Below are 65,617 nucleotides of genomic sequence, written 5' to 3' on the forward strand. Positions count from 1 at the left end.
GAAAAATAAAAAGTGCTACAGGGCTTCCCTGGTGGCGCAGTGGTTGAGAGTTTGCCTGCCAATGCAGGGGACACGGGTTCAAGCCCTAGTCTGGGAAGATCCCACATGCCACGGAGCAACTAGGCCCGTGAGCCACAACTACTGAGCCTGCGCATCTGGAGCCTGTGCCCCGCAACGAGAGGCCGCGATAATGAGAGGCTCGCGCACCGCAATGAAGAGTGGCCCCCACTTGCCGCAACTGGAGAAAGCCCTCGCACAGAAACGAAGACCCAACACAGCCATAAATAAATAAATTAAAAAAAAAAAAATCAAAATTCTATTTAAAAAAAAAAAAAGTGCTACAAATAAATATAAATAAATAAATGTATACAATAACTGCCTTCAAACTGAGATGCTTAATATAAATGTTTAAAAAATGTAGATCTGTATAATGAAACCTACAAAACTCTGATGAAAACAATTAAACAAGTGGTAAAAAAAAAAGTACAGAGGCATATTATTTTCATGCATTGGAAGACTCATATGGTAAAATATTAATTCTTCCCAAATTGATCTGTAGGTTTAAATGCAATTCCTATCAACTCCCAAAAGGTTTTTTTTTTGTCACAATAGACAAGCTTATTCTAAAATTTATATCAAAAGTTAAAGGAAGAAAGATGGCAGCAAAATGATGGTCTAGGAAGTTTCAATCTCTCGTTTCCCTACAGAAACATTCAAAACAAAAACCAATCAGAAGCTTCTAAACCAACTCTGTAAGAGCTCTGGAAAATCATCAAAGGTTTCCACAACCAAGCAAATGCCCAATTGGAAAAAATCATCTCCAAAGAGATAGGAAAGTTTTGTGGCCATTTACCTACTCTTGTTCCACTCCTCCCAACATAACAGTGGTCTTAGTCTTGAGCCAGCAGCAGCCTGGTTTCCAGTTCTCCAATTCCAACTGGTTGGAGCAGAGTAGACCTTATTTACAAATTATTGTGTACCACTATTCCAACCTGTCAGGGGGAAACCCGAAAGCCTGAAAGCCTGAAGCAAGATGCTCTTGTCTGTTTTGCATAATACAGAACACAGAAAAATGGCAGGTGTTACTTGTAAAGCTACAAGGCAACTGTAAATGAACAGATGCCTGGGTCAAGAGATTCTGGGTGGAGAAATATAATAGACCATTTAAAGCCCAAGGTAGAAGCTGGAAGTGAGACTATTTGGGAAATTAGGACTTTCAAAGCAGCCTGTATGCAGGGGAATTTAGAAAGCCACATGCAGGACCAGGCATGACATGCTCAGAAAAGGCCTGAGAAGACCTCAAGCTTTCACCTCAGGCTAATCCCTAGGCTCAGAGCAAGCCTAGCTAAGTGGTGAACAAGGACCCCAGCACAGAGCCAATCTGCCGTAATTGGTGGTGGCTGTTCCCTCTTTTTACATGTTTTTATTTATTATTTCAGCTCCTAGACTTCAAGGAAATCTCCATCAGAAAAAAAGCTGGGGAGCTGGAGTCAAGGTGGCAGAGTAGGAGGATGCAGAGTTGGCGTCTCCTCACAATTAGGACACCTACCAGGTGTTGGTGGGGGACCTCGGACACCTAAGAGGACTGGAGGAACCCCTGAGGGGAGGGAAGGGGAAGGAGAAGTGGAGGCCAGATGGGACTGGAGCCCCTGAGGGGCAGCTGGAGGAGGGGAGGGATTCCCATGCACAGAGGGGCCCATTCACAACGAGGGGAACAACAGGGACAGGGAGAGACCCTCAGGGGATTGGAGGACCAGAAGGAAATGCGGCCTGCATTTCCCCCCACCCAGTGGGCCTCGGGGAGCCTGCAGATCCCAGGCCTGATGCTCCACACGACAAGGCCCCTTCTGGTCGCACTGAGCCTAGGCCCAGCACATCCCACCCCACACACCCAGGGCCTTTTCCTTTCCCATGTTAGGGAAGTTTTCAACTATAATCTCTGCAATATTTTCTCAGACCCTTTCCTTTTCTCTTCTTCTTCTGGGACCAGTATAATTAGAATGTTGGTACGTTTAGTGTTGCCCCAGATGTCTCTGAGATTGTCTTCAATTCTTTTCATCCTTTTTTCTTTATTCTGCTCCTCAGGAGTTATTTCCACCATTTTGTCTTCCAGATCACTTATTCGTTCTTCTGCCTCAGTTATTCTGTTACTGATTCCTTCTAGTGTATTTTTCATTTCAGTTATTGTGTTGTTCATCTCTGTTTGTTTGTTCTTTAGTTCTTCTAGATCTTTGTTAAACATTTCTTGTATCTTCTCAATCCATACCTCTATTCTATTTCCACGATTCTGGATCATCTTTACTATCATTACTCTGAATTCTTTTTCAGGTAGATTGCCTATTTCCTCTTCATTTATTTGGTCTTGTAAGTTTTTACCTTGCTCCTTCATCTGTGACATATTTTTTTGCTGTCACTTTTTTTTTTTTTTTTTAATGAGTGGGATTTTGTTCCTCTGTTATTGATTGTTTGGCCTGAGGCTTCCAACACTGGAGTTTGTAAGCTGTTGGGTAGAGCTGGGTCTTGGTGCTGAGATGAGGACCTCTGTGAGACCGCACTCTGATGAATATTCCACAGGGTCTGAGCTTCTCTGTTAGTCCAGTGGTTTGGACTCAGAACTCCCACTGCAGGAGCTTTGGCCTGACCCCCGGCTCGTGAACAAAGATCCCATCTTTGTGGTTCTTTTGTGAATAAGGACACTCCAAACCTAAAAGGTCATTATTTTCTGCTGGGTTCTGCCTCCACTGGGTTCCACCTCTGCTGGGTTCTGCTGGAGCAAACTATCTTTTAATAGTTTTGGTGAATTTAGCATATGACTTCAATTTTGGTGAATTTAGCATATGACTTCAATTCCTCTCCATTCCCCAAACACAGACTCACTCCCTCTGCTCATCTCTAGAGAAGTCTGCAGACCTTTTGTGCTGCCCATCAGGTCTGGCCCCACTCCCTGTCCCTTTAGACTCACCACACCACACATGGGCCCATGCTCCAGGAACCTAGGGTGGCCTGCTCTCTGCTCCTTTTGTTTTAATTTGCATAAGATGTCAGAGGATGGTGCTTTTGGTTGCCTTACAACTCTCTTGGGGGGTGCTTCCTTGCCTAATTTCATTTAATCTTTACAATAAGCCCACAAGTTTAGAAATCACTTGATTGCAAGTGACCACAATCTCATGCACACTATCTGAAGCCAAAAGCAGAGGGGTTTCCTAGGAGACAAAGTGACAGAGATAGCCTCCCCATGCTTGGAGTAGCAGAATGATGTCTCAGACCTAAAGGTACCCTCTCTGTACCTTCAGAGCTGCCTGAAGCACCATCTCTACTTCTCAGAGCAGCTGTCACATCCTCCTGGTTCCACGTGTTCCCTTTACTTGCTCATGACCCCAGCAGGACAGTCCCTAAAATGCAGCCTTCACTCCAGGAGTTCCCTAACCTTCTGGTTCTGACCATCTCGGTCCTGGTATCTCTGGTTCTTGATTTTGGTGTCTCTAATGTGTTCAGCCTAAATAAGGTCACACTTCCTCTGAATACATGTGCGCTGATCAAGTCATCTGTGTCTGGAGTAGAGGGAGAAGTGTTTCATGTTAAGAGTAGGGAATGTGTTAGTGACAGCTGAATTTTCTAAGGAATGAGAAGCACCAAGATGTAAGTGTGTAGGAGGAAAATATAAGTTCTGTTCAGCCAGTGAGGTAGATAGTGCATTTATTCTTAGTTTATAGGTACAGAAACAGACTTAGAAGGTTCAGTAGCCAACCCAAAGCCACTACACAATGGCTTAGCCTTCATAGAGACCAAGAATGTACGTGTATACGTGTGATTTAGGGAAATGGAGATTTAGGTGTGTTTAGTGTACAATACATATATATGATATATATCTATATATGTATTCTATCTCTAAGGCTTTCTTTGGTCTACCTGGATATGCAGATAGGCAGAAGGGCTCAGGGGCTGCAGAGAACTGAGTGCTCCATGCAAGTACAGGGAGAGAATTTCATAGATATGTTTCTTCTTGAAGGGAAAGTATGTTCAATGCATTTGACATTGGCCGATTGCATGTGGTTCTAGAAAGGAAAACAGGCTGGACAGCATAGTGACTATGAGCCTGGGTTTGAAGCCTGATACTGCCCTGGGCCAGCTCTGTGACTTCAGAAAAAAATACCTAATGTCTGTGTGCATCTATTTCCTCAAGTGAGCATGAGTAACATAATGCCTAGACCACAAAGATTGTTAATGCAGACTAAACAAAGTAATATTTGCAAAGTACTTAGAACCTTGCCCAGCACATAGTAAGCACCATAAGTTTATGCTGAAGAAAACCAGAGCAAAAGATATCTTTCCTTCTCTCTTTGTCTCAGGAGAGATTCATCTTCTCTTTCTGTCTCATTTAATGTTTGAAGTTCATCCTACAATCTTACAAATAACTTTTTAACCTGAATTCCTCTTCCTAGTCACGATAACCCTTTGATTTAACATTCTTACTGGGAACTATAATAGAAAACGTTTTTGCATTGGTATAGGTATATTATTTTTCGTGTACTACCTCTTTATTACATTTTGTTTCTATTATTCAGAAGTCAACATGAGTAGACTGAGAAAGAAAGTTCTTGTCTACTATCCAAAAGTAGCTTAGAACTGAATTGTGTTCCATGTCTAGTTAACATCTCAATAACTCAATAACCTTATTAAGCCAATCTTTTGTTTTTTTGTTTTGTTTTGTTTTGTGTTTAAACATCTTTATTGGAGTATAATTGTTTTCATTGTTGTGTTAGTTGCTGTTGTATAACAAAATGAATCAGCTATACTTATACATATATCCCCATATATCCTCCCTCTTGTGTCTCCTTCCCACCCTTCCTATCCCATCCCTCTGTGTGGTCACAAAGCACGGAGCTGATCTCCCTGTGCTATGCAGCTGCTTCCCACTAGCTTTCTATTTTACGTTTCGTAGTGTATATAAGTCCATGCCACTCTCTCACTTCGTCCCAGCTTACCCTTCCCACTCCCCGTGTCCTCAAGTCCATTCTCTACATCTACATCTTTATTCCTGTCCTGCTCCTAGGTTGTTCAGAACCATTTTTTAAAATTAGATTCCATATATATGTGTTAGCATACGGTATTTGTTTTTCTCCTTCTGACTTACTTCACTCTGTATGACAGACTCTAGGTCCATACACCTCACTATAAATAACTCAATTTCATTTCTTTTTATGGCTGAATAATATTCCATTGTGTATATGTGCCACATCTTCTTTATCCATTCATCTGTCGATGGACACTTAGGATGCTTCCATGTCCTGGCTATTGTAAATAGAGCTGCAGTGAACACTGTGGTACATGAATCTTTTTGAATTATGGTTTTCTCAGGGTATATGCCCAGCAGTGGGATTGCTGAGTCGTATGGTAGTTCTATTTTTAGTTTTGTTTTTTTTTAACATCTTTATCGGCGTATAATTGCTTTACAATGGTGTGTTCGTTTCTGCTTTATAACAAAGTGAATCAGTTATACATAAACATATGTTCCGATATCTCTTCCCTCTTGTGTCTCCCTCCCTCCCACCCTCCCTATCCCACCCCTCTAGATGGTCACAAACCACCTAGCTGATCTCCCTGTGCTATGCGGCTACTTCCCACTACCTATCTATTTTACGTTTGGTAGTGTATATATGTCCATGCCACTCTCTCACTTTGTCACAGCTTACCCTTACCCCTCCCCATATCCTCATGTCCGTGCTCTAGTAGGTCTGTGTCTTTATTCAAGTCTTACCCTTAGGTTCTTCATGACCTTTTTTTTTTTTTCTTAGATTCCATATATATATGTTAGCATACGGTACTTGTTTTTCTCTTTCTGACTTACTTCACTCTGTATGACAGACTCTAGGTCCATCCACCTCACCACAAATAACTCAATTTCGTTTCTTTTTATGGCTGAGTAATATTCCATTGTGTATATGTGCCACATCTTCTTTATCCATTCATCTGTTGATGGACACTTAGGTTGCTTCCATGTCCTGGCTATTGTAAATAGAGCTGCAATGAATATTTTGGTACATGACCCTTTTTGAATTGTGGTTTTCTCAGGGTATATGCCCAGTAGTGGGATTCCTGGGTCGTATGGTAGTTCTATTTGTAGTTTTTTAAGGAACCTCCATACTGTTCTCCATAGTGGCTGTATCAATTTATATTCCCACCAACAGTGCAAGAGGGTTCCCTTTTCTCCACACCCCCTCCAGCATTTATTGTTTCTAGATTTTTTGATGATGGCCATTCTGACTGGTGTGAAATGATATCTCATTGTAGTTTTGATATGCATTTCTCTAATGATTAATGATGTTGAGCATTCTTTCATGTGTCTGTTGGCAATCTGTATATCTTCTTTGGAGAAATGTCTATTTAGATCTTCTGCCCATTTTTGGATTGGGTTGTTTGTTTTTTTGTTATTGAGCTGCATGAGCTGCTTGTAAATTTTGGAGATTAATCCTTTGTCAGTTGCTTCATTTGCAAATATTTTCTCCCATTCTGAGGGTTGTCTTTTGGTCTTGTTTATGGTTTCCTTTGCTGTGCAAAAGCTTTTAACTTGCATTAGGTCCCATTTGTTTATTTGTGTTTTTATTTCCATTTCTCTAGGGGCTGGGTCAAAAAAGGATCTTGTTGAGATTTATGTCATAGAGTGTTCTGCCTATGTTTTCCTCTAAGAGTTTGATAGTGTCTGGCCTTACATTTAGGTCTTTAATCCATTTTGAGTTTATTTTTGTGTATGGTGTTAGGGAGTGTTGGAATTTCATACTTTTACATGTACCTGTCCTGTTTTCCCAGCACCACTTATTGAAGAGGCTGTCGTTTCTCCACTGTATATGCTTGCCTCCTTTATCAAAGATAAGGTGACCATATGTGCATTGGTTTATCTCTGGGCTTTCTATCCTGTTCCATTGATCTATGTTTCTGTTTTTGTGCCAGTACCATACTGTCTTGATTACTGTAGCTTTGTAGTATAGTCTGAAGTCAGGGAGCCTGATTCCTCCAGCTTCGTTTTTCGTTCTCAAGATTGCTTTGGCTATTCGGGGTCTTTTGTGTTTCCATACAAATTGTGAAATTTTTTGGTCTAGTTCTGTGAAAAATGCCAGTGGTAATTTGTTAGGGATTGCATTGAATCTGTAGATTGATTTGGGTAGTAGAGTCATTTTCACAACGTTGATTCTTCCAATCCAAGAACATGGTATATCTCTCCATCTATTTGTATCATCTTTAATTTCTTTCAGCAGTGTCTTATAATTTTCTGCATACAGGTCTTTTGTCTCCTTAGGTAGGTTTATTCCTAGATACTTTATTCTTTTTGTTGCAATGGTAAATGGGAGTGTTTTCTTAATTTCACTTTCAGATTTTTCATCACTAGTGTATAAGAATGCCAGAGATTTCTGTGCATTAATTTTGTATCCTGCTACTTTACCAAATTCATTGATTAGCTCTAGTAGTTTTCTGGTAGCATCTTTAGGATTCTCTCTGTATATTATCATGTCATCTGCAAACAGTGACAGCTTTACTTCTTCTTTTCTGATTTGGATTTCTTTTTCTTCTCTGATTGCTGTGGCTACAACTTCCAAAGCTATGTTGAATAATAGTGGTGAGAGTGGGCAAACTTGTCTTGTTCCTGATCTTAGTGGAAATGGTTTCAGTTTTTCACCATTGAGGACGATGTTGGCTGTGGGTTTGTCATATATGGCCTTTATTATGTTGAGAAAAGTTCCCTCTATGGCTACTTTCTGCAGGGTTTTTATCATAAATGGGTGTTGAATTTTGTCAAAAGCTTTCTCTGCATCTATTGAGATGATCATATGGTTTTTCTCCTTCAATTTGTTAGTATGGTGTATCACGTCGATTGATTTGTGTATATTGAGGAATCCTTGCATTCCTGAAATAAACCCCACTTGATCATGGTGTATGATCCTTTTAATGTGCTGTTGGATTCTGTTTGCTAGTATTTTGCTGAGGATTTTGCATCTATGTTCATCACTGATATTGGCCTGTAGTTTTCTTTCTTTGTGACATCTTTGTCTGGTTTTGGTATTAGGGTGATGGTGGCCTCGTAGAATGAGTTTGGGAGTGTTCCTCCCTATGCTATATTTTGGAAGAATTTGAGAAGGATAGGTGTGAACTCTTCTCTAAATGTTTGATAGAATTTGCCTGTGAAGCCATCTGGTCGTGGGCTTTTGTTTGTTGGAAGATTTTTAATCACAGTTTCAATTTCAGTGCCTGTTATTGGTCTGTTCATATTTTCTATTTCTTCCTGGTTCAGTCTCGGTAGGTTGTGCATTTCTAAGAATTTGTCCATTTCTTCCAGGTTGTCCATTTTATTGGCATAGAGTTGCTTGTAGTAATCTCTCATGATCCTTTGTATTTCTGCAGTGTCAGTTGTTACTTCTCCTTTTTCATTTCTAATTCTATTGATTTGAGTCTTCTCCCTTTTTCTCTTGATGCGTCTGGCTAATGGTTTATCAATTTTGTTTATCTTCTCAAAGAACCAGCTTTTTGTTTTATTGATCTTTGCTATCGTTTCCTTCATTTCTTTTTCATTTATTTCTGATCTGATCTTTATGATTTCTTTCCTTCTGCTAACTTGGGTGTTTTTTTTTTGTTCTTCTTTCTCTAATTGCTTTAGGTGCAAGGTTAGGTTGTTCATTTGGGACATTTCCTGTTTCTTAAGGTACTATTGTATTGCTATAAACTTCCCATTAGAACTGCTTTTGCTGCATCCCATAGGTTTTGGGTCGTCGTGTCTCCATTGTCATTTGTTTCTAGGTATTTTTTGATTTCCTCTTTGATTTCTTGAGTGATCACTTCGTTATTAAGTAGTGTATTGTTTATCGTCCATTTGTTTGTATTTTTTCCAGATCTTTTCCTGTAAGTGATATCTAGTCTCATAGCGTTGTGGTCAGAAAAGATACTTGATACGATTTCAATTTTCTTAAATTTACCAAGGCTTGATTTGTGACCCAAGATATGATCTATCCTGGAGAATGTTCCATGAGCACTTGTGAAAAATGTGTATTTTGTTGTTTTTGGATGGAATGTCCTATAAATATCAATTAATTCCATCTTGTTTAATGTATGATTTAAAGCTTGTGTTTCCTTATTTATTTTCATTTTGGCTGACCTTTCCATTGGTGAAAGTGAGGTGTAAAAGTCCCCTACTATGATTTTGTTACTTTCGATTTCCCCTTTCATGGCTGTTAGTATTTGCCTTATGTATTGAGGTGCTCCTATGTTGGGTGCATAAATATTTACAATTATTATATCTTCTTTTGGATCAATCCCTTGATCATTATGTAGTGTCCTTATTTGTCTCTTGTAATAATCTTTATTTTAAAGTCTATTTTGTCTGATATGAGAATTGCCACTCCAGCTTTCTTCTGATTTCCATTTGCATGGGATAACTTTTTCCATCCCCTCACTTTCAGTCTGTATGTGTCCTAGGTCTGAAGTGGGTCTCTTGTAGACAGCATATATACGGGTTTTGTTTTTGTATCCATTCAGCCAGTCTGTGCCTTTTGGTGGGAGCATTTAATCCATTTACATTTAAGATAATTATCGATATGTATGTTCCTATTCCCATTTTCTTAAGTGTTTTGGGTTTGTTATTGTAGGTGTTTTCCTTCTCTTGTGTTTCTTGCCTAGAGAAGTTCCTTTAACATTTGTTGTAAAGCTGGTTTGGTGGTGCTGAACTCTCTCAGCTTTTGCTTGTCTGTAAAGGTTTTAATTTCTCCATCAAATCTGAATGAGATACTTGCTGGGTAATCTTGGTTGTAGGTTTTTCTCCTTCATCACTTTAAATATGTCCTGCCACTCCCTTCGGACTTGCAGAGTTTCTGCTGAAAAATCAGCTGTTAACCTTATGGGGATTCCCTTGTGTGTTATTTGTTGTTTTTCCCTTGCTGCTTTTAATATGTTTTCTTTGTATTTAATTTTTGCTGGTTTGATTAATATGTGTCTTGGCGTGTTTCTCCTTGGATTTATCCTGTTTGGGACTCTCTGTGCTTCCTGGACGTGATTAACTATTTCCTTTCCCATATTAGGGAAGTTTTCAAATATAATCTCTTCAAATATTTTCTCAGTGCCTTTCTTTTTCTCTTCTTCTTCTGGGACCCCTATAATTCAAATGTTGGTGCGTTTAATGTTGTCCCAGTGGTCTCTGAGACTGTCCTCAGTTCTTTTCATTCTTTTTTCTTTATTCTGCTCTGCAGTAGTTATTTCCATTATTTTATCTTCCAGGTCACTTATTTGTTCTTCTGCCTCAGCTATTCTGCTATTGATCCCTTCTAGAGTATTTTTAATTTCTTTTATTGTGTTGTTCATCATTGCTTGTTTCCTCTTTAGTTCTTCTAGCTCCTTGTTAAATGTTTCTTACATTTTCTGTATTCTATTTCCAAGATTTTGGATCATCTTTACTATCATTATTCTGAACTCTTTTTCAGGTAGCCTGCCCATGTCCTCTTCATTTGTTAGGTCTGGTGTGTTTTTACCTTGCTCCTTCATCTGCTGTGTGTTTTTCTGTCTTTTCATTTTGCTGATCTTACTGTGTTTGGGGTCTCCTTTTCACAGGTTGCAGGTTCCTAGTTCCCGTTGTTTTTGGTGTCTGTCCCCAGTGGCTAAGGTTGATTCAGTGGGTTGTGTAGGTTTCCTGGTGGAGGGGAGTAGTGCCTGTGTTCTGGTGGATGAGGCTGGATCTTGTCTTTCTGATGGGCAGGTCCACATCTGGTGGTGTTTTGGGGTGTCTGTGGCCTTATTATGGTTTTAGACAGCCTCTCTGCTAATGGATGGGGCTGTGTTCCTGTCTTGCTAGTATTTTGGCATAGGGTGTCCAGCACTGTAGCTTGCTGGTCTTTGAGTGAAGCTGGGTCTTGGTGTTGAGATGGAGATCTCTGGGAGATTTTCGTCGTTTGTTATTACGTGGAGCTGGAAGGTCTCTTGTGGATCAGTGTCCTGAAGTTGGCTTTCCCACCTCAGTGGCACAGCCCTGACGCCTGGCTGGAGCACCAAGAGCCTGTCTTCCACACGGCTCAGAATAAAAGGGAGAAAAAATAGAAAGAAAGAAAGAAAGAGGGTAAAATAAAAGAAAGTTATTAAAATAAAAAAATATTATTAAAAAAATTTTTAAAAAGTAAAAAAAAAAAAAAACCAAAGAAAACACGGACGGACAGAACCCTAGGACAAATGGTTAAAGCAAAGCTATACAGACAAAATCTAACACAGAAGCATACACATACCCACTCACAAAAAGAGGAAAAGGGGAGAAAATAATCTATCTTGCTCCCAAAGTCCACCACCTCAATTTGGGATGATTCATTGTCTATTCAGGTATTCCACAGATGCAGGGTACATCAAGTTGACTGTGGATATTTCATCCGCTTCTCCTGAGGCTGCTGGGAGAAATTTCCCTTTCTCTTCTTTGTTCGCACAGCTCCTGGGATTCAGCTTTGGATTTGAACCTGCCTCTGTGTGTAGGTCGCCTGAGGACGTCTGTTCTTCGCTCAGACCGGACAAGGTTAAAGGAGCAGCTGATTTGTTGGCTCTGGCTCACTCAGGCCCAGGGGGAGGGAGGGGTACAGATGCGGGCGAACCTGTGGCGGCAGAGGCTGGCGTGACGTTGCTCCAGCCTGAGGCGCGCCGTGCGTTCTCCCGGGGGAGTTGTTGCTGGATCACGGGACCCTGGCAGTGGCGGGCTGCACAGGCTCCCGGGAGGGGAGGTGGGGATAGTGACCTGTGCTCACACACAGCCTTCTTGGTGGCGGCAGCAGCAGCCTTGGCGTCTCATGCCCGTCTCTGGGGTCCGCGCTGATAGCCGCGGCTCGCGCCCGTCTCTAGAGCTCCTTTAAGCAGCGCTCTTAATCCCCTCTCCTCGCACACCAGGAAACAAAGGGGCAAGTAAAAGTCTCTTGTCTCTTCGGCAGCTCCAGACTTTTCCCGGACTCCCTCCCGGCTAGCTGTGGTGCGCTAACCCTTTCAGGCTGTGTTCACGCTGCCAACCCCAGTCCTCTCCCTGGGAACCGACTGAAGCCCGAGCCTCAGCTCCCAGCCCCCGCCCGCCCCGGCGGGTGAGCAGACAAGCCTCTCCTCCAGGAGAGTGCTGGTCGGCACCGATCCTCTGTGCGAGAATCTCTCCGCTTTGCCCTCCGCACCCCTGTTGCTGCGTTCTCCTCTGTGGCTCTAAAGCTTCCCTCCTCCACCATCCGCAGTCTCCGCCTGTGAAGGGGCTTCTAGTGTGTGGAAACCTTTCCTCCTTCACAGCTCCCTCCCACTGGTGCAGGTCTCGTCCCTATTCTTTTGTCTCTGTTTTTTCTTTTTTTCTTTTGCCCTACCCAAGTACGTGGGGAGTTTCTTGCCTTTGGGGAGGTCTGAGGTCTTCTGCCAGCATTCAGTGGGTGTTCAATAGGAGCAGTTCCACGTGTGGATGTATTTCTGATGTATCTGTGGGGAGGAAGGTGATCTCCGCATCTTACTCTTCCGCCATCTTCTCAAAAATCTCCAATCTTTTGTTGATGGGCACTTGAGTTGCTTCTATGTCTTGGTTATTGTAAATAGTGCTGCTATGAACATTGGGGTGCATGTGTCTTTTTGAATTAGAATTTTCATTTTTTCTGGATATATACCTAGGAGTTGAATTGCTGGATCGTTTGTAGTTCTATTTTTAGTTTTTAAGGAAACTCCATACTCTTTTCTATAGTGGCTGCCCCAATTTACATTCCCATCTACAGTGTACAATTCCCTTTTCTCCCCATCCTCTCTAGCATTTATTATTTATAGACTTTTTGATGATATCCATTATCTTTGGCCACTTCTTAAAAAGGCCTCAGGTAATATATCCTTATGCTTCTTGGAGTAATGAGATTTCTCAGCCAATTTCCTGCACATAGGTGGTTGGGGCACAAGGATTGTTTTATGTCTCAAAATAAATGCTTTTTTTTTTTTTTTAGCACAGGTTGAAGACCTCTTTTAATAATTTGACTCTGACAAAAATCTTACTCAATTTAACTTTCTTTCCAACTTGATTCCAGTCAGCTCCATGTGTCAACAGACATGCCCGTGGTAACTAGAAATAAATTTCCTCCCATACACTTACCTTTCTCTCATCTTATGTCATTCAGAATATAATCAGGAGACAAAACCACACCATTAATTTAAACATATATATATATATATATATATATATATATATATATATATATATTGTTATGTAAGAAAAAGAGAGTTAAATACTGAAAGGGTAAAAGAGTGCTAGAGCAAGGAGTGTGGTGCACAAAAATAGGACTGTGCTGTAGTGATCAGATGGTGTCCTCCCCGGAGCATCTTACTTTCAATGAACTTATTCAGACAAATAATTGGTTATGGTTGCAGTGCTTTCTTTTTGTGTTGGCTGAGGTAAACTGGCCAGATCATGCCCACACAAGTTACATTTAAAGGATGGAAATTAATTGGAATTCCGTACAGAAGACTAATTATTCCAGGAAGTAAAAAGCACTGTATTTGGGTATTTAAACATATTCACTCTTGATAGTTTTTTGCTCTGTTTATTGGAAAGAAATATTGGTGATATTTCTAGAATAATGGCATGAGGAGCTTATCAAATCCTCTTCCTGAAAAGCAATGATAAAACTGGACAAAATTATCAAAAGCAACAATTCCAGGACTCTAAAAACTGACTATGGTATCAGTAAATTGAGAAGTGCTTATTGAAGTAAAAACAAAAATAACAAAAAAAACCCTACTAAACCTTGAGCAATAACAGTGGGAGTCTGTGGCATTATTGCCTGTGTCAGTTCTTACCAACACCCCCTTCCCTGGTTGCATGAGCAACAGTAGTTCTGCCAGGGTGGGGCAAGCTGTGAAAATCAGAAGTTTACTGCTGAAGAGGTCTGACTTGATTTGGAACAGAACTCTAGATACCCAATACCTTTGGTCATTGTCAGAAAGCAATTTTGGTGGAAACCAAGGAGGAATGGCAACATCGCAGGTAGTATGAAGTCATGATGTTAGTTGAGGTTAACAGCAGACTGGAAGACTAACCAAAAATTTAACAGAAAAATCCCCAAAATGAGACCACTAGAGTGGGCCATAATAAACTCTCACATGTCCTTGGTGGTCTGGATGTGTGAACACATGTGTAAGGCTGCATACATGCTGGGAAAAAATTGGAGACAACCTTAGCTATCTACACATTCCTGGCTGAATGTAAGCTTATGTGCAGGCATGGGGGAGACAGGGTGGTGTCCAATAGAAAATAAAAGCTAGAAAGACTAGCAAAAGCTAGCAAACTTGAATTCTGAATACATTCTCCAACCCACATACAGATACATTGGGAAAGGGTGGAAACCTTACTGACGGAAAGTGTTTTAGTGTAAACATTTTCAATTGACTACTAAGCTATGCTGACACAGGGTTAACCCCTAAAAAGATAGGGTTACATAAAAATAAGAATTTTAAAAACTAAAAATCCGAACAGAGACATCAGCAGGGAGACAGATATCATATAATTAATTTAGGTATATTTTTGAAAAGAAGAAACAGCCACAAATCTGAGAGGTAGGAGGAGGCATATCAGAATACAGAATTGCTGTAATATTTTTTCTAAAATGCTTAATTTTCAACAAAAAACATTTAGGAGACAAGAAATTGAAACCCATAAAATAGAAACTGCATGGGCTCTAGATATTGGACTTAGTAGACTAAAACTTGAAAATATCTATTACAAATATGTCTAAAAAAAAAGAGAAGGGAACCATGTTTAAAGAATTTAAGAAAAGTATGATGGTAATGACCCACTGAATAGAAAATATTAATAAAGGGATAGAAATTATTTTAAAAAAGAACCAAGTAGAAAGTCTGTAGTTGAAGGCTTCAAAAATGAAAAATTTTAAATTCACTAATTTCAACAGAAGATTCAAGATGACAGAAGGAAGAATAAATAAACGTGAAGATAGATGAATAGGAATTATCCAATCTGAAAAATAGAAAGAGAAATAAATGAAGAAAAATGAACAGACTCTCAGAGAGTCGTCAGACATATTAATATATGCATAATGGGAATCCCAGAAGGAAAGCAGAGGAAGAAATGGGTAAAAAAAATTTTAAGAAACAACAGCCAAATTTTTTTCAAATTTGATGAAAAATAATAATATAACAAAACCACAATGAGGCATCACCTCACACTGGTCAGAATGGCCATCATCAAAAAATCTACAAACAATAAATGCTGGAGAGGGTGTGGAGAAAAGGGAACCCTCTTGCACTGTTGGTGGGAATGTAAATTGATACAGTCACTATGGAGAACAGTCACTATGGAGATTCCTTAAAAAACTAAAAATAGAACTACCACATGACCCAGCAATCCCACTACTGGGCACATACCCTGAGAAAACTGTAATTCAAAAAGAGACATGTACCACAATGTTCATTGTAGCACTATTTACAATAGCCAGGACATGGAAGCAACCTAATTGTCCATCGACAGGTGAATGCATAAATAAGATGTGGCACATATACACAATGGAATATTACTCAGCTATAATAAAGAAATGAAATTGAGTTATTTCTGAGAGGTGAATGGACCTAGAGTCTGTCATACAGAGTGAAGTAAGTCAGAAAGAGAAAAACAAATATTGTATGCTAACACATATATATGGAATCCAAAAAAAAAAATGGTTCTGATGAACTTACAAGCAGGACAGGAATAATGACACAGACATAGAGAATGGACTTGAGGACACGGGGTGGGAAGGGTACGCTGGGATGAAGTGAGAGAGTAGCACGGACATATATACACTACCAAATGTAAAATAGATAGCTAGTGGGAAGCAGCTGCATAGCACAGGGAGATCAGCTAGATGCTTTGTGACCACCTAGAGGGGTGAGATAGGGAGAGTGAGAAGGAGGCACAAGAGGGAGGGGATATGGGGATATATGTATACATATAGCTGATTCAATTTTTTATATAGCAGAAACTAACAAAACATTGTAAAGCAATTATACTCCAATAAAGATGTTAAAAAATTTAATCTAAAATTCAAGAGACCCAACATACACCAAGTAGGATCAAAGAAATCTGTATCTGGACATATCAAATCAAAGATAAAGACCAAGAAAGAATCTTGAAAGCAGCAGGAGAAAAAAGACTTATCTTACATAAAGGAACAACATTCCAATTAATAGCTGGCTTCTCATTAGAAAAAAAAAAAAATGGAGGACAGTGAGATAAAATACTCAAAGTGCTAAAAGGAAAAATCTGTCAACCAAGAATTCCATACCCAGTCAAACTATCCTTCAAAATGAAGTTGAAATAAGGGTATTTTCAGATTAACAAAGACTGAGATAATTCATTGCTAGCAATCTTGCCTTATGAGAAATACTAAAGAAAGTCCTTCCATATGAAAGAAAAGGATATAGGATGTTAAATCAAATTTACAGGAGGAAATAAAGAGCAAGGAAGTGGTAAATATAAGGGTAACTGTAAAAGACTGCATAAATATATTTCCCTATCCTCTACTAACTGAATTAAAAAGGTTAAAGAATGTATAAAGTTTAAATTTAAACATTGTATTGATGATATATCATAGAGATGTAATAAAAATGACAATAACAGCACAAAGGAGGGAAAGTTAATGGAACTATATTGGATGAGTTTCTCTATTACCAAACTTAATAATCTAAAGTAGATTTGGGTAAATTAAGATGCACAGTGTAATGATTATAGCAACTATGATGGTTAATCTTTGTGTCAATTTTACTGCACTACAGGGTGCCCAGATTAAACATTATTTCTGGGTGTGTCTGTGAGGGTGTTTCTGGATGAAATCAGCATTTGAATCGGTGGACTCAGTAGACTGCCCTCCCCAGGGTGGGTGAGCATCATCCAACCTGTTGAGGTCCTGAATAGAACAAAAGGCAGAAGAAGGAAGAATTTGCCTTTTTTTCTTTCTTATTTGCCTGGTTGAGTTGGGACATTGGTCTTCTTCTGCCCCTAGACTGGGATTTATACCATTGCCTCCCCTGGTTCTTAGACCTTCAGACTCAGGCTGAAATTATACCACCGGTTTTCCTGGGTCTCCAGCTTGCAGATGGCAGATCATGGGACTTCTCAGTCTCCATAATCATGTGAGTCAACCCCTCATAATAAAAATCACTCTCTCTCTCTCTCCCTCTTCTCTCCCTCTCTCCTGATTCCTATTGGTTCGGTTTCTCTGGAGAACCCCAACTAATACAGCAACCACTATGTAAGTAACTGAAAATACAGCTACAAAATCAACAAAGGAATTAGTAGGGCACAATAAAAAAATGTATATAGTGGAAAAGAAAGAAGTAGAGAAGTGAAAGTGTTACCGACCAGGGTTCTTGCCCTCCTTAATCAATAGAAAACGATAAGAGGCCAGACAAGAAATTCAAGCAAGGCTTTATTGGAGTCCCTGCTGCAGCAAGGGGGGAGCCAGAACAAACAACAGTTTCCCTTGTTAACCTGCTCCCTGAGGGGGGGGGGGCGAGCTGGTTCCTTATATGGGGGTGAGGGTAAGGGTGTGTCCAGGGGTTGGGCCAGAGGGGTGGCTTAGGTGGTTTGCCCACCCCTTTGTGATGTTGTGTGCAGGGGGCATGCACAGTACCCTGTTTTTGCTCCCAACACCCTGTTTTTTCTCCTGGCTCTTCAGAAGTGGCATTTGGGCTTTTTTGGTCTTTTTGTATTTTTTGTCCATAATTTGTCCCAACTGAGCATGCACGCAGTTATTTTTAGTCCCTTATAGTTTCTTTGTATTTTTTGGCTTGAGGAAATGTTTGTCCAGATGCAAGCATTGCAGCACTGCTGCAAAGGGTCCCAGGTCCCAGCCTGTCTCATTTCCCCCTGAGAGACTCTACACCCTTATTCTTAAGGGGTGAGGGGCCAAAAGTCTCTTCTTTTGAAACTTCTTCCTGCTGGACAGGGTCTGCAGACCCTAGCCTACCCTAGAGGTATAGAAATCCCTTGCTGACTGTTCCAACGACCTGTAGGGAGCTGGGCCACTCTCCACTGGAATGGGCTGAATTCCTTGAGCCCTCATGAGTCTTACTTCAAACTGTTAGAGCCTAGAAGACACAAACTTAACCAAAAAGTTAAACAAACACGGGCTAGAAAGAACAACAATAGCCACTAAAGGGTCTGGAAAGGGAAGGAACCAGGTTAACTTTGGGAGGGCTTCTTTTTTTCTTCTTCTTCTTTTTTAACTGTTGACCAGACAGTGGAGGCAATATCGCCCCTGTTGAAATTGTGAAGCCACTCTGCCTGGGTGTATATTTCCTTAATATTAACTGTTACCTGTCCTGTCACATTGATCCATGTGTAGCAGGAAGTATTAGTTAACCAAGTGCAGCAGGAAGTATTAGTTATCACACAAGCTCCATCTTGTTCTGCAAGACAAAAGCCAGACAATTGTCAAGAACCGCATCAGCCAAGGAAAAAAGAGAGGTTCCAAGTCTTGTTAAGGCTTCAAATAGGCGTCCAACCCACTACATCATTTTACTTACCTGTCGATGGTGCTTATCTTTTGAATAGGTATCTCAGATTTTCCACTGACTCAGAGGTGTATTGTTCTTCGGTTGTGACCTGTGGGGTTTCTGGAGGTAAAACTTTAGTCTGGACAAATATACGCAACTAGATATATATCCCTTGAAGTTTGACAGCAGTAGGGGTGGCTAAAATTACTTTAGAAGGGCCCTTTCATCTTGGCAATTGTTGGTCTTTGGGGCACCCCTCTTTCCATGTTTTAAGAAGAACTTAGTCCCCAGGGTTTATTTGTGAAGGAACTGCTCCTTCCTCTATATCTTTAGTGGGAGCTGACAGTGCCTTGTGAGCATAATCCTGGATTGCCTTCTGAACTTGTTCTAGATTAATAATATATCTCAGGGTCTGGTTCACTTCCTCATCTGATAGAACATCAGTAGTAAGAAAAGGCCTCCCATAGGTCATTTCAAGTGGGCTAAGCCTCAGACCACGCCTGGGGGCTACACAGACCCTGAAGAGTACAATAGGAAGCAAGTTGGTCCAGGGTTCATGAGTTTCTTGGCAGACGTTTGCTAAGGTTTTCTTTATTTTTTAAAAAATATTTATTTATTTACTTATTTGTTTATTTATTTTTTTGGCTGTGCTGGGTCTTAGTTGCTGCCTACGGGATCTTTGCTGTGGCATGCAGGATCTTTAGTTTTGCGGCATGCGGGAATCTCTTAGATGTGGCATGCGGGATCTACTTCCCCAACCAGGGATTGAACCCAGGCCTGCTGCATTGGGAGCAAGGAGTCTCAACCACTGGACCACCAGGGAAATGCCACTAAAGTTTTCTTTAAAGTATTCTTCATTTTCTCTACCTTCCCTGAAGACTGAGGGTGCCAAGAAGTGGCTTGTAGTCTATCCCTAGGGCCGTTGTGAGCCCCTGTGTGATTTTGGCTATAAAAGAGGGCCCGTTATCACTCTGGAGGGACTTTGGAAATCCAAACTGAGGAATTATTTCTTCTAAAAGGGACTTACACACTTCCATGGCCTTTTCAGATCGGGTGGGGAGGGCTTCAACCCATCCTGTGAAAGTATCAACAGACACCAGAAGATATTTATATCCTGATCGTGAGGGCATTTGCGTGAAATCTAACTGCCAGTCTTCCCTCAGGCATGTCCCCCGGCATTGAATTGGCCTGAGTAACGAAGTGGGGAGTAGATAGGTCTGTGGGTTATTAGGGGCACATAAATTCCAGGCAAGCATTACTTGTTTTATTGTTCTTTTAAGCTCCTTCCCTGAAAAAGCCTTTTGCATCAAGTCCCATAGTGCACCCCTCCCATAGTGGGTGGCATCATGTAAGCTCCTAGTGAGTTTCCATTGTTGGGCCTCAGGGATTAGCACCCTATCCTCCTTTCTATACCAGCCTGTGCTTCCTTGCTCATAGCTCCATTTCTCAGAATTTTCTTGTTCCTGTGGGGAATAGTGGGGGAGCTAGGGAGTTCAGGGGGCCAATCACTAGGGCCATAACTTGTTCAGGCTCCTGCAATCGAGCTGTTTTGCAATTTGATCAGCTTTGCTGTTCCCTTGGCTAACAAAAGGCCCCTCCCTGTGATGGCCCCTACAGTGGACTACTGCTACCTAGGTCGGGAGCTGCGCTGTTTCTAAAAGAGTCAAAATCAAATCTTTATGTTTTAGGGGGGAACTTCTAGCGATTACCATTCCTCTTTCTTTCCAAATGACAGCATAAGCATGGAGAACATGGAACCCATACTTAAAGTCAGTAAAAATATTTAATTTCTTACCCTTCCCTAATTGCAAACTCTCGTTAAGGCAATTAGTTCAGCCTTTTGGGCTGATGTCTGGGGTGGCAGGGCCTTGGCTTCTATGACTTCATGTAGGCTAACTATGGCATACACCACCTTTCAGTTTACCATTTCTACAAAACTGCTCCCATCAGTAAACCATTCGACCTCAGGGCTGTCTAGAGGCTCATCTAGAAGATCAGACCTACTGGAGTAAGTTTGTTCTATGGTCTCTATACACTGATGCAATAAGTCTCCACTCTTGACCACTGGAAGCAGAGTTTATGGGTTTGGGGTTTGACACACCTTTAAGGTAATGTTGGGGGTGTCCATTGGGAGGGCCTGTTATTTTGTTAACCTTCCTCCAGTCAATCAATGTCCTTTGACTTCCAGCACAGATTGTACCTGATGAGAGGTTAACACATCTAAATGTTGTCCCAGGGTGAGCTTGGAAGACCCATTAACTAACAGGGCTGTGGCTGCTACTGCCCGCAGGCAGCTTGGCCATCCCAGGGCCACTGAGTCCAGTTGTTTTGAAAAGTAAGCCCCTGTTCTCTGATCTGGTCCCAGCTTTTGGGTCAGGACTCCTAGTGCTATCCCTGACTTCTCGTGAATGTATAGGGTAAAGGGTTGGTCCAAATTTGGAAGCTCCAGTGCTGGTGCTCTACTTAATTCAGTCCTTAGAGTCTCAAAGGCCCACTGGTGGTCCTTATTCCATTGAAGGGGTTCTCTTTCTTCTCCCTTTAGAGCCTCATATAGGGGTTTTGCTATAAGGCCATAATTTGGAATCCGGACACAACAGAACACAGCCATCCTGAGAAAGCCTCGAAGTTGCCTCTTTGCGGTTGGAGATGGTAATGCACTAATTGCTGTTTTTTGATCTATGGCCAGGGCTTGTGCCCCTGGGGTCAAAACAAATCCTAAATATTGAACCCACTGCTGTGAGATCTGAGCCTTTGTTGGAGAGACTTTATATCGCCTTTCTGCCAGAAAATTTAGGACCCTAGTGGTATTTTGATCTGAATCTTGTTCGGTCTCACTACTTATCAATAAATCATCAACACATTGCAGCAGAGTTCCCTTCTCAAGGCTCAGTTCCCTCAGTTCCCTTGCTAACGTGTTTCCAAAAGATGGGGGCTGTCCCAAATCGCTGAGGAAGCACTGTTCACGTATATTGGGTGGCCTCCAGGGTGTCAGGGTCCCTCCATTCAAAGGCGAAAAGGTATTGAGACTCAGGATGTAGAGGAATACAGAGAAGTGCATCTCTGAGGTCCAAAACAGAGAAGTACTGGGTGCTCCCTGGCACTTGGGTGAGGAAGGTGTGTGTGTTTGGCACCAATGGGTGAATAGGGATGAGTGCCTCATTCACTGCTTGTAAGTCTTGCACAAACCAAAACTCCCCATTAGGCTTCTGAATGGGGAGGATCGGGGTGTTGCCAGGGGATTGGCAGGGCCTAATGAGCCTGTGTTTTAGGAACTTGCTGAGCAGCAGTTGGATTCCCCTCATGGCCTCAGGCTTTAAAAGATCTTTTCCAGGGGTATTTTTCCCCAGGCTTTAACTTTATGTTTATTGGGGGAACAGGTTTTGCCCTTCCTGGCACTGAGGTATCCCAAACTGCAGGATCTACTTGTTCCCTAATTTCTTGGGGAATGTCTTGGGGAATATTTTGATGACCAGCAGGTGGGTCATCTGGGGCTACTAACAGCTACATTCTCTGCTTGAATTTTCTACCTCCTAAGAATATACTAGCTCTTAACTTATTTAGCAAATCTCTTCTGAGGAGGAGGACAGGGCATTCTGGCATATACAAAAAGGAGTGAATAATAATAATGGACCTGACTCTGTGGGCAAGGGGAGATGTAAATCACCTTACCTTTGGCTGTCTATCAACTTCTGTCACAGTACAGTCTCTGTTGGAGAAGGGGGCAGCTGGCCAAGTCAGAACAGAGCAGGTGGCTCCAGTGTCTACAAGAAATTCAGTTCTCCTACCTGCCACATCGAGGTTGACCCGAGGCTCTGCTGGAGTGATGAGGATGGATCGAGTGGGATCTGGAGCTGGGAAGGCACTCAGGCCCCATCAGTTGGTGTGCAGGAATCTCTCATTGGAGAGAATTGTAAGGACCTGGGGCCAGTCAAGTTTGCCCCTTGGGTGTCTCACAGGAAAGCGCTCAGGACATTCCCCCTTCCAGTGCCCCGCCTTCCAACAAAAGGCATACTTGTTCGAGCCCAGGCAGCTTCTTGGCAGTCTGTCCAGGCTTCTTGGCCCTCCAGCGTCCCTTCGAGATGGTGGGTGGATCAGAGGAGCCAAAAGTTGTGTTTTCTGTTTTAGCCTCTTATCCTTATTGGACTCCTCCATTAAGTCGCGGTTGTTATAGACCTTGAAAGCCTCCTCTACCAAGGTTGACAGTGGGGTTTGGGGCCCAGACTCAAGCTTTTGTAATTTTCTCCTGATAATCAGGAGTAGCCTGGGTGATAAAATTCATGGCCAATAGTGTCCTCCCTTCTGCGGACTCAGGGTCTGTACTGGTGTACTTCCTGAATGCCTCTGTCACTCGGCTCAGGAAAACTGTTGGGTTTTCATCTTTTTCCTTTGCAACTTCTCGGACCTTATCATAATTTACAGGCTTCACCATACACCTTTTCAGTCCTTCTGATAGACAAGTAATGTAATGTCTCATCCTAGCCTGGCCTACATGATCTTCATAGTCCCAGTGTGGGTCATGTTCTGGGACTGGATCCCCACCCACCCGAAAAATTTGGCAGTGTGGATTGGTGGCCAATAGGCCATCTGAGTGTTACCTGGCCTTTCTCAGTATACGCTCCCTTTCATCTGGGGTGCAACAGTAGGCCAGAATAACCATGATGTCCTGCCAGGTGAGAGAGAATGTCAACCCCAGCCTGATAAATTCGTCCCTAAACTTGTCAGGGTTCTCTGAGAACCTGTCAAAATTCTCCTTACAAATTCCTAAGTCTCTCATTGAGAAGGAGACATGCACTCCAGTAGTGCTTCAGTTTCCATCAGCTGATTCCTGAAGGGGTAAAGGCCTTGTGGGGCAGAGGTGGGGACTAACTTTGAACCTGATCCTGGGCGACAGGAAGTTCCACTACGAGTTACCCTGGAGGGACTAGTCTCTCCCTCCTGGGGCGACGGAGGATATAAAGGGACATAAGGAGGCAGAGATTGGGATTGGTCAGAGGAACCCGGAGAAGTAGGTGGCTCCGGAGGAGTAGGTGGCTCCGGGGAAGCAGGTGAAGCTTGGTTTCCCCCCTGAGAGTCGGAGAAAGCTAGAAGGGGATCATTTAAAATGTCGGGAGTGTTTCTGATTCCCCAGGCTTTTGATTACAGGAGACCCATAGAGCGGGGTTTTGGTAAAGGACCATGAAGGTTTATTTTGGGGGGTCAGGCAGCCCCATGTGGTTTGTGGGATTTTAGTTCCCCGACCAGGGATCGAACACATGCCCTCAGCAGTGACAGCTCAGAATTCTAACCACTGGACCGCCAAGGAATTCCCAGGACCATGAAGGCTTGAACATAGGGAGCCTCAGTCCATTTTCCTGTCCTGCAACAGCAGAGATCCAATTGCAACACTGTATTATAGAGACCCATTTTCAGACCATTTTTCTCCATTCCCTGACTTATACAAGGGCCAGGCAATATTACAATAGAGTTTAAACGTTTCCCTTTTCAGCCCGTCTATTTTGAAAGTTTCCAATTTTTAAGGATACTCTCCAGAGGTGTTTCTTCTGGCTTAGAAGAGGATCATCCCATGTTGAATAACATGCAACCGAGAAAAAGTGCTCCTAGAAATGAAGTCCAGTGTCCCAGAGACATTTACCAGGAGGCTTTTGTCCTATAATGTTTCCCTATGCTGGGGGTATTCCTCGAGTTTGAGCATCTATAAAACCTAGGATGTGGGCTGCTTGGAAGTGGCCACCCAATAGGTGATCTGTAACAAGGTATGGGCTGCCAAGGCCTTGAGTGAAAGGGGTCCTAGAGGTGCAAAAAAGGAACTCCTGGAGGAATTGGAGTTGGGTGCAATGGAAAATGCCATTGGGGTCAGGACCTAAGGGCCTACGTTGGGAGTATTCCCACAGGGGATTTTTTTTGGACATAGAATAAGGTGAGAGACTAGACAGCAGAAAAACCTAAAACCCTTTCCCCTATCTGTTTGACAGCTATGATAAAACTGGGGAGAGCCTGATGATTCCATCTGACACAGGCAACAATGAGTTTAGACAATGTTTCCCATGTAATTTAACACACCAAATGAACCCAATTAGTTTAGGATCTCTCTTTGGGAGGCTCCAGGGGCCCCATGAAGCATCCCAAAGTTAACTGGAAGTCAAAAGAATTTCAATTAGAATTTGATATTTGGGAAATCTGTCAAAAATTTCCAAAAGTTTTAAAACATCCAGTCAAAGAGAATCATAGGCTGCTGTGAAACAATTATTCCTTGAGCTAAGGTGAAAAAAAAAAAAAAAGGATTCCAAAAGTAAATGCAGATCACTTAAAGGCACAGAAACTCACACAATCTGTTATCAAAAGGAGCATTCGAGGAAATCTTTGTGCTCTTATGAGAGAAAGAAACCAAATCCAGTCTTATATCAGCCTACTCTTGATAAAATCCAGTTACCTAATTAAATTTAATCCAACCTTAGAAAATTCCAACCACATAAAACATTCTCTTCTCAGTGTTCCTTTTCTGCAAATCTTCTGTAACTTTCTGTAGCCATATTTTGTCCCTTCTTTTTTCCATTCAGAAATAACCAGCTGTAGGACAAAATCACATTTTTCCATTTAACAAAATACATTTCCATTCCACATACCTTCTTTTCTGAAAGCACACATCTTACCTTCCTTATGTCACAATGAAATGTCTTTTACATTAGCATTCCCTGATTGGAATATCCCATAAACGCTTGGGAAGATCCCATGTATCTTCCCAAAGCACAATTTCTTTCCTTAATGTGATGTAAGATATGTGTCTAATAAACCCAAACATCCTTACTTTCCCTCTCACAAGAAAACAAAAGTAGGTAAATTTAGACCTGTTTAGCAATTGATGTTCCAATATTTCATCTTATTTGAAATGGCCTGGATACTCAATGGATTCCTATCATTTAACTTAATTTAGTTTCAAGTTACCAAAATTTGGAGGGACTGTTCTAGATGGACATTTTGAAAACATGATTATTCCCATTGAGTTTACTAAAAAGCTCTTATCAAGTCATATTTACTTAAAAGTTTAATCATATCAGGTTATTTTCCTTGCTAACAGATTTTATCACAGAAACAATACGCACTTATTGACTTCCAGTAACCCTAGGTACAATAGAAGTATTATACTTAATGTTGATAATACAGACAGGTCTGTATTAATTTAACCCACAAGCTTAAGCCACACAAGTTAATTTTTACAAAATCAGAGATCTCTTAGTTTTCCTGCTTGAATTTAAAAAGGTCTCTTTTTTTCCCTCAGTCTGGGGGACTACAGATGGATCACGGAGTCCCTGAGAGTCCAGGCAGAACAGTTACATTGCAAAGGCAGAGGAGAGAGGTGCAAGCCCCTCTCTTCTTTTTTTGTTCTTTAAAATCCCACTATGTAACCCAAGGCTGGAGTCGAGTCTCAGACAATGTGGGATCCGTTTGTATTTCAGGGTTTAAGAGCTTCACCATGCCCACAATGTTAGCAGAGACTTGTAGGAGCAGTTGGACAGACAAAACTCATAAAACAAAGATACCAATGACAAAAACTTAGACACAAACAAGAAGTTTTCAGGATAAAGGGGATGGGAGTGCAGGTATAAGGACCAAGGGAGAGGTAAAGGGAGGAGGGACAGAAAAGACTGTAAAAGAGAAAGAGAAAGAGAAAGAGAGAGATTGCCGTTTCAACCTGACCCTGCAGTTGTCTCTTCAGGCACCAACCTGCAAGCTTTCAGAAAGGGCCACTGAAGGAGGGTGCACCCTGTCCACTGCCCACCGGGGTGATCGAGCCTGGAAACCAGACAGTTGTATTTCATCTGTAGGAACCTAACCCACAGGTGGGACTCTCACCCATGCATACACCAGTTTATAGAAATCTGCTGTAGCACTGCAGCAAAGGGTCCCAGGTCCCAGCCTGTCTCAAAAGTGGGGGGAAAGATAAGAGACATACAGAAAACAAATACCAAAGTGGAAAATGTAATTCCAACCATATCAATAATCACATTGAATGTGAATAGATGAAACAAAGTTAAAGACAAAGATTGATAGACCATATTTGAAAAGCAAGGTCCTTAAAATATAGTCTCTAAGAAGTGGAGGAAAGAAAGGTGGGAAGGAAGGAAGGAAGGAAAGAAGGGAAAAAGAAAAAAAAGAAGGTAGGAGAGAAAGAAGAAATTAAAGGCATCCAACTTTAAATGGCAGAATTAGAACTTTTATTACAGAGGACATGATCCTATGTGTTAGAAAACACCAATGATCCCACCAAAACAAAATACAACAAAACAAAACAGACTACAATGAATAAACAAGTTTAAGAAGGTCACAGGAAACATTTCTTATAAAAATAAATTTCATTTCTATATACTAAGTACAAAAATATGAAAAGGAAATTAACAAAATGATTTCATTCACAGTAGCATGGAAAAGAATAAAATACTTAGAAATAAATTTAATAAAGAGCTGCAAGATCTGTACACTGAAAACTACAAAACATTGCTGAGAGAAATTAAAGATCTATATAAACAGAAACATTTCTTGTTCATAGATCAGGAGACTTCATATTATCAAGAAAGCAATTCTCGGACTTCCCTGGTGGTGCAGTGGTTAAGAATCCTCCTGCCAATGCAGGGGACACAGGTTCGAGCTCTGGTCCAGGAAGATCCCACATGTCGCGGAGCAACTAAGTCCATGAGTCACAACTACAAGCCAGCGCTCTAAAGACGGTGAGCCACAGCTACTGAGCCGTGTGCCACAACTACTAAAGCCCACGTGCCTAGAGCCCACGCTCCACAACTAGAGAAGCCACCACAATGAGAAGCCTGCACGTTGCAACCAAGAGTAGCCCCCACTCACCACAACTAGAGAAAGCCCACACGCAGCAATGAAAACACAAAGCAACCAAAAATGGATAAATAAATAAATAAATAAATTTTTAAGTAAGAAAAAGAAAGCAATTCTCCTCAAATTGATCTATAAATTCAATGCAGTCCCTGTGAATATTCTAGCAGGCTCTTTTTGTGTAGAATTTGACAGCTGATCCTAAAATTCATATGGGAATGCAAAAGATGCAGAATAGCCTAAACAGTTTGGCAAAAGAATAAAGCTGGAGAACTTTCACCACCTGACGTCAAATTCTACTATAATACGTATTAATCTAGACAGTGGGTTTCAGGCACAAGGAAAGGAATACAGTTCAATGGCACAGAATTAAGAGTCCAGAAGTAAAACAATTTTTATTATGAATTGATTTTCAACAGAGGTCCCAAGACAATTCAATACAAGAAAGACTAACCTTTCTTTTTTTAACCAAGGAAAGGTGCAGGGATAAATGGATATCCACAGGAAAAACCCAAAGCAAAGAAACAGAAACTACATCACACTAGACAAAAATGAACTAAAACTTGATCACAGATCCACATGTAAGAAACAACCCCTAAAATTTCTCAAAGAAAACATAGAAGAAACTCTTCATGATCTATTAGATATAACATCAAAAACATGATCCATACAAAAAAAGATTAGTAAATTAGACTTCATCAAAATTAAAAACTTTTGCTCTTTGAGCACCACTGTTGAAAGAATGAATAAACAAGCTACAGACTTGGAGAAAATCTTGCAAATCACATATCTGATAAAGAACGGGATCTTGCCGTTTGCAACAACATGGATGGACCATGAGGGTATTAGGTTAAGTGAAGTAAGTCAGACAAAGGCAAGTACTGTATGATTACACTTATATATGCAATCTAAAAAATAAAACAAAGAAACCTAACAAAACAGAGACAGAGTTATAGATACAGAGAACAAACAGGTGCTTGCCAGACGGGAGAGTGTTGGGGGAAAGAAAGCAATAGGTGAGGGAGATGAAGAGGTACAAAATTTCAGTTGCAAAATAAATGAGTATGAAATGTACACTGTGGGCAATACAGTCAATAATTATGTGATATATTTGTATGGTGACATATCATAACTATACTTATCATTTTGAAATGTACAGAAATAACCAATCACTATGTTGTGTAACAGGAACTAACATAGCATTTCATTGTACATCAATTATACTTCAAAAACAAACAAATTCATAGGAAAGGAGATCGGATTTGTGGTTACCAGAGGCCGGAGATTGGGGGAGGGAGAACTGGTTAGCTGCAGTCAAAGGTACAAACTCCCAGTTATGCGATAAATAAGTACTAGGGATGTAATGGACAACATGATAAATATAATTAACACTGCCGTATGTTATACATGACAGTTGATAGAGTAAATCCTAAGAGTTCTCATCACAAGGAAAAATTTTTTTTCCATTTCTTTAATTTTGTATCTATGTGGGATGATGGATGTTCACTAAATTTATTCTGATGATCATTTCATGATGCATGGAAGTCAAATCATTATGCTATACACCTTAAGCTTAAAAAAATTTAAAAAAAGAAAGAATGGACCTCAGTTAATATTAATGTCTCAATATTGGCTCACTAGTTGTGATAAGTGTGCCATAGTAATATAAGATCTTAATATTAGGGGAAAGTGGGTGAGGGGGATCTTGGAACTCCTTGTACTGTCTTTGCAACTTTTTCATAAATCTAAAACAAAAAGTTTATTTAAATATAAATAAATAAATAAATTTTTAAAAATGTACAGAAAATCATTGAATTGTCCCTTGTATAATAATAAGTGAACTTCATGGTATATAAATTATATCTTAGTAGAGTTGTTTAAAAGGTTCTGAAGAAGGTCAGGGTGGGCTGAGGGCTGGGCTGAGGCGGGGTCAGGGCAAGGTCAGGCAGGGCCAGGCTGGGGTCAGGCGGGAGTCAGCAACCCTGGCAATGGGCACGGAGGCGTGGATCGCCCAAGGCCGAGGCCAGCCTGTGGCCCTTCTCTGGCTGCTGCTGCTGCCCGTGGCCACCCTGGAGCTGCGAGGGTCCCCGGCCACGGCCACGGCCGCCCCCGGCTGGGCTCCAGGCGCGGGCGGAGCGGTGGAGGGCAGCGCTCCGACTCCGGAAGCGCAGCGGTTGGCCCCGGGAGCCACAGGTGCGTTGGGGCCTCTGTTGAGGGCTGAAACGGCCTAAACTGCAGGGCCTGAGGGGGCCGGCTGTGACCAGGGCCTGGGTGCCCTGAGTCACTGAATTTCATCTTTTCTCTGCCCTGGCCAACAACCGGGCAGCCCAGAGACCCCCTCAACACAGGTGGGTCACCGACTCCCCACTGTGGAGCCTCTGGGTGGGAAGTGCCTCTGTGGGACTGTGGGACCTCTGTGGGACTGTGGAAGTGGGGACATAGCAGGGTCTGACCCTGAGGCTGGGTGGCTGGGTGGAGGAAAGCACCAGGACTGATGAACGAGTGGCCCTGAGTCCAGGGCCGCGGGTCTCATTCCCCTCCGTGAGGCCCTGGGAGCGCAGGCCCTAGACCAAGATGCCCGCTCTCAGGGGGCCTGGGCACACCCCCTGCCCTCCCAGGTGTGAGTCCTAGAGCTAGGGCTGTCTTCATTAGCCCACTCCCTCTTCTTTTAGAAATGTAGAATCCTGAGTCAGAGAGGGGGAATGACTTTCCCCAGCTCACACAGCACCACAGACTGCAAATCTCCCTCCCTAAGACACCAGGGTGACATGGAGGAGGCACAGGCCCTTAGAAGCCATGATCTTGAGCAAGTAATGTTGGCAACTTCTGAGACCTTTAGCTCTTTGATCTACAAGAGTAGGCATTGAGGTGTGCTAGTTGAGGGAAATAAGGTCTGTGACGCGCCCAGCCCTTGGCAGCCTCACTCGGGGATGTCCTTCTCCCTGCAGATGCTGCTGTGAGCTGCTTGGCTACCCTAGGTCCCCCCTTGCCCCGTCCCACCAGACCTCTGGGTCCTCATCCCCACAGGGCTTGCTCTGTCCAATTCTCAGGGGCAGCCAGTGAAAGTAGAGTCCAGGTAGCGCTGTCATTTTGGCTAGGCCACTGGACGCTTGGCCTTGGTTTTCCCATCTATGAAGTGGACAGGGCCTTCCTGGTAGTGGCATTTGGGGTACTACTAGTGTCTCTTTCGTAGGTGGCAGGGGAGTCTCCACAGTGTGCGGGAAACCCAAGGTGATGGGGAAGATCTACGGTGGCCAGGACGTGGTGGCTGGCCAGTGGCCATGGCAGGCCAGCTTGCAGTACCAGGGCTCACACGTCTGTGGAGCTGTCCTCATTAACTCTCGCTGGGTCGTTTCCACTGCCCACTGCTTTCTGAAGTAAGTCCTCCTTCCAGGGTGCCAGCACAGGCACTGGCAGGGGAGGGGGATATGGGGGAAGAGGAGAAGAGGGGTGATGGGCATCCCACGTCAGCTCCTCTGGGCTTTTCTCTGGGGCAGTCTGTGGCCTTCAGATGCATGTCATTCCTGCCTTTGGCCTGTGTACCCTCCACCTGGACTGTCCTCCCTGCTCACCTGCTCAGATCCGCCTCATGCTCTGCCATCAGCCCCTGTGCCTGTGCTTCAACACAGATGTGCCTCAGGAGAGTGGCAGTGTCCGTCCTGGCTGCCATGCAGTGTGGACCAATCTCAGATCACAGCTTCTTCTTAACGTCCCCACATTTCCAGGTGTCAGATTCTAGGCAGGGACCTGGGACCGCATGTGTGGCCAGCAGCTGGGCAATTCTTCTTATTACTCCTGCACAACTGTGTGCCCAGGAGTAGTCATGGCCGCTGGTGTGCGTTGTGGGGAGCCATGGTGCCAGGCTGCATAGGTGGGAATTGGGGCTCCCTGGGAGAGTGACATGGCTGCTCAGGAGTCTAATTCCCCTGGCCGTCCTGGGCCTGGCTCAGTGCCTGGGTCTGAACAGATGAGGAGGGGTCCCCAGGGAGTTGGGGCATCACAGCCCAGGTCTGGGAGCTGGAACTTTCAGAGCTTAGAGTCCTATTGGCGCCTACTCCATACGACGATCCACGCAAGCCCCTTTGTGACATCAGGGGTGGCAAGTCCCCACCTCACCCTGTCTCCATCCTGTCACACGAGAAGGCCCAACATGGGTGAGAAGGGCAGATGCATGGGCTGGGGGTTCCGGAGAAGGGCTATGCAGAGCGAGGGGCTTGCTGGAGGGGAAGGGTTTGGGCAAGGGGAGCATGAGTGGGTCTCCAGGTGGACGAGCCGTGCAAACAGTCAGGGAGGTGGGAAGTTTCAGCACCTGTGTTCAGGGAACAAGGCAAGGTTCTGTTTCCTGCACTCATTTGCTCATTTATTTAACAAATCTTTTGTGAGTCCTTATAACTAAGTGGAGAAGCAGCCCTTGGGCAGGAAGGTGTTTAAAGAAAGGAGAGGTCAGGAAGAGTGTGGGGCCAGAAGGTGGACTGTAGGGAGTCTTGGGAAGGGTAAAGTTAGAGCTGGGATTGAGCCAGAACTCCTCCTGTGTACAATCAAAGACCTTCATTTGATACGCCACCAAGGATCTTTCCAGCACAAGGATTCAATGCTCCTCTGATTCTAGTGTGTGATGGAGAAGCCGTGTGTCTGAGGTTGTAAGTAGAATAGCAATTAGCCCCAAGAAAGAAGGACTCCTGAACGCTAGAAATGCGGAGATAAAAGCTGTCTAGCATCATGTGGGGTAGAGGCCTGTGGCAGTTAGATGAGGATGCAGGGGAAGAGCTAGCCCACACGCAGAGATGATGGTGACAATGTGCCCTTCTTCCTCCAGAAAATCTCACGCCCCGGAGAACTACCGGGTTCTGTTAGGAAGCACCCAGCTGCACCAGCACACCCAGCACACCCGAGAGATGTCACTGAGCCGGATTATCATGCACCCAGACTTTGAGAAGTTACATCCCTTCGGGAGTGACATAGCCATGTTGCAGCTGCTCTTTCCTGTGAATTTCACCTCCTACATCATCCCCGCCTGCCTCCCAGTCCCTGGCATGCAGCTACCCAGTAACTCATCCTGCTGGATAACTGGCTGGGGGATGCTCAACGAGGAAAGTGAGAGGGTGTAGGAGAGTCGGGTTGGGGGCAGATGAGGGTGGGGAGGAGGAAGGGGAGAAGGACAAAGGAGGGAAGAAGGGAGGTGTGGCTCCTCCTGAGGGGTCCCCAAGCAAAGAGGCACTGGACCTTGGCCCACTAAGCGTCATTTCTAGAGGAGTGGACCATTCTAGTTCTAGTTCTGAAAGTGTGTGATGGTAAAGCTTCAGTGTTCCCTAAGTGCAAAGGTTTACACTGAAAGTCTGGGAATCTTTGACTTTTGGAATCAAGATTCTGGGTTCTTGAAGTCTTTCTGGTTCTGGATTCCAAGCTTTTAATCAACCATGGATCTGAGATGACTTGATTCAACTCAAAGGTCATGCTTGGGGCCTGGTCCATTGCAGGCCACTGACAAACAAACACCCTGATTTCCCATTGCCACAAGAGGAGCTTGGGAAAAGTGGAAGGAAAACACACGTACGACTTCTGACCTCTGAGCCTGCCTGATGAAGTTAGAATGATTATGACTTAAGAGTGTTTCACTCTCTGAACCTCACTTTGCTCTTCTCCCAACGCAGCTCAGCTATCTACTTTGGAAGCTTGTTAGGTGCACTGCATAACGCAGGAAAAAAATTATGTTTTTTAAGATTGAAAGAGGAGAAATGTAGGCAAAGACTTATGAGCCAGAGTCCTTATTAAAGAAAGGAGTATTTATGGTTGGGGGAAATGCTTATGGTGCAAAATTAAGGGGAAAAAGAATATATATTTTAATTATTTGTAGGGTCATAATTTGGTACCGTGTTTCTCAACAGAGGTGCTACAGGCATTTTGAACAGACCCTGTCTTCATTGGGTGGGAAGTGCCAGCATCCCTGGCCCTTGCCTACTAGTATGTCATGAACACTCCCTAATCATAGGACAAACAACCAGGTTCCCAGCATTCTCACACCACATACACAACACATACACACCACACATACACCACATTTCTCACACACACACACACACACACACACACACACACACACACACACACACACACACACAGACTGTTCCTCCTTGAGGACAGAAACCCTGTCTTTCTTGTTTTAATATCCCAGCCTGTGGCCCGGGCAGGGCCAGGCACCTTGTAGGTACCCCACTGCTGCCACCCTGGTCCTATAGACCATAATTGCTTGCCTGTACCTCCAGACTGGTCTCTGAGATCCCACCCTGTGTGCTATACTTTAGTCTCCACATAGCTGTCTGAGTGTTTTCTTTAAAGCAGGAGTCATGCCAGTTCCCTGCTCATTACCCTCAGTGCCTTCTCATTTACACCTGGAAAAAAGTCGTAACTCCCTGCCTTGGCTCTCAGGCCCTGTGTAATGTTGGCCCCAATTCCTCTCTGCTCATCTCCTACTACATCCCTCACCCACACCATCCCAGCCAGCAGGCCTCCTTCCTGCTTGAAAATGTCAAGGCCATCGCCACCTCAGGGCCTTCACCTTGGCTGCCTCCCTGGCCTCACTTGCTCTCCCTGCTAACCTTGGCATGACTCACTTCTTTACATGTACAACTCAGCTGCTCCTCTGAGGAGTTTTACTTGATCATATGAGCTAAAACAGGCAACCTCTAATAGCATATGTCCCTGTTTTATTTCCTTTACACCACTTATTAGATCTAAAACAATTCTACTTATTTACTTCATTTACTCTGTTGATACAAAAAGCTCAGCTTCTCTGTACACCAGTGCTAAATAGAATCTTGGAGACAGAGTTTTGGGTGAAGTAGAAAAGGATAGCTTTATTACTTTGCCAGGCAAACGGGGACACAGTGGGCTCCTGCCTCGAAAAACTGTGTCTCTACTTGGAGAGGATAGTGAGAAGTTTCACAGTAATGGTTCAAAGAGGGCGTGATCAGCTCTTGGACGTCCTGCTGATGAGGTGGGGGTGAGGTAAGTAAGAGTCAGCATCATCAACCTTCAGGTTCCAACTGGTCTGGGATCTACATGCTTGTGGGCAGCATACCATTGTTAATCATTAACTTCTCCCACCTGGAGGGGGTTTCAGTATCTGCAAAACAGCTCTAAGAAATTGTTTTGTATATCCATTGTTGGGGAGCCAGGACCTTGCCCCAAGGCTGCACTGTATTTCTCTTGACTGTTTCTCACTGGTCTCGCATCCCCTCCCTTCCCTGATTAACAACTGCTTGAATCTGCCCGTTGGAACTCAGAGAAGGTCATGGAGGCTGAATGAAGTCTATTTCCTGTAATCAAAGAAATGGGGGACACAGAAAGCCTTTGTGCCCAGGAGCCCCTCAGGGCCCTGCTCGGTATCCCTGTCTCCCCCAACTAAGAATGTTCCCGTGTATCATTAGTGTCTAAAAGATACTGAACACAAGGACAGAGGAATAAATGAGTGATTGGATGAGAGGGTGGATGGGTGAAGGGTAGGTGGGAGGATGAGTGGGTGGAAGGAAAGATGGGTGGGTGGGTGAAAGGATGGTAGGCAGAGATAGTTGGAGTGAGTGGAGATGGATCAAAAGATGGGTAAATGGGCAAATGGATGGAAGTGTGAGGGGATGAATGGGACATGAGGAAAGAGGAAAGATAGGTAGATGGATAGAGGAATTGGTGGATGGATGGAAAGGTTAATGATAGACAAATGGAGAGCGGATGGGATGGTCTGTGAAAGGGTAGGTAGGTTGGTGAATGGTTGCTAAGCACCACTGAGTGGCATGTGTTAGGGGGATTTGCCTTTTTCCTTTGTAGACTAGGAGAGGTGTGGTCTATTGCTATGAGGGAGGTGGAGGGAATAGGATGAGTTTGGAAAAGTTTGAGAAAAGGGGGAGGGCTTACTAGGCATAAGTAGAAGACTGAAACAGTGCTGAAGGCTCAACTGTGCTGAGAAAAGTCCATGTTGAAGTGGTGAACAGTAAGGCAGAGTAGCCTGTAGCTAAGCCACAGCACCCTTCACTGATTTCCTCCTTATCCTCGCAGCGCCTCTGCCCGAACCCTTCCATCTCCAGGAGGGTAAGGTGGGCTTCACTGAGAACAAGTTTTGTAATATATTTTACGGACTTAGAAAAGGCAAGAACTTCTCCGTGCATGAGGACATGCTGTGTGCTGGGGACTTCTCGACAGGAAAGGCCATCTGCCAAGTGAGTAAGGTCATTTCTGTTCTTCCCTTGCCTGTTCTCAGGGCCTCAGTTTCCCTAGGGGAGGGGCTGTGTTGCCTCTACTGTCTTTGTGGAGACCCCTGGGACTTCCCATTTCCTCCCTCCACATGTCTTCCTGGGCTCAATTCCTTGGCAGTGTCCCCCAGGATAGCCCCTTCCTAAGCCCCTTGCACATAAGGGCATCTACTGGCAGCACCCTCAAACAGCATCTTTTTATGAGGCATACCTTAAAGTTTTTATTTAAGTATAACATACATACAAAAGAATCTATTCATGCTGTTTTCATAAGTTGGATGAACTTTCACATAGTTACGCAACAGATGACCAATACCCCAGAGGTCCCACTCACACCTCCTTCCTATCACCAACACCCAACAGAAACCGCCATCTTCACTTTTGACAACTTAGATTCGATTCTGAATATTCCATAAATAGAATTTATTTCCAGTTGTCAATCTTTCGTGTCTTTATATTTGTGAGATTCATCCAAACTGTTAAATGTAGTTATAGTTTGTTGAGTCTCATTGCTCTACAGGACTCTATTGTGTGAATTGAATTCTATGATCAGTTCTACTCTTGATGGGTATTTTAGAGGTTTCCAAGTTTTTCATTTCATTTCACTTCCAAATATTTTATCTTCTATTTCACAGAAACCCTTGAGTAGAATTGTTGAATTAAAAGGTATGTGTATATTCAGCTTTGGCAGATATTTCCTAACAACATCTCCAAAGTGGTTGCACTTCATTCCAGCAGTGGATGCGAGTTTAATATTTATTTATTTTATTTATTTATTTTCCTTATTTTTTTTTGGCTGTGTCGTGTCTTAGTTGCACCACAAGGGATCTTTGCTGAGGCATGCGAGATCTTTCGTTATGGTGCGCGGTCTCCTCCGGTTTCTCTCTGGTTGTGGTTCTCAGGCTTCTCTCTAGTTGTCATGTGTGGGTTTTCTCTCTCTAGCTGTTGTGCGTGGGGCTCCGGAGTGCATGGGCTCTGTAGTTGTGGCATGCAGGTTCTCTTGAGGCGCACGAGCTCATTAGTTGCGGCACGCTGGCTTAGTTGCCCCGCGGCATTTGGGATCTTAGTTCCTCAACCAGGGATTGAACCCGCGTCCCCTGCATTGGAAGGCAGATTTTTTACCACTGGATCACCAGGGAAGTCCTGGATGAGAGTTTATATCCTCGCCAACACTTTGCACTTTCCATCTTTTCTCATTTTGATAGCTTATGGTGGTTTGCATGTCCCTGATGACAAGTTAAATGTACTTTCATATGTTTATTGTCATTGGATATCTTCTCTAAAGTTTCCCTTCCAGATTTTCCCCCCTCTCACTTTTCTGTTGGGTTGTCTTCTTTTCCTTTAGGGGCTCTTTGTGTATTTTTACATATTACAGGTATGAGTCCACTGTTGGATATTTGAATTGTAAACATTTCTTTCCTCTCTCTGTAATGCCCAATTTTAGAGGTGGGCAAACAGGTCCGGAGAGGGAAAGTCGCTACCCTAAAATAAGGCAGCACAACCTGGTCCCCCGTATTCTGACTCCAAGCCTAACCTGACCTCCACCATATCCGCCTCAGGGCCCAGCCTCCCAAGCTGGCATCATGTGCGGAGCTCTTGCATAGATGGCATTGTGGAGTGGAGGGGAGAGTATTAGGGTTCTGGAGTTAGAGACACTGCTCTGCCCTGAAGGTCTTTTCACTTTCTGAGCCCATGTCCTCATTTATACTGTAGGATTCTGAGGCCTCCTTCATGGGATTGTCGAAAGGATGGTGTAGTGGGTTGGATAGTGTCCCCTACATTTGTAACCATCTGGAATCTCAGAAAGTGACCTGATTTGGAAATAGGTCTTTGCAGATGTGATTAGCTAAGAATCTCGAGATGAAACCATTTTGAGTTTAGAGTGGGCTGAGGGATAGACAGAGAGGTACTTGATTTCAGACTTCTGGTTTCCAGAACTGTGAGAAGAGAAATTTCTGTTGTTTTTATAGTGACCCAGTTTGTGGTACTATGCTTTGGCACCCCAGGAAATGCACACAGGAGGGATGGGATGCGCCTGGTCCTTGAGAAGGCCTCACGGACAGCTGTTTTCACGGCAGCCCAGTGGAGCTGCTGAGCCAGAGGGAAGAAGCTCGGCCAGCTGCCCTCCTGGTAGGAGGTAGACCCAGCTTTCTTGGTTCCCAGTGCACAACCCATGGCTGGCTGGCTTGGGCCGTTGTTCTCACAGAGTCAGCTGCACCTGCAGGTGAAATAAAGGGCTGAGTCCCCCGAGTCCCCATCTGGCTGTCACCGTAGACCTCCCTTCCAGCCTGCAGAGGTCATGGCCATGGAGTTCAGGGCCGGAGCCCTTTGTCTGCTTGCCTGCTGGACATCCATTCTGCCTCTTGACCCCACCCCCCCTCGTTTCTCCCCAGGCTGAGGACACCATTGAGCTGGACACCCAGGAGCCCCAGCACATGGCCCCTCCTGCCCCCCTTAGCCTTTCAGTCACCACAGCCTGTCTGAGAGGTTCCATCTAGATTCATCTTCTGTCACATGCCTGCTCTGGTCCCCAGCCTCCAACTGGGGCTGCCTTCTCTCACTGAAGTGCCCTCCCCCAGCACAGGACACCCAGAAACAAGTCTGAGGAGAGACAGACCCCAGGAGCACTCAGTGCTCAGACTGTGGGGCAGGACAGACCTGGGTCCAGTCTTCAGTCTGTAATTTAGTGATTATGACCTTAGATAACCCATGAAATGGGGTTGCTAACGGCCTCCACTTAATAAGGTCCTTATAGAAGATTCAGTACTGTGCCTGGCATTCAGTAGGTGCTTAACACCTGCTGGCTTTCAATCTCCTGGCCTGGTCTGCCTCCCTCTATCTGGATTGTACCTGTTCTCCTGGGCCTGTCTTAGACCTGTCCTCTCACCCAAGGTAGAATTCATTGCTCTGGCCATGCCCAACACACACACACACACACACACACACACACACACACACACACACACACACATACTGTTTGCTGCGTGTCTTCAGTAGTGCAAAGTGCAGCTCACTTTGCGTGGGATACATTAGTGTTGGGCCTTCCTCTGCCTTCTGAGAACTCCCCAGGGGCTAGGAGGCTATTGGAGCCCTTCCCATCTCCCTCGGACTGGCCCAGAATCCATCATAATATAGACAACCACATGGCTCATCTGCACGAATCCCTGAGGCCTGGAGTGGACAGGGACCAGGCCTTCCCCTGGCCTTGAACAGCTTGGGGTGGGTACACTGTGGGGAAGGCTAAGGGCACCCCAGCTAGGGAGCACAGAGGGGAAGAGCTGAGGTGATGATGGCACATTCCCAATCTCCAAGAAGACCCCGTGTATGACTTTCTTGGGTCTGCGGTGACAAATCACCTCAAAGTGGGTGGCTAAAACAACAGAACTTTATTCTCTTACATTTCTGGAGGTCAAAAGTCTAAAGTCAAGGTGTTGGCCAGGCTGGTTCCTTCTGGAGACTCTAGGGGAGAATGTTTTCTTGCTTTTGCTAGCTTTTTCGAGGCTGCCAGCATTCCTTGGCTCATGGCCCCTTCCTCTGACCCCAAAGCACATTGCTCCTCCCTCTGCTTCTGTCATCACATCTCCTCCTCTGACTCTGACCTCCTGCCTCCCTCTTTCCTCATGAGAATCTTTCTGATTACATTGGGTCCACCCAGATAATCCAGGATAGTCTTCCTATTTCAAGATGCTCAACTCCATCACAGCTGCAGAGTCCCTTTTGCCACGTAAGGTAACATAGCCAAAGGGTCCAGTGATGAGGATGGGCATCTTTGAGGGTTATTTTTGGCCAGCTACACCATGTACCCTTCTCTCTCCTTCAAGCCGCCACTTACCCCACCCCCTCCTCAGCTGGAGATCTTCTCATTTCACTGAGAACGCCAAAGCAATCAGTCAGCCTAGAGCCCATTCATCTTGCCAGCCCCACCCTAGCATCTTCCATCTCTCCTGAGCCTCATGGCCCATCCCAGCCAGTCTGTCCTGGAGCTCTGGGTGCCCAAAGGCTCTCCTGCTAGGTGTGGTGGTACCTCAGTGGTAGAGCTCCAGCCAGAGGGATGGCCAGAGGCAGGGAGTGCGGCAATGCCTAGACAGGTGTGGACGCTGGGAAGACACTTTCTTGAGGCCTCCCATGATCATCTTGGGAAGGGAGTTCCTGTGCAGGGTCCTGGCTCCAGCCAGTGGCATCCCAGTGTTCATGTGCATGTGAGTCCATCTGAGCTCACCTGCCAGTGAGGGTTCAGGATATTTGGGCAATGCCAGGATTGGAAAGAACTTCCACTGAACCCTTTGAATGGCATCTAGTCCATATTGGATATGTGCTAAATGGGAAATTTACCACATTACCATGGGTTAGGAAGGCTGGGGCGGGTGCATTGCGAGGCCTCCTGGGATCCCGATGGCTGCACAAGGACTCTGTGTCAGGCATATTGGTAGGAAGGATGACTAGAGCATTGCTTCAAGGCTTATTGCCAGGCCACTAAGTCCTGAGTCAGCTAAGCAGAAAGGAGACACCAGGCTCCAACTGCTGGAGGTCTGTGGACATCTTGGGCCAGGCTGGCCTGGGCCCTTACACAGAAGAGAGCAGTGTCATGTGGGCTTGGGGGGCAGTGAGTTGGGCCCCTTCAGACTGTGCAGAGCGGGAGCATGGGGGTGGGTGAGGAGGGTGCTGGAAGTCGACTCTAGGAGCAGAGGTCTGAGGACTGCCAGCCTGCACCTCAGCCTGGCATCAGGCCTCCTCTCTCTGTTTCCCACTTACTCTGCTAGACCCGCCACATTCAACAGCCCTCTATGCTGCAGGCTGGAAGCCCCTTCCTCAAGGCCTGGGTCATGTACTCCAGTCCAACTCAATTGTCCTGCACTCTGGGAACTTCCGTCTACCTCCGTGGGGAGCTGGTCCTTGTTCCTCCAAATCCCACGAGTGACAGTTCTTTACTTTGGGAAAGATCCTTACTCCCCTGTATATAGACACCTGGCAAAATGTCTTACTTCCTATTAAAGGCTGAATTGTACCCCCCAAAGTTCATATGTTGAAGTCCTAACCCCAGTACCTCAGAGTGTGACTTTTTTTTTTTTTTGGTTGCACCATGCGGCATGTGGGATCTTAGTTCCCCTACCAGGGATGGAACCCGTGCCCAATGCAATAGAAACGTGGAGTCTTAAACCCCGGATCTCCAGAGAAGTCCCCAGAATGTGACTTTATTTGGAGTAGAGCCTTTAAAGAGATAATTGAGTTAACATGAGGTCGTTAGGGTAGCCCCTAATCCAATATGATTGGTGCCGTTATAGGAAGGGAGAATTTGGACACAGAAACACACAGAGGGAAGACAATGTGAGGACACAGGGAGAAGATGGCCATCTATCAGCCAAGGAGAGAGACCTTAGACTTCTGGGCTCCAGAACTGTGAGGTGATAAATTCCTCTTGTTTAAGCCACATTGTCTGTGGTATTTGTTATGGCAGCTGGAGCTGACATATCCTTCCTCTGAAGGCCTGTGCACCCCCATGGCAGGAGTGGTGTCTGCAAGTGAAGACACCTTTCTCTCTCCCCAGCTGGACTCCTTCAGTGTCCTCACTCCTGCTTTCCTCCTGGGATAGTCTCCCTGCCCGGTCCTGTTTCCTTGACCACGGAGTCAGACAACAGACCTCAAGGGAAAGGGTGAGTGCTGAGGATCACGGCGGGCAATAGGGCCCCAAGACAGGAGCAAGATGACTCTTTCATTAGTTTGTATTTGTTTTTTTCATGCTTGGTTTGTGGGGTGGCAGCAGTTGGACAGGAAAGCGAAGAAGGGACCACTGAAGGGTGATGGGGCTGCGGGAGGGGAGAGGCAGAAGGTTCCAGTGAGGAGACTGGGCCCTGAGGCAGAGAACAAGAGCAGAGGGGCTTGGGGGATCACTTCAGGGCTTTCCATACGGCCCCAAGCATGAACAACAGCAGGGGCCAGCTCTGTGGAGGCACAAAGGCTGTGCCAGGCCCAGGCGAGCCCGCAGCCTGCAGAGTCTGGTATGGAAACAGGGCCTGAGGAGGAGCGGACGTGGGCTCAGGGAGAGGTGTGAGTCTCTGGATCTCGACGATCCAGTCGGTGAAGTAGGTGACGTTGGTGAAGATGCTGGGGTAAATGGGATGACGGCAGTCAAAGCCCCAGCTGGACAGCCCCATCAGAACCCAGGCACTGGTGAAGTCACAGACGAGGGGCCCCCCGGAATTGCCCTAGGAAAGAGATGGGAGTTCATGTGGGTGACTGAGCCAGGTCTGAGAAGACCAGGTAGCAAGGTGGGGCTTATGAGTCTCTGCCATCCAGTCTCACTCAGGTGCACCTCTGTGGAAGTCCCAACACCAGCGTCCCACTGCCGAGCAGCCCTATTAGGCCATGCAGGCAGGCAGTGGAATCGTGCTATAGGAAGTTCCTGATTGACCCTCAGGACAATCATTGATCTAAACCTATCAACATATGGACCTCTGTGCCCAGCGAGGTCCTGGTGGTCCAGGACGGGCACTATCCAAGGCCGAGAAGGGACAGCTGCACCATAGGGCCCAAGAGAGCTGCTCTGTGAGTAAAGCCTGGCCAGCTAAAGCTGCGTCAGTCCCCAGCTCTTGCAATACCCTGAACTGCAGCAGCATGTGCCCACGTGGGTCCTCCTCCTTTTTCATTCCTTTAGTTAGGCCTTTCATTTTTCTCTCAACTTCTTGGTTGAACATTTTCAGAAAATGCCCATACCCAGGCATGGTGGAGGCAGCCTGTTTTGCTCGGGGAGAAGATGGGGGTCCCCAGAAAGCTGCTGGAGTCCTAAAATGCTGTCAGGGCAGGACAATCTGCTTGGAAATCCCCTCACTCATCAGCCAAAGCGAAGGTCCCATCCTTGGGGGTGGGGGTGGGGGAGCAGGGGCCATAGCCATGCTTGCTGCTCCTCCACTCACCTGTCCAACACGCACATCAAGCATCCAGGGCAGCCTCCGCCTTTGGGCACAGCGGTGAAATGACAAGGCTCCTCTTTTGCGGTGCTTTTTTAAATAAGCCAATTAGCCTGCCATTGTCAGATGTGGCATGTGGAAACAAGCCATGGAAGGGACAGGACAGGAAGGGAAGGGCACTTCATAGGGTGGAGGCACAAAGCTTTCCTGTGCTGAGACTCCAGGCAAGAAACAACCTAACTTTCTGATGCAGGAGAAGGGGGAGCAGTAAGTGCAGACGAGGAGAGGAGGGTTGAGCCAGGTGGGGGGGAGGAAGAGCAGTGATGTGTGTGGAGCAAGGGGGATAGATGGGACATGGGGTCACAGGGCCTTATGGTGGGGGGTTAGAATTGACCCCCATGGAGAACTGTCTAGGTTATGTCTAGCACCTGGATCACTCTGGTGCTGTGTGGAGAATGAACCAGTTGGGAAGTAGCTACAGGAGGGAAGGTGAGAGATTACTGATGGGGAGGGGCCAGGGCAGTAAGAAACAGTCAGATTTGGGGCAATATGTTGAAGGAGGCAACAGGACCTTTCAAATCTGAGCCTTTCTCACCAACCAGGGAGGAACTGCAGAGGGGAAGCAGCAGGCTGAGCACGGAGCCCTGGGGTCTCCAGCATTTAGAGGTGGGAGGGGAGGGGACCAGGTGCACAGCAGAGTAGCTGGCTAGTCCTGGTGCCCAGGAAATGGGAGTGAGACTTGCTGAAGTGCTGAGTGAGAGGAGGACTCAGGTCCACAGGTGGCTCTGGCAAGACAGGCTCTTGGGGATGTTGGTCATGTGGCTCTGGTGGCACATTGGCGACACTCCTGGGTGGAGTGGGTTAGATTCAGTGCTGCTGTGAGTCTTTGGGGGAAGGAAGGCAGAGAAACTGGGCAATTGCAGGAGGGAGAGTGCTGTTGCACATTTACACAGGAGCCAGGAAAGAGGAAGACAGAAGATGTGGAGCAGGAGAGCCTTTGGGCACCCAGAGCTCCAGGACAGACTGGCTGGGATGGGCCATGAGGCTCAGGAGAGATGGAAGATGCTAGGGTGGGGCTGGCAAGATGAATGGGCTCTAGGCTGACTGATTGCTTTGGCGTTCTCAGTGAAATGAGAAGATCTCCAGCTGAGGAGGGGGTGGGGTAAGTGGCGGCTTGAAGGAGAGAGAAGGGTACATGGTGTAGCTGGCCAAAAATAACCCTCAAAGATGCCCATCCTCATCACTGGACCCTTTGGCTATGTTACCTTACGTGGCAAAAGGGACTCTGCAGCTGTGATGGAGTTGAGCATCTTGAAATAGGAAGACTATCCTGGATTATCTGGGTGGACCCAATGTAATCAGAAAGATTCTCATGAGGAAAGAGGGAGGCAGGAGGTCAGAGTCAGAGGAGGAGATGTGATGACAGAAGCAGAGGGAGGAGCAATGTGCTTTGGGGTCAGAGGAAGGGGCCATGAGCCAAGGAATGCTGGCAGCCTCGAAAAAGCTAGCAAAAGCAAGAAAACATTCTCCCCTAGAGTCTCCAGAAGGAACCAGCCTGGCCAACACCTTGACTTTAGACTTTTGACCTCCAGAAATGTAAGAGAATAAAGTTCTGTTGTTTTAGCCACCCACTTTGAGGTGATTTGTCACCGCAGACCCAAGAAAGTCATACACGGGGTCTTCTTGGAGATTGGGAATGTGCCATCATCACCTCAGCTCTTCCCCTCTGTGCTCCCTAGCTGGGGTGCCCTTAGCCTTCCCCACAGTGTACCCACCCCAAGCTGTTCAAGGCCAGGGGAAGGCCTGGTCCCTGTCCACTCCAGGCCTCAGGGATTCGTGCAGATGAGCCATGTGGTTGTCTATATTATGATGGATTCTGGGCCAGTCCGAGGGAGATGGGAAGGGCTCCAATAGCCTCCTAGCCCCTGGGGAGTTCTCAGAAGGCAGAGGAAGGCCCAACACTAATGTATCCCACGCAAAGTGAGCTGCACTTTGCACTACTGAAGACACGCAGCAAACAGTATGTGTGTGTGTGTGTGTGTGTGTGTGTGTGTGTGTGTGTGTGTGTGTGTGTTGGGCATGGCCAGAGCAATGAATTCTACCTTGGGTGAGAGGACAGGTCTAAGACAGGCCCAGGAGAACAGGTACAATCCAGATAGAGGGAGGCAGACCAGGCCAGGAGATTGAAAGCCAGCAGGTGTTAAGCACCTACTGAATGCCAGGCACAGTACTGAATCTTCTATAAGGACCTTATTAAGTGGAGGCCGTTAGCAACCCCATTTCATGGGTTATCTAAGGTCATAATCACTAAATTACAGACTGAAGACTGGACCCAGGTCTGTCCTGCCCCACAGTCTGAGCACTGAGTGCTCCTGGGGTCTGTCTCTCCTCAGACTTGTTTCTGGGTGTCCTGTGCTGGGGGAGGGCACTTCAGTGAGAGAAGGCAGCCCCAGTTGGAGGCTGGGGACCAGAGCAGGCATGTGACAGAAGATGAATCTAGATGGAACCTCTCAGACAGGCTGTGGTGACTGAAAGGCTAAGGGGGGCAGGAGGGGCCATGTGCTGGGGCTCCTGGGTGTCCAGCTCAATGGTGTCCTCAGCCTGGGGAGAAACGAGGGGGGGTGGGGTCAAGAGGCAGAATGGATGTCCAGCAGGCAAGCAGACAAAGGGCTCCGGCCCTGAACTCCATGGCCATGACCTCTGCAGGCTGGAAGGGAGGTCTACGGTGACAGCCAGATGGGGACTCGGGGGACTCAGCCCTTTATTTCACCTGCAGGTGCAGCTGACTCTGTGAGAACAACGGCCCAAGCCAGCCAGCCATGGGTTGTGCACTGGGAACCAAGAAAGCTGGGTCTACCTCCTACCAGGAGGGCAGCTGGCCGAGCTTCTTCCCTCTGGCTCAGCAGCTCCACTGGGCTGCCGTGAAAACAGCTGTCCGTGAGGCCTTCTCAAGGACCAGGCGCATCCCATCCCTCCTGTGTGCATTTCCTGGGGTGCCAAAGCATATTACCACAAACTGGGTCACTATAAAAACAACAGAAATTTCTCTTCTCACAGTTCTGGAAACCAGAAGTCTGAAATCAAGTACCTCTCTGTCTATCCCTCAGCCCACTCTAAACTCAAAATGGTTTCATCTCGAGATTCTTAGCTAATCACATCTGCAAAGACCTATTTCCAAATCAGGTCACTTTCTGAGATTCCAGATGGTTACAAATGTAGGGGACACTATCCAACCCACTACACCATCCTTTCGACAATCCCATGAAGGAGGCCTCAGAATCCTACAGTATAAATGAGGACATGGGCTCAGAAAGTGAAAAGACCTTCAGGGCAGAGCAGTGTCTCTAACTCCAGAACCCTAATACTCTCCCCTCCACTCCACAATGCCATCTATGCAAGAGCTCCGCACATGATGCCAGCTTGGGAGGCTGGGCCCTGAGGCGGATATGGTGGAGGTCAGGTTAGGCTTGGAGTCAGAATACGGGGGACCAGGTTGTGCTGCCTTATTTTAGGGTAGCGACTTTCCCTCTCCGGACCTGTTTGCCCACCTCTAAAATTGGGCATTACAGAGAGAGGAAAGAAATGTTTACAATTCAAATATCCAACAGTGGACTCATACCTGTAATATGTAAAAATACACAAAGAGCCCCTAAAGGAAAAGAAGACAACCCAACAGAAAAGTGAGAGGGGGGAAAATCTGGAAGGGAAACTTTAGAGAAGATATCCAATGACAATAAACATATGAAAGTACATTTAACTTGTCATCAGGGACATGCAAACCACCATAAGCTATCAAAATGAGAAAAGATGGAAAGTGCAAAGTGTTGGCGAGGATATAAACTCTCATCCAGGACTTCCCTGGTGATCCAGTGGTAAAAAATCTGCCTTCCAATGCAGGGGACGCGGGTTCAATCCCTGGTTGAGGAACTAAGATCCCAAATGCCGCGGGGCAACTAAGCCAGCGTGCCGCAACTAATGAGCTCGTGCGCCTCAAGAGAACCTGCATGCCACAACTACAGAGCCCATGCACTCCGGAGCCCCACGCACAACAGCTAGAGAGAGAAAACCCACACATGACAACTAGAGAGAAGCCTGAGAACCACAACCAGAGAGAAACCGGAGGAGACCGCGCACCATAACGAAAGATCTCGCATGCCTCAGCAAAGATCCCTTGTGGTGCAACTAAGACACGACACAGCCAAAAAAAAATAAGGAAAATAAATAAATAAAATAAATAAATATTAAACTCGCATCCACTGCTGGAATGAAGTGCAACCACTTTGGAGATGTTGTTAGGAAATATCTGCCAAAGCTGAATATACACATACCTTTTAATTCAACAATTCTACTCAAGGGTTTCTGTGAAATAGAAGATAAAATATTTGGAAGTGAAATGAAATGAAAAACTTGGAAACCTCTAAAATACCCATCAAGAGTAGAACTGATCATAGAATTCAATTCACACAATAGAGTCCTGTAGAGCAATGAGACTCAACAAACTATAACTACATTTAACAGTTTGGATGAATCTCACAAATATAAAGACACGAAAGATTGACAACTGGAAATAAATTCTATTTATGGAATATTCAGAATCGAATCTAAGTTGTCAAAAGTGAAGATGGCGGTTTCTGTTGGGTGTTGGTGATAGGAAGGAGGTGTGAGTGGGACCTCTGGGGTATTGGTCATCTGTTGCGTAACTATGTGAAAGTTCATCCAACTTATGAAAACAGCATGAATAGATTCTTTTGTATGTATGTTATACTTAAATAAAAACTTTAAGGTATGCCTCATAAAAAGATGCTGTTTGAGGGTGCTGCCAGTAGATGCCCTTATGTGCAAGGGGCTTAGGAAGGGGCTATCCTGGGGGACACTGCCAAGGAATTGAGCCCAGGAAGACATGTGGAGGGAGGAAATGGGAAGTCCCAGGGGTCTCCACAAAGACAGTAGAGGCAACACAGCCCCTCCCCTAGGGAAACTGAGGCCCTGAGAACAGGCAAGGGAAGAACAGAAATGACCTTGGCAGATGGCCTTTCCTGTCGAGAAGTCCCCTCACACAGCATGTCCTCATGCACGGAGAAGTTCTTGCCTTTTCTAAGTCCGTAAAATATATTACAAAACTTGTTCTCAGTGAAGCCCACCTTACCCTCCTGGAGATGGAAGGGTTCGGGCAGAGGCGCTGCGAGGATAAGGAGGAAATCAGTGAAGGGTGCTGTGGCTTAGCTACAGGCTACTCTGCCTTACTGTTCACCACTTCAACATGGACTTTTCTCAGCACAGTTGAGCCTTCAGCACTGTTTCAGTCTTCTACTTATGCCTAGTAAGCCCTCCCCCTTTTCTCAAACTTTTCCAAACTCATCCTATTCCCTCCACCTCCCTCATAGCAATAGACCACACCTCTCCTAGTCTACAAAGGAAAAAGGCAAATCCCCCTAACACATGCCACTCAGTGGTGCTTAGCAACCATTCACCAACCTACCTACCCTTTCACAGACCATCCCATCCGCTCTCCATTTGTCTATCATTAACCTTTCCATCCATCCACCAATTCCTCTATCCATCTACCTATCTTTCCTCTTTCCTCATGTCCCATTCATCCCCTCACACTTCCATCCATTTGCCCATTTACCCATCTTTTGATCCATCTCCACTCACTCCAACTATCTCTGCCTACCATCCTTTCACCCACCCACCCATCTTTCCTTCCACCCACTCATCCTCCCACCTACCCTTCACCCATCCACCCTCTCATCCAATCACTCATTTATTCCTCTGTCCTTGTGTTCAGTATCTTTTAGACACTAATGATACACGGGAACATTCTTAGTTGGGGGAGACAGGGATACCGAGCAGGGCCCTGAGGGGCTCCTGGGCACAAAGGCTTTCTGTGTCCCCCATTTCTTTGATTACAGGAAATAGACTTCATTCAGCCTCCATGACCTTCTCTGAGTTCCAACGGGCAGATTCAAGCAGTTGTTAATCAGGGAAGGGAGGGGATGCGAGACCAGTGAGAAACAGTCAAGAGAAATACAGTGCAGCCTTGGGGCAAGGTCCTGGCTCCCCAACAATGGATATACAAAACAATTTCTTAGAGCTGTTTTGCAGATACTGAAACCCCCTCCAGGTGGGAGAAGTTAATGATTAACAATGGTATGCTGCCCACAAGCATGTAGATCCCAGACCAGTTGGAACCTGAAGGTTGATGATGCTGACTCTTACTTACCTCACCCCCACCTCATCAGCAGGACGTCCAAGAGCTGATCACGCCCTCTTTGAACCATTACTGTGAAACTTCTCACTATCCTCTCCAAGTAGAGACACAGTTTTTCGAGGCAGGAGCCCACTGTGTCCCCGTTTGCCTGGCAAAGTAATAAAGCTATCCTTTTCTACTTCACCCAAAACTCTGTCTCCAAGATTCTATTTAGCACTGGTGTACAGAGAAGCTGAGCTTTTTGTATCAACAGAGTAAATGAAGTAAATAAGTAGAATTGTTTTAGATCTAATAAGTGGTGTAAAGGAAATAAAACAGGGACATATGCTATTAGAGGTTGCCTGTTTTAGCTCATATGATCAAGTAAAACTCCTCAGAGGAGCAGCTGAGTTGTACATGTAAAGAAGTGAGTCATGCCAAGGTTAGCAGGGAGAGCAAGTGAGGCCAGGGAGGCAGCCAAGGTGAAGGCCCTGAGGTGGCGATGGCCTTGACATTTTCAAGCAGGAAGGAGGCCTGCTGGCTGGGATGGTGTGGGTGAGGGATGTAGTAGGAGATGAGCAGAGAGGAATTGGGGCCAACATTACACAGGGCCTGAGAGCCAAGGCAGGGAGTTACGACTTTTTTCCAGGTGTAAATGAGAAGGCACTGAGGGTAATGAGCAGGGAACTGGCATGACTCCTGCTTTAAAGAAAACACTCAGACAGCTATGTGGAGACTAAAGTATAGCACACAGGGTGGGATCTCAGAGACCAGTCTGGAGGTACAGGCAAGCAATTATGGTCTATAGGACCAGGGTGGCAGCAGTGGGGTACCTACAAGGTGCCTGGCCCTGCCCGGGCCACAGGCTGGGATATTAAAACAAGAAAGACAGGGTTTCTGTCCTCAAGGAGGAACAGTCTGTGTGTGTGTGTGTGTGTGTGTGTGTGTGTGTGTGTGTGTGTGTGTGTGTGTGTGTGAGAAATGTGGTGTATGTGTGGTGTGTATGTGTTGTGTATGTGGTGTGAGAATGCTGGGAACCTGGTTGTTTGTCCTATGATTAGGGAGTGTTCATGACATACTAGTAGGCAAGGGCCAGGGATGCTGGCACTTCCCACCCAATGAAGACAGGGTCTGTTCAAAATGCCTGTAGCACCTCTGTTGAGAAACACGGTACCAAATTATGACCCTACAAATAATTAAAATATATATTCTTTTTCCCCTTAATTTTGCACCATAAGCATTTCCCCCAACCATAAATACTCCTTTCTTTAATAAGGACTCTGGCTCATAAGTCTTTGCCTACATTTCTCCTCTTTCAATCTTAAAAAACATAATTTTTTTCCTGCGTTATGCAGTGCACCTAACAAGCTTCCAAAGTAGATAGCTGAGCTGCGTTGGGAGAAGAGCAAAGTGAGGTTCAGAGAGTGAAACACTCTTAAGTCATAATCATTCTAACTTCATCAGGCAGGCTCAGAGGTCAGAAGTCGTACGTGTGTTTTCCTTCCACTTTTCCCAAGCTCCTCTTGTGGCAATGGGAAATCAGGGTGTTTGTTTGTCAGTGGCCTGCAATGGACCAGGCCCCAAGCATGACCTTTGAGTTGAATCAAGTCATCTCAGATCCATGGTTGATTAAAAGCTTGGAATCCAGAACCAGAAAGACTTCAAGAACCCAGAATCTTGATTCCAAAAGTCAAAGATTCCCAGACTTTCAGTGTAAACCTTTGCACTTAGGGAACACTGAAGCTTTACCATCACACACTTTCAGAACTAGAACTAGAATGGTCCACTCCTCTAGAAATGACGCTTAGTGGGCCAAGGTCCAGTGCCTCTTTGCTTGGGGACCCCTCAGGAGGAGCCACACCTCCCTTCTTCCCTCCTTTGTCCTTCTCCCCTTCCTCCTCCCCACCCTCATCTGCCCCCAACCCGACTCTCCTACACCCTCTCACTTTCCTCGTTGAGCATCCCCCAGCCAGTTATCCAGCAGGATGAGTTACTGGGTAGCTGCATGCCAGGGACTGGGAGGCAGGCGGGGATGATGTAGGAGGTGAAATTCACAGGAAAGAGCAGCTGCAACATGGCTATGTCACTCCCGAAGGGATGTAACTTCTCAAAGTCTGGGTGCATGATAATCCGGCTCAGTGACATCTCTCGGGTGTGCTGGGTGTGCTGGTGCAGCTGGGTGCTTCCTAACAGAACCCGGTAGTTCTCCGGGGCGTGAGATTTTCTGGAGGAAGAAGGGCACATTGTCACCATCATCTCTGCGTGTGGGCTAGCTCTTCCCCTGCATCCTCATCTAACTGCCCACAGGCCTCTACCCCACATGATGCTAGACAGCTTTTATCTCCGCATTTCTAGCGTTCAGGAGTCCTTCTTTCTTGGGGCTAATTGCTATTCTACTTACAACCTCAGACACACGGCTTCTCCATCACACACTAGAATCAGAGGAGCATTGAATCCTTGTGCTGGAAAGATCCTTGGTGGCGTATCAAATGAAGGTCTTTGATTGTACACAGGAGGAGTTCTGGCTCAATCCCAGCTCTAACTTTACCCTTCCCAAGACTCCCTACAGTCCACCTTCTGGCCCCACACTCTTCCTGACCTCTCCTTTCTTTAAACACCTTCCTGCCCAAGGGCTGCTTCTCCACTTAGTTATAAGGACTCACAAAAGATTTGTTAAATAAATGAGCAAATGAGTGCAGGAAACAGAACCTTGCCTTGTTCCCTGAACACAGGTGCTGAAACTTCCCACCTCCCTGACTGTTTGCACGGCTCGTCCACCTGGAGACCCACTCATGCTCCCCTTGCCCAAACCCTTCCCCTCCAGCAAGCCCCTCGCTCTGCATAGCCCTTCTCCGGAACCCCCAGCCCATGCATCTGCCCTTCTCACCCATGTTGGGCCTTCTCGTGTGACAGGATGGAGACAGGGTGAGGTGGGGACTTGCCACCCCTGATGTCACAAAGGGGCTTGCGTGGATCGTCGTATGGAGTAGGCGCCAATAGGACTCTAAGCTCTGAAAGTTCCAGCTCCCAGACCTGGGCTGTGATGCCCCAACTCCCTGGGGACCCCTCCTCATCTGTTCAGACCCAGGCACTGAGCCAGGCCCAGGACGGCCAGGGGAATTAGACTCCTGAGCAGCCATGTCACTCTCCCAGGGAGCCCCAATTCCCACCTATGCAGCCTGGCACCATGGCTCCCCACAACGCACACCAGCGGCCATGACTACTCCTGGGCACACAGTTGTGCAGGAGTAATAAGAAGAATTGCCCAGCTGCTGGCCACACATGCGGTCCCAGGTCCCTGCCTAGAATCTGACACCTGGAAATGTGGGGACGTTAAGAAGAAGCTGTGATCTGAGATTGGTCCACACTGCATGGCAGCCAGGACGGACACTGCCACTCTCCTGAGGCACATCTGTGTTGAAGCACAGGCACAGGGGCTGATGGCAGAGCATGAGGCGGATCTGAGCAGGTGAGCAGGGAGGACAGTCCAGGTGGAGGGTACACAGGCCAAAGGCAGGAATGACATGCATCTGAAGGCCACAGACTGCCCCAGAGAAAAGCCCAGAGGAGCTGACGTGGGATGCCCATCACCCCTCTTCTCCTCTTCCCCCATATCCCCCTCCCCTGCCAGTGCCTGTGCTGGCACCCTGGAAGGAGGACTTACTTCAGAAAGCAGTGGGCAGTGGAAACGACCCAGCGAGAGTTAATGAGGACAGCTCCACAGACGTGTGAGCCCTGGTACTGCAAGCTGGCCTGCCATGGCCACTGGCCAGCCACCACGTCCTGGCCACCGTAGATCTTCCCCATCACCTTGGGTTTCCCGCACACTGTGGAGACTCCCCTGCCACCTACGAAAGAGACACTAGTAGTACCCCAAATGCCACTACCAGGAAGGCCCTGTCCACTTCATAGATGGGAAAACCAAGGCCAAGCGTCCAGTGGCCTAGCCAAAATGACAGCGCTACCTGGACTCTACTTTCACTGGCTGCCCCTGAGAATTGGACAGAGCAAGCCCTGTGGGGATGAGGACCCAGAGGTCTGGTGGGACGGGGCAAGGGGGGACCTAGGGTAGCCAAGCAGCTCACAGCAGCATCTGCAGGGAGAAGGACATCCCCGAGTGAGGCTGCCAAGGGCTGGGCGCGTCACAGACCTTATTTCCCTCAACTAGCACACCTCAATGCCTACTCTTGTAGATCAAAGAGCTAAAGGTCTCAGAAGTTGCCAACATTACTTGCTCAAGATCATGGCTTCTAAGGGCCTGTGCCTCCTCCATGTCACCCTGGTGTCTTAGGGAGGGAGATTTGCAGTCTGTGGTGCTGTGTGAGCTGGGGAAAGTCATTCCCCCTCTCTGACTCAGGATTCTACATTTCTAAAAGAAGAGGGAGTGGGCTAATGAAGACAGCCCTAGCTCTAGGACTCACACCTGGGAGGGCAGGGGGTGTGCCCAGGCCCCCTGAGAGCGGGCATCTTGGTCTAGGGCCTGCGCTCCCAGGGCCTCACGGAGGGGAATGAGACCCGCGGCCCTGGACTCAGGGCCACTCGTTCATCAGTCCTGGTGCTTTCCTCCACCCAGCCACCCAGCCTCAGGGTCAGACCCTGCTATGTCCCCACTTCCACAGTCCCACAGAGGTCCCACAGTCCCACAGAGGCACTTCCCACCCAGAGGCTCCACAGTGGGGAGTCGGTGACCCACCTGTGTTGAGGGGGTCTCTGGGCTGCCCGGTTGTTGGCCAGGGCAGAGAAAAGATGAAATTCAGTGACTCAGGGCACCCAGGCCCTGGTCACAGCCGGCCCCCTCAGGCCCTGCAGTTTAGGCCGTTTCAGCCCTCAACAGAGGCCCCAACGCACCTGTGGCTCCCGGGGCCAACCGCTGCGCTTCCGGAGTCGGAGCGCTGCCCTCCACCGCTCCGCCCGCGCCTGGAGCCCAGCCGGGGGCGGCCGTGGCCGTGGCCGGGGACCCTCGCAGCTCCAGGGTGGCCACGGGCAGCAGCAGCAGCCAGAGAAGGGCCACAGGCTGGCCTCGGCCTTGGGCGATCCACGCCTCCGTGCCCATTGCCAGGGTTGCTGACTCCCGCCTGACCCCAGCCTGGCCCTGCCTGACCTTGCCCTGACCCCGCCTCAGCCCAGCCCTCAGCCCACCCTGACCTTCTTCAGAACCTTTTAAACAACTCTACTAAGATATAATTTATATACCATGAAGTTCACTTATTATTATACAAGGGACAATTCAATGATTTTCTGTACATTTTTAAAAATTTATTTATTTATTTATATTTAAATAAACTTTTTGTTTTAGATTTATGAAAAAGTTGCAAAGACAGTACAAGGAGTTCCAAGATCCCCCTCACCCACTTTCCCCTAATATTAAGATCTTATATTACTATGGCACACTTATCACAACTAGTGAGCCAATATTGAGACATTAATATTAACTGAGGTCCATTCTTTCTTTTTTTAAATTTTTTTAAGCTTAAGGTGTATAGCATAATGATTTGACTTCCATGCATCATGAAATGATCATCAGAATAAATTTAGTGAACATCCATCATCCCACATAGATACAAAATTAAAGAAATGGAAAAAAAATTTTTCCTTGTGATGAGAACTCTTAGGATTTACTCTATCAACTGTCATGTATAACATACGGCAGTGTTAATTATATTTATCATGTTGTCCATTACATCCCTAGTACTTATTTATCGCATAACTGGGAGTTTGTACCTTTGACTGCAGCTAACCAGTTCTCCCTCCCCCAATCTCCGGCCTCTGGTAACCACAAATCCGATCTCCTTTCCTATGAATTTGTTTGTTTTTGAAGTATAATTGATGTACAATGAAATGCTATGTTAGTTCCTGTTACACAACATAGTGATTGGTTATTTCTGTACATTTCAAAATGATAAGTATAGTTATGATATGTCACCATACAAATATATCACATAATTATTGACTGTATTGCCCACAGTGTACATTTCATACTCATTTATTTTGCAACTGAAATTTTGTACCTCTTCATCTCCCTCACCTATTGCTTTCTTTCCCCCAACACTCTCCCGTCTGGCAAGCACCTGTTTGTTCTCTGTATCTATAACTCTGTCTCTGTTTTGTTAGGTTTCTTTGTTTTATTTTTTAGATTGCATATATAAGTGTAATCATACAGTACTTGCCTTTGTCTGACTTACTTCACTTAACCTAATACCCTCATGGTCCATCCATGTTGTTGCAAACGGCAAGATCCCGTTCTTTATCAGATATGTGATTTGCAAGATTTTCTCCAAGTCTGTAGCTTGTTTATTCATTCTTTCAACAGTGGTGCTCAAAGAGCAAAAGTTTTTAATTTTGATGAAGTCTAATTTACTAATCTTTTTTTGTATGGATCATGTTTTTGATGTTATATCTAATAGATCATGAAGAGTTTCTTCTATGTTTTCTTTGAGAAATTTTAGGGGTTGTTTCTTACATGTGGATCTGTGATCAAGTTTTAGTTCATTTTTGTCTAGTGTGATGTAGTTTCTGTTTCTTTGCTTTGGGTTTTTCCTGTGGATATCCATTTATCCCTGCACCTTTCCTTGGTTAAAAAAAGAAAGGTTAGTCTTTCTTGTATTGAATTGTCTTGGGACCTCTGTTGAAAATCAATTCATAATAAAAATTGTTTTACTTCTGGACTCTTAATTCTGTGCCATTGAACTGTATTCCTTTCCTTGTGCCTGAAACCCACTGTCTAGATTAATACGTATTATAGTAGAATTTGACGTCAGGTGGTGAAAGTTCTCCAGCTTTATTCTTTTGCCAAACTGTTTAGGCTATTCTGCATCTTTTGCATTCCCATATGAATTTTAGGATCAGCTGTCAAATTCTACACAAAAAGAGCCTGCTAGAATATTCACAGGGACTGCATTGAATTTATAGATCAATTTGAGGAGAATTGCTTTCTTTTTCTTACTTAAAAATTTATTTATTTATTTATTTATCCATTTTTGGTTGCTTTGTGTTTTCATTGCTGCGTGTGGGCTTTCTCTAGTTGTGGTGAGTGGGGGCTACTCTTGGTTGCAACGTGCAGGCTTCTCATTGTGGTGGCTTCTCTAGTTGTGGAGCGTGGGCTCTAGGCACGTGGGCTTTAGTAGTTGTGGCACACGGCTCAGTAGCTGTGGCTCACCGTCTTTAGAGCGCTGGCTTGTAGTTGTGACTCATGGACTTAGTTGCTCCGCGACATGTGGGATCTTCCTGGACCAGAGCTCGAACCTGTGTCCCCTGCATTGGCAGGAGGATTCTTAACCACTGCACCACCAGGGAAGTCCGAGAATTGCTTTCTTGATAATATGAAGTCTCCTGATCTATGAACAAGAAATGTTTCTGTTTATATAGATCTTTAATTTCTCTCAGCAATGTTTTGTAGTTTTCAGTGTACAGATCTTGCAGCTCTTTATTAAATTTATTTCTAAGTATTTTATTCTTTTCCATGCTACTGTGAATGAAATCATTTTGTTAATTTCCTTTTCATATTTTTGTACTTAGTATATAGAAATGAAATTTATTTTTATAAGAAATGTTTCCTGTGACCTTCTTAAACTTGTTTATTCATTGTAGTCTGTTTTGTTTTGTTGTATTTTGTTTTGGTGGGATCATTGGTGTTTTCTAACACATAGGATCATGTCCTCTGTAATAAAAGTTCTAATTCTGCCATTTAAAGTTGGATGCCTTTAATTTCTTCTTTCTCTCCTACCTTCTTTTTTTTCTTTTTCCCTTCTTTCCTTCCTTCCTTCCTTCCCACCTTTCTTTCCTCCACTTCTTAGAGACTATATTTTAAGGACCTTGCTTTTCAAATATGGTCTATCAATCTTTGTCTTTAACTTTGTTTCATCTATTCACATTCAATGTGATTATTGATATGGTTGGAATTACATTTTCCACTTTGGTATTTGTTTTCTGTATGTCTCTTATCTTTCCCCCCACTTTTGAGACAGGCTGGGACCTGGGACCCTTTGCTGCAGTGCTACAGCAGATTTCTATAAACTGGTGTATGCATGGGTGAGAGTCCCACCTGTGGGTTAGGTTCCTACAGATGAAATACAACTGTCTGGTTTCCAGGCTCGATCACCCCGGTGGGCAGTGGACAGGGTGCACCCTCCTTCAGTGGCCCTTTCTGAAAGCTTGCAGGTTGGTGCCTGAAGAGACAACTGCAGGGTCAGGTTGAAACGGCAATCTCTCTCTTTCTCTTTCTCTTTCTCTTTTACAGTCTTTTCTGTCCCTCCTCCCTTTACCTCTCCCTTGGTCCTTATACCTGCACTCCCATCCCCTTTATCCTGAAAACTTCTTGTTTGTGTCTAAGTTTTTGTCATTGGTATCTTTGTTTTATGAGTTTTGTCTGTCCAACTGCTCCTACAAGTCTCTGCTAACATTGTGGGCATGGTGAAGCTCTTAAACCCTGAAATACAAACGGATCCCACATTGTCTGAGACTCGACTCCAGCCTTGGGTTACATAGTGGGATTTTAAAGAACAAAAAAAGAAGAGAGGGGCTTGCACCTCTCTCCTCTGCCTTTGCAATGTAACTGTTCTGCCTGGACTCTCAGGGACTCCGTGATCCATCTGTAGTCCCCCAGACTGAGGGAAAAAAAGAGACCTTTTTAAATTCAAGCAGGAAAACTAAGAGATCTCTGATTTTGTAAAAATTAACTTGTGTGGCTTAAGCTTGTGGGTTAAATTAATACAGACCTGTCTGTATTATCAACATTAAGTATAATACTTCTATTGTACCTAGGGTTACTGGAAGTCAATAAGTGCGTATTGTTTCTGTGATAAAATCTGTTAGCAAGGAAAATAACCTGATATGATTAAACTTTTAAGTAAATATGACTTGATAAGAGCTTTTTAGTAAACTCAATGGGAATAATCATGTTTTCAAAATGTCCATCTAGAACAGTCCCTCCAAATTTTGGTAACTTGAAACTAAATTAAGTTAAATGATAGGAATCCATTGAGTATCCAGGCCATTTCAAATAAGATGAAATATTGGAACATCAATTGCTAAACAGGTCTAAATTTACCTACTTTTGTTTTCTTGTGAGAGGGAAAGTAAGGATGTTTGGGTTTATTAGACACATATCTTACATCACATTAAGGAAAGAAATTGTGCTTTGGGAAGATACATGGGATCTTCCCAAGCGTTTATGGGATATTCCAATCAGGGAATGCTAATGTAAAAGACATTTCATTGTGACATAAGGAAGGTAAGATGTGTGCTTTCAGAAAAGAAGGTATGTGGAATGGAAATGTATTTTGTTAAATGGAAAAATGTGATTTTGTCCTACAGCTGGTTATTTCTGAATGGAAAAAAGAAGGGACAAAATATGGCTACAGAAAGTTACAGAAGATTTGCAGAAAAGGAACACTGAGAAGAGAATGTTTTATGTGGTTGGAATTTTCTAAGGTTGGATTAAATTTAATTAGGTAACTGGATTTTATCAAGAGTAGGCTGATATAAGACTGGATTTGGTTTCTTTCTCTCATAAGAGCACAAAGATTTCCTCGAATGCTCCTTTTGATAACAGATTGTGTGAGTTTCTGTGCCTTTAAGTGATCTGCATTTACTTTTGGAATCCTTTTTTTTTTTTTTTCACCTTAGCTCAAGGAATAATTGTTTCACAGCAGCCTATGATTCTCTTTGACTGGATGTTTTAAAACTTTTGGAAATTTTTGACAGATTTCCCAAATATCAAATTCTAATTGAAATTCTTTTGACTTCCAGTTAACTTTGGGATGCTTCATGGGGCCCCTGGAGCCTCCCAAAGAGAGATCCTAAACTAATTGGGTTCATTTGGTGTGTTAAATTACATGGGAAACATTGTCTAAACTCATTGTTGCCTGTGTCAGATGGAATCATCAGGCTCTCCCCAGTTTTATCATAGCTGTCAAACAGATAGGGGAAAGGGTTTTAGGTTTTTCTGCTGTCTAGTCTCTCACCTTATTCTATGTCCAAAAAAAATCCCCTGTGGGAATACTCCCAACGTAGGCCCTTAGGTCCTGACCCCAATGGCATTTTCCATTGCACCCAACTCCAATTCCTCCAGGAGTTCCTTTTTTGCACCTCTAGGACCCCTTTCACTCAAGGCCTTGGCAGCCCATACCTTGTTACAGATCACCTATTGGGTGGCCACTTCCAAGCAGCCCACATCCTAGGTTTTATAGATGCTCAAACTCGAGGAATACCCCCAGCATAGGGAAACATTATAGGACAAAAGCCTCCTGGTAAATGTCTCTGGGACACTGGACTTCATTTCTAGGAGCACTTTTTCTCGGTTGCATGTTATTCAACATGGGATGATCCTCTTCTAAGCCAGAAGAAACACCTCTGGAGAGTATCCTTAAAAATTGGAAACTTTCAAAATAGACGGGCTGAAAAGGGAAACGTTTAAACTCTATTGTAATATTGCCTGGCCCTTGTATAAGTCAGGGAATGGAGAAAAATGGTCTGAAAATGGGTCTCTATAATACAGTGTTGCAATTGGATCTCTGCTGTTGCAGGACAGGAAAATGGACTGAGGCTCCCTATGTTCAAGCCTTCATGGTCCTGGGAATTCCTTGGCGGTCCAGTGGTTAGAATTCTGAGCTGTCACTGCTGAGGGCATGTGTTCGATCCCTGGTCGGGGAACTAAAATCCCACAAACCACATGGGGCTGCCTGACCCCCCAAAATAAACCTTCATGGTCCTTTACCAAAACCCCGCTCTATGGGTCTCCTGTAATCAAAAGCCTGGGGAATCAGAAACACTCCCGACATTTTAAATGATCCCCTTCTAGCTTTCTCCGACTCTCAGGGGGGAAACCAAGCTTCACCTGCTTCCCCGGAGCCACCTACTCCTCCGGAGCCACCTACTTCTCCGGGTTCCTCTGACCAATCCCAATCTCTGCCTCCTTATGTCCCTTTATATCCTCCGTCGCCCCAGGAGGGAGAGACTAGTCCCTCCAGGGTAACTCGTAGTGGAACTTCCTGTCGCCCAGGATCAGGTTCAAAGTTAGTCCCCACCTCTGCCCCACAAGGCCTTTACCCCTTCAGGAATCAGCTGATGGAAACTGAAGCACTACTGGAGTGCATGTCTCCTTCTCAATGAGAGACTTAGGAATTTGTAAGGAGAATTTTGACAGGTTCTCAGAGAACCCTGACAAGTTTAGGGACGAATTTATCAGGCTGGGGTTGACATTCTCTCTCACCTGGCAGGACATCATGGTTATTCTGGCCTACTGTTGCACCCCAGATGAAAGGGAGCGTATACTGAGAAAGGCCAGGTAACACTCAGATGGCCTATTGGCCACCAATCCACACTGCCAAATTTTTCGGGTGGGTGGGGATCCAGTCCCAGAACATGACCCACACTGGGACTATGAAGATCATGTAGGCCAGGCTAGGATGAGACATTACATTACTTGTCTATCAGAAGGACTGAAAAGGTGTATGGTGAAGCCTGTAAATTATGATAAGGTCCGAGAAGTTGCAAAGGAAAAAGATGAAAACCCAACAGTTTTCCTGAGCCGAGTGACAGAGGCATTCAGGAAGTACACCAGTACAGACCCTGAGTCCGCAGAAGGGAGGACACTATTGGCCATGAATTTTATCACCCAGGCTACTCCTGATTATCAGGAGAAAATTACAAAAGCTTGAGTCTGGGCCCCAAACCCCACTGTCAACCTTGGTAGAGGAGGCTTTCAAGGTCTATAACAACCGCGACTTAATGGAGGAGTCCAATAAGGATAAGAGGCTAAAACAGAAAACACAACTTTTGGCTCCTCTGATCCACCCACCATCTCGAAGGGACGCTGGAGGGCCAAGAAGCCTGGACAGACTGCCAAGAAGCTGCCTGGGCTCGAACAAGTATGCCTTTTGTTGGAAGGCGGGGCACTGGAAGGGGGAATGTCCTGAGCGCTTTCCTGTGAGACACCCAAGGGGCAAACTTGACTGGCCCCAGGTCCTTACAATTCTCTCCAATGAGAGATTCCTGCACACCAACTGATGGGGCCTGAGTGCCTTCCCAGCTCCAGATCCCACTCGATCCATCCTCATCACTCCAGCAGAGCCTCGGGTCAACCTCGATGTGGCAGGTAGGAGAACTGAATTTCTTGTAGACACTGGAGCCACCTGCTCTGTTCTGACTTGGCCAGCTGCCCCCTTCTCCAACAGAGACTGTACTGTGACAGAAGTTGATAGACAGCCAAAGGTAAGGTGATTTACATCTCCCCTTGCCCACAGAGTCAGGTCCATTATTATTATTCACTCCTTTTTGTATATGCCAGAATGCCCTGTCCTCCTCCTCAGAAGAGATTTGCTAAATAAGTTAAGAGCTAGTATATTCTTAGGAGGTAGAAAATTCAAGCAGAGAATGTAGCTGTTAGTAGCCCCAGATGACCCACCTGCTGGTCATCAAAATATTCCCCAAGACATTCCCCAAGAAATTAGGGAACAAGTAGATCCTGCAGTTTGGGATACCTCAGTGCCAGGAAGGGCAAAACCTGTTCCCCCAATAAACATAAAGTTAAAGCCTGGGGAAAAATACCCCTGGAAAAGATCTTTTAAAGCCTGAGGCCATGAGGGGAATCCAACTGCTGCTCAGCAAGTTCCTAAAACACAGGCTCATTAGGCCCTGCCAATCCCCTGGCAACACCCCGATCCTCCCCATTCAGAAGCCTAATGGGGAGTTTTGGTTTGTGCAAGACTTACAAGCAGTGAATGAGGCACTCATCCCTATTCACCCATTGGTGCCAAACACACACACCTTCCTCACCCAAGTGCCAGGGAGCACCCAGTACTTCTCTGTTTTGGACCTCAGAGATGCACTTCTCTGTATTCCTCTACATCCTGAGTCTCAATACCTTTTCGCCTTTGAATGGAGGGACCCTGACACCCTGGAGGCCACCCAATATACGTGAACAGTGCTTCCTCAGCGATTTGGGACAGCCCCCATCTTTTGGAAACACGTTAGCAAGGGAACTGAGGGAACTGAGCCTTGAGAAGGGAACTCTGCTGCAATGTGTTGATGATTTATTGATAAGTAGTGAGACCGAACAAGATTCAGATCAAAATACCACTAGGGTCCTAAATTTTCTGGCAGAAAGGCGATATAAAGTCTCTCCAACAAAGGCTCAGATCTCACAGCAGTGGGTTCAATATTTAGGATTTGTTTTGACCCCAGGGGCACAAGCCCTGGCCATAGATCAAAAAACAGCAATTAGTGCATTACCATCTCCAACCGCAAAGAGGCAACTTCGAGGCTTTCTCAGGATGGCTGTGTTCTGTTGTGTCCGGATTCCAAATTATGGCCTTATAGCAAAACCCCTATATGAGGCTCTAAAGGGAGAAGAAAGAGAACCCCTTCAATGGAATAAGGACCACCAGTGGGCCTTTGAGACTCTAAGGACTGAATTAAGTAGAGCACCAGCACTGGAGCTTCCAAATTTGGACCAACCCTTTACCCTATACATTCACGAGAAGTCAGGGATAGCACTAGGAGTCCTGACCCAAAAGCTGGGACCAGATCAGAGAACAGGGGCTTACTTTTCAAAACAACTGGACTCAGTGGCCCTGGGATGGCCAAGCTGCCTGCGGGCAGTAGCAGCCACAGCCCTGTTAGTTAATGGGTCTTCCAAGCTCACCCTGGGACAACATTTAGATGTGTTAACCTCTCATCAGGTACAATCTGTGCTGGAAGTCAAAGGACATTGATTGACTGGAGGAAGGTTAACAAAATAACAGGCCCTCCCAATGGACACCCCCAACATTACCTTAAAGGTGTGTCAAACCCCAAACCCATAAACTCTGCTTCCAGTGGTCAAGAGTGGAGACTTATTGCATCAGTGTATAGAGACCATAGAACAAACTTACTCCAGTAGGTCTGATCTTCTAGATGAGCCTCTAGACAGCCCTGAGGTCGAATGGTTTACTGATGGGAGCAGTTTTGTAGAAATGGTAAACTGAAAGGTGGTGTATGCCATAGTTAGCCTACATGAAGTCATAGAAGCCAAGGCCCTGCCACCCCAGACATCAGCCCAAAAGGCTGAACTAATTGCCTTAACGAGAGTTTGCAATTAGGGAAGGGTAAGAAATTAAATATTTTTACTGACTTTAAGTATGGGTTCCATGTTCTCCATGCTTATGCTGTCATTTGGAAAGAAAGAGGAATGGTAATCGCTAGAAGTTCCCCCCTAAAACATAAAGATTTGATTTTGACTCTTTTAGAAACAGCGCAGCTCCCGACCTAGGTAGCAGTAGTCCACTGTAGGGGCCATCACAGGGAGGGGCCTTTTGTTAGCCAAGGGAACAGCAAAGCTGATCAAATTGCAAAACAGCTCGATTGCAGGAGCCTGAACAAGTTATGGCCCTAGTGATTGGCCCCCTGAACTCCCTAGCTCCCCCACTATTCCCCACAGGAACAAGAAAATTCTGAGAAATGGAGCTATGAGCAAGGAAGCACAGGCTGGTATAGAAAGGAGGATAGGGTGCTAATCCCTGAGGCCCAACAATGGAAACTCACTAGGAGCTTACATGATGCCACCCACTATGGGAGGGGTGCACTATGGGACTTGATGCAAAAGGCTTTTTCAGGGAAGGAGCTTAAAAGAACAATAAAACAAGTAATGCTTGCCTGGAATTTATGTGCCCCTAATAACCCACAGACCTATCTACTCCCCACTTCGTTACTCAGGCCAATTCAATGCCGGGGGACATGCCTGAGGGAAGACTGGCAGTTAGATTTCACGCAAATGCCCTCACGATCAGGATATAAATATCTTCTGGTGTCTGTTGATACTTTCACAGGATGGGTTGAAGCCCTCCCCACCCGATCTGAAAAGGCCATGGAAGTGTGTAAGTCCCTTTTAGAAGAAATAATTCCTCAGTTTGGATTTCCAAAGTCCCTCCAGAGTGATAACGGGCCCTCTTTTATAGCCAAAATCACACAGGGGCTCACAACGGCCCTAGGGATAGACTACAAGCCACTTCTTGGCACCCTCAGTCTTCAGGGAAGGTAGAGAAAATGAAGAATACTTTAAAGAAAACTTTAGTGGCATTTCCCTGGTGGTCCAGTGGTTGAGACTCCTTGCTCCCAATGCAGCAGGCCTGGGTTCAATCCCTGGTTGGGGAAGTAGATCCCGCATGCCACATCTAAGAGATTCCCGCATGCCGCAAAACTAAAGATCCTGCATGCCACAGCAAAGATCCCGTAGGCAGCAACTAAGACCCAGCACAGCCAAAAAAATAAATAAACAAATAAGTAAATAAATAAATATTTTTTAAAAAATAAAGAAAACCTTAGCAAACGTCTGCCAAGAAACTCATGAACCCTGGACCAACTTGCTTCCTATTGTACTCTTCAGGGTCTGTGTAGCCCCCAGGCGTGGTCTGAGGCTTAGCCCACTTGAAATGACCTATGGGAGGCCTTTTCTTACTACTGATGTTCTATCAGATGAGGAAGTGAACCAGACCCTGAGATATATTATTAATCTAGAACAAGTTCAGAAGGCAATCCAGGATTATGCTCACAAGGCACTGTCAGCTCCCACTAAAGATATAGAGGAAGGAGCAGTTCCTTCACAAATAAACCCTGGGGACTAAGTTCTTCTTAAAACATGGAAAGAGGGGTGCCCCAAAGACCAACAATTGCCAAGATGAAAGGGCCCTTCTAAAGTAATTTTAGCCACCCCTACTGCTGTCAAACTTCAAGGGATATATATCTAGTTGCGTATATTTGTCCAGACTAAAGTTTTACCTCCAGAAACCCCACAGGTCACAACCGAAGAACAATACACCTCTGAGTCAGTGGAAAATCTGAGATACCTATTCAAAAGATAAGCACCATCGACAGGTAAGTAAAATGATGTAGTGGGTTGGACGCCTATTTGAAGCCTTAACAAGACTTGGAACCTCTCTTTTTTCCTTGGCTGATGCGGTTCTTGACAATTGTCTGGCTTTTGTCTTGCAGAACAAGATGGAGCTTGTGTGATAACTAATACTTCCTGCTGCACTTGGTTAACTAATACTTCCTGCTACACATGGATCAATGTGACAGGACAGGTAACAGTTAATATTAAGGAAATATACACCCAGGCAGAGTGGCTTCACAATTTCAACAGGGGCGATATTGCCTCCACTGTCTGGTCAACAGTTAAAAAAGAAGAAGAAGAAAAAAAGAAGCCCTCCCAAAGTTAACCTGGTTCCTTCCCTTTCCAGACCCTTTAGTGGCTATTGTTGTTCTTTCTAGCCCGTGTTTGTTTAACTTTTTGGTTAAGTTTGTGTCTTCTAGGCTCTAACAGTTTGAAGTAAGACTCATGAGGGCTCAAGGAATTCAGCCCATTCCAGTGGAGAGTGGCCCAGCTCCCTACAGGTCGTTGGAACAGTCAGCAAGGGATTTCTATACCTCTAGGGTAGGCTAGGGTCTGCAGACCCTGTCCAGCAGGAAGAAGTTTCAAAAGAAGAGACTTTTGGCCCCTCACCCCTTAAGAATAAGGGTGTAGAGTCTCTCAGGGGGAAATGAGACAGGCTGGGACCTGGGACCCTTTGCAGCAGTGCTGCAATGCTTGCATCTGGACAAACATTTCCTCAAGCCAAAAAATACAAAGAAACTATAAGGGACTAAAAATAACTGCGTGCATGCTCAGTTGGGACAAATTATGGACAAAAAATACAAAAAGACCAAAAAAGCCCAAATGCCACTTCTGAAGAGCCAGGAGAAAAAACAGGGTGTTGGGAGCAAAAACAGGGTACTGTGCATGCCCCCTGCACACAACATCACAAAGGGGTGGGCAAACCACCTAAGCCACCCCTCTGGCCCAACCCCTGGACACACCCTTACCCTCACCCCCATATAAGGAACCAGCTCGCCCCCCCCCCCTCAGGGAGCAGGTTAACAAGGGAAACTGTTGTTTGTTCTGGCTCCCCCCTTGCTGCAGCAGGGACTCC

The 65,617-nt window shown here is 45.3% G+C and overlaps 2 protein-coding genes across 6 annotated transcripts; one reads left to right on the top strand and one right to left on the bottom strand.

Moving 5' to 3' along the window:
- The first annotated feature begins 30,337 nt into the window (after nucleotides 1-30,337).
- Nucleotides 30,338-47,447, top strand: LOC309664450 (putative serine protease 47). 5 transcript variants are annotated; one of them, XR_014265751.1, is made up of 5 exons: nucleotides 30,338-30,713; nucleotides 32,153-32,430; nucleotides 35,386-35,546; nucleotides 40,862-41,230; nucleotides 45,261-47,447. XR_014265751.1 is itself a non-coding variant. In XM_082469909.1 (5 exons), the coding sequence occupies exons 1-4, from the start codon at nucleotides 30,571-30,573 to the stop codon at nucleotides 40,955-40,957; spliced, it is 678 nt and encodes a 225-aa protein (XP_082326035.1). In that variant the 5' UTR covers nucleotides 30,338-30,570; the 3' UTR covers nucleotides 40,958-40,981; nucleotides 45,261-47,447. The 5 variants fall into 5 exon arrangements, 4 of the variants coding, with proteins under 4 accessions (XP_082326035.1, XP_082326033.1, XP_082326034.1 ...); XM_082469909.1 differs by having other exon boundaries at nucleotides 40,862-40,981; XM_082469907.1 differs by lacking the exon at nucleotides 45,261-47,447 and having other exon boundaries at nucleotides 40,862-40,981; nucleotides 41,063-41,483.
- LOC309664314 (putative serine protease 47) lies at nucleotides 41,465-52,714 on the bottom strand (the record flags this gene model as incomplete). Its single annotated transcript, XM_082469495.1, has 4 exons — nucleotides 52,339-52,714; nucleotides 50,621-50,898; nucleotides 47,503-47,663; nucleotides 41,465-41,782 (listed from the first exon to the last, which is right to left on the bottom strand). Exons 1-4 carry the CDS (start codon nucleotides 52,479-52,481, stop codon nucleotides 41,465-41,467), a joined length of 900 nt encoding a protein of 299 aa, XP_082325621.1. The 5' UTR covers nucleotides 52,482-52,714.
- Between the last annotated feature and the right edge of the window lie 12,903 nt (nucleotides 52,715-65,617).

Source organism: Balaenoptera physalus, assembly GCF_965194825.1.
Source record: "Balaenoptera physalus genome assembly, chromosome: 7".
NCBI classification, from domain to species: Eukaryota; Metazoa; Chordata; class Mammalia; order Artiodactyla; family Balaenopteridae; genus Balaenoptera; species Balaenoptera physalus.

Excerpts from the sequence above, each read along its gene's own strand:
- LOC309664450 (XM_082469906.1), top strand. The coding sequence starts at position 30,571 with ATGGGGAAGATCTACGGTGGCCAGGACGTGGTGGCTGGCCAGTGGCCA. Across the intron at positions 30,714-32,152 it reads ACTGCCCACTGCTTTCTGAA|AAAATCTCACGCCCCGGAGA; the intron begins GTAAGTCCTCCT and ends TTCTTCCTCCAG. Across the intron at positions 32,431-35,385 it reads GGGGATGCTCAACGAGGAAA|CGCCTCTGCCCGAACCCTTC; the intron begins GTGAGAGGGTGT and ends TTATCCTCGCAG.